Genomic DNA, 72,089 nt, shown 5'->3' with positions numbered 1-72,089 from the left:
TTCCATTTTTCCCACCGACATGCCTTCTGATTTCAAACGACTGCAGTTCCCCATTTGACTAGCATTCTCGATAACCATCAAGGAGCAAAGTCAATCACTTCAAGTGCGGATTGAACCTAGAAAATTCATGTTTTTCACATGGCCAGTTGTATGTTGGATGCTCGCAAGTCAGACAGCTAAGAAATTATTATTATTATTATTGCTGAAGGCGGGGGGAAAAATTATCTACTCTAAAACACTTGGAAAAAAAAAGCAAATAAATAAATAAATATTATTTGTGCTTCGCCTTTATATATCATTCAATTCCAATGAATGTGTTCATTATCGACAAGAAAATAAATATCTTTCTTTCTATCATTCCTAATTAAACAAGATTGCTATTTCAAATTTCAAATATATATATATACTAGCCGCCTTTGGCGACCAGCCGGTTCGCAAATCTTAATGTTCGTTTAAATTTTAATAATTAAATATTTTATGTAATTCCTACTTTAATAGCTTCTTCATCAAAATATTTTAAAACTTCAAATTTTGATATATAATTCACTCATAATATTATAAACGCCTTCAGTCATAACGTAATATGTATCTCTCTAATTTTCTGTTAGTTCCCGTAGAATTTATACTTCAAATTAAAGTGGAAAGGATTAATCTGCAATTAATATAATAATATTTTTTAATGAAACAAAGCATTTTTTTGGAATATGATTACTGAAAACAGTCACTGAGCGTTTAAACTTTATGGGAACTAAAGAATATCTTTCCTAATTTATGTAATATTTCAAGAATTTGTCAACAAAATATTCTCAGATTCATCATGACCAGAACGATTAATTAACAATGTTTAATTTTAAACGCATCAAACACTAAGGAAATAAAACGAATCGTTTAAAATAATCGGTTGAAAACAGGTTAAAAAAACTACTTAAAAAACGATGTACTTAAAACTATAAGCGTATACAAAAAATATATAACTAACATAAATACAATTTAATTACAAAAACATGCAACTAACCTAAAAATAACTTAAATCATCCGTTGATAATGGTTGTCATGTCAACAATTAGAACACAATGCGCATGCGTGAATTTTCAACGCCAGTTACGGAACGCAAATGCGTGAGTTTTTCTACGCCAGTTGAGGTAACGCTATGCAGATTAGACATTTTTAATTTCCTTTATTCTGTTTTATTTTAATTCAAAAGTACTTAAGAATGAATCCGAAAGATCGATTAATTAACAATGTTTAATTTTAAATGCATCAAACATTAAGAAAATAAATAGAATCGTTTCAAATAATCAGCCGAAAAATCTTAAGCCTAGCCTCATGACTGTTGGGAAAAAAAACTGGGAAAAAACTGCCAAATGAGTTAGTTGGAAACTAACTCATTTGGCGGTGGGGAAAATGAAAAGATCTTTTTGGCGGGAAAGTTAGTTTTTAATTAATAATTAAAATTCTAATTAAAAATTCAAAAAAAGGACTATCCTATCTTTTAAGTTAGATCAAACTGCACACGGTGTGCAAATTTGATTAAAATCGGTTAAGTAGTTTAGGAGTCCATCGCGGACAAACAACGTGACACGTAATTTATATAGATTAAGATTAAAATAAGTTATATCAAGGTAAATTTCCCAGTGCAAACAGAAATTTTTCTGTTTATTCAGTGAATTGACAAACGATTTTTCGGTTATACAAGACTCTATTGTGTTAATTGCTTCGTCAAACAGTATGTCTCCCAAACGTTCGCCGCTTATTAGATCAACAAGCGCAGTACATAGAAATAAGCAAATTCAAGCTTCTGAAATAAACGAGGAACGACAGGCGAGCAATGTAGCATATTGTTTACGAATTGCAAATTCACCTGCTTCAACATTCGGCAAGACAACGTTTTTTGCGCTAACCGATCACGTGTATCAGAATCAGAAGACCTACGTACAGCAAAAATCGAGGCAATTATTCTTAACGGAAAGTCGAATGGAGAAGATGTCCGCATTTCCATTTTTCCCACCGACATGCCTTCTGATTTCAAACGACTGCAGTTCCCCATTTGACTAGCATTCTCGATAACCATCAACAAGGAGCAAAGTCAATCACTTCAAGTGCGGATTGAACCTAGAAAATCCATGTTTTTCACATGGCCAGTTGTATGTTGAATGCTCGCAAGTCAGACAGCTAAGAATTTTTTTTTTTTTTTTTTTTTTTTTTTTTTTTTTTTTTTTACTGAAGGCGGTAAAAAAAAAATTATCTACTCTAAAACACTTGGGAAAAAAAGCAAATAAATAAATAAATATTATTTGTGCTTCTCCTTTATATATCATTCAATTCCGATGAATGTATTCATTATCGACAAGAAAATAAATATCTTTCTTTCTATCATTCCTAATTAAACAAGATTGCTATTTCAAATACATATATATATAATGTAATGTAATATAATTTTTTTAATCAGAAGGCAATTTCGAAGACAGTGAAGAGACTTTCGATTTTTTGACATCGTTTTATTTCATCCCAGAGAGGCACACATTATGCACAAGCAGGAGCGACGAGCACACACAGAGCGAAAATGAGGAAAAGCTGATGAAAGTTTTATCCTTATGCATTTATACTGTCAGATATTAGTAGGGATTTCTGACACTCCTCAATCCCAAGCAAGGGAAGCACAGGGATACTGTGTGCCCACCGCGAGAACACTTCCAGACAACCGTCTATGTTTATGACAGGCGTTATAGAAACTGAATCATTTTACACATGGATTTGATTTCATATTCTTTTATCTGGACTAGAACGGTCTGAATTAGCTTAAAAAAAAACAGCTGCGCCACGTTTTTTTTTTTTTTTTTTTTTTTTTTTTGTAAAGATGGCACTTAAATTTAGGACATTCTTTTTTAATCTCCCTGTATGTGAAAATTGATTTCCTTTCTATTACGGTTGGTGACTACGTTTAAAAGTCGAAATTATGTCGAAGAAAAGTCGAAAGCTTTTGCGAAATTATGAAATATTTTTTTTTATTTAATATCATTAATGTTTAATCAAATATATATAACTGTTAGAGTTTTTGTTTAGTTTTCGGGAAGCTACATTGACTCTTATATTTACATTTGTATATCTTTTAATGCTATTTTCTCACATTCTAATCTTTGATAAAAATTTTCTTACGAAAAGCCTCGTAAATTAAAATCTGACGCATATTCTTATGTTCAAATTTGGTATAATAATTTTTCAATGTATACTGTAGTTCTTGAAGTAATGTATTCATTTAGAAATATTGTGCAGCTATTTTAGTGCTTCACAATGTAGGGAAAAAAATTGAAAATTTCTTCTTATTTATCAATCAAAGCCCAATATTTAAAGAATGGATAGAAATACAGGTTTTACTTCAGGAATTAGATAATATATTTCTTAAGCTATCTGCAAATTTTTAGCTAATCATTTGATTAACCTCTAAACTAGAAGACTTTTGCTTTATACTTATACTAGCCGCCTTTGGCGACCAGCCGGTTCGCCAATCTTAATGCTCGTTAAAATTTTATTAATTAACTATTTTATGTAATTTCTACTTTAATAGCTTCTTCATTAAAATATTTTAAAACTTCAAATTTCAATTCACTCAGAATATTATAAAGGCCTTCAGTCATAATGTAACTCCAATTTTCCGTTAGCCCCCGTAGAATTTATGCTTTAAATTAAAGTGGAAATGATTAATCTGCAATTAATATAATTATATTTTTTTACTGAAACAAAGCTTTTTTTTTTTTTTTTTGTAATTTGAATTACTGAAAACAATCACTGAGCATTTAAACCTTATGGCCACTAAAGAATATCTTTCTTAATTTATGTAATATCTCAAGAATTTGTCAACAAAATTTTTTCAGATTCATCTTGAGCAGGTATATTAATTAACAATGTTTAATTTTAAATGCATTAAACACTAAGAAAATAAACAGAATCGTTTAAAATAATTGGTCGAAAACAGGTTAAAAAAATTACTTAAAAAACGATGAACTTAAACTAACATAAATACAATTTAATTACAAAAGCATACAACTAACCTAAAAATAATTTAAATCGAGTCCGCTTCCGTTGAAATGTAAACAATCAGAATACAATGCGCATGCGTGAATTTTCAACGCCAGTTACGGTAACGCAAATGCGTGAATTTTTCTACGACAGTTGGGGTAACGCTATGTAGATTAGACATTTTTAATTTCCTTTAATCTGTTTTATTTTAATTCAAAAGTACTTCCGAATGAATCTGAAACATCGATTCATTAACAATGTTTAATTTTAAATGCATAAAACATTAAGAAAATAAACAGAATCGTTTGAAATAATCGACCGAAAAATGTTAGCCCTAGCCTCATGACTGTTGGAAAAAAAAACTGAAGCCTTACTCATTTGGCGGTGGGGAAAATGAAAGGATTTTTTTGGTGGGAAAGTTAGTTTTTAATTAATAATTAAAATTTCAAAAAAAAGGGACCCCAGGTGCACATTCCCGACCTCCAAGGTATACAGGTACCAAATTTGGTAGCTGTAGGTCAAATGGTCTTTTCTGTAGAGCGCCAACACACACACACACATTGAGCTTTATATATAAGTATAGATTTATCCAAGTAAATGTACTTTTTCCATTTTTTTAAAAAGAAAAATTTTGGCATTTAACTGGTGTGTTTTGGTTTCAGTGCTTTTTCAGTTGCCCTTTTTTCACTGCTTTTTATGCAAATATTCAAAAATATAGCTATTTTCGAACCTTTTTCAAAAAATTCATTCCGAACATACTCGCATAGTTTAAATGCTAAGAAATATCTTAGAAATTTAAGATAATTTTTACAATGTTTAATAGATCTGAACTGCTCTTATTATCTTATGTTATTATTTAGATTCCGGATTTTCATTACGTGGAACCTTCAAGGACTGTAATATTCTGAAGTGGGCCCTGACAAGCATAACGGCCACACGATCTTCTTGAGATTGAAGTGACAACTATAAGAATGTGAGGTTTTCCAAGATCCAACAATCCAGATTACAAAATACGATGTGTGTTATATGGGATTCAGCACTACATACGAGGAAACAGCAATACCTCCAGTAGATTTTTAAAAGTTTTGATTTATCTATATTCTTTATTGTTTATTGTTATAGTTTTATAAACAATTTGATATGCAAACAGAAAAGAGAAATGCTTCGCTTTTAATTCAAGTGGTAAAGAGTATTTCCATGAAAGAAATTTAAAAATAAATCTTTCCATTCGAACATAAGAGACTTCATGCAAGCAATATTAGGAATATTTAAAAGAATGTTTAAAATTTCGTTCGAAAACGAAAACTAAAACAAAATTGTCTGCTTATAATTTATGATTTAGATTTTCTTTTTTTAACGAATTGTTTTAAAAATTCGCGTACTTTTTACCACCGTAATGGAAGCGTCATGTGCTAATGATTTATATGGTCAAGCGAATACTCAGCAGGAAATTTCAAAGGAAGAATTACAAGTTAATGCTGAAAAGAAATCTTATGAATGTGATATTTGCAGTCGAGCTTTTTCTCGATTGTCTAATTTGATAAGACATTTGAGGGTTCACACGAAAGAGAAACCGTACACATGCGACATTTGCTGCAAGGCAGTTTCTAACAAATCTGAATTAAAAATACATTTACGAACACACACGAAAGAAAAGCCGTTTGCATGTGAAATATGTCATAAAGCATTCTCCGTAAAATGGACTTTAAAAACACATTTATGGCTACATACGAAAGAGAAGTCATATACATGCAGCATCTGCAGTAGAGCATTTTATCGTCTCACTGATTTAAACAAACATTCGCGGATTCATACGAAAGAAAAACCCTATATATGCGTTATTTGTTCTAAAGCATTTTCTTTCAATTCAAGTCTGAAGAAACATTTACGGACGCACACGAAAGAGAAACCGTTTGTATGTAATGTCTGCGATAAAGCATTTTCTGAAAGTTCAAGTTTAATAAAACATTCTCGGAGGCATACTAACGAAAAACCGTATGCATGTGAAATGTGCAGTTGGGCGTTTTATGACAGCTCAGGTTTAAGAAGACATTTACGGACGCATTCAGAAAAGAAACGAGTTGCATATGATGATAAAACGTGTGGCAGTAAAACATTTTCCGAAGATTCGAGCTTAAATATGAATTTACAGAAGCACACAAAAGAAAAACCGTTTGCTTGTAACATGTGTGATAAAGTCTTCTCTATTAGAGGGAACTTAATTGTACATTTAAGAACGCATTCGAAAGAGAAGCCGTATACATGTGGCGTATGCGATAAAGCATTTTCTGACAGCTCGAATTTAAAAAGGCATTTCCGGTCTCATACAAATCAGAAACCATTTGCATGCGCGGTGTGCGATAAGGCATTTGCTGACAACAGGAGTTTAAAAAAACATTTGCAGACGCACACAGAAGTGACCCTATCTGCATATGGAATATGTAATAAAACACTTTCTGGAAACTCAAGTTTAGAAATTAATTTGCAGACGCAGACGAGAAACAAATCGTTTGCTTGTGACGTATGTGATAAAATATTTTCTAGAAGAGAGAACTTAAGAAGGCATTTAAAAGTTCATACGAACGAGAAACCGTATGCATGTGACGTGTGCCATAAAACATATGCTAACAGCTGGAGTTTGAAAAGACATTTGCCGACGCATACAGAAAAGAACTCATTAGCATATGACTTGTGTAATAAAAAAAAATTTGGAAACTCGAATTTAAAAATGAGTTTGCAGACGCAGACGAAAGATAAAACGTTCGCTTGTGATATGTGTGATAAAGTATTTTCTGTAAGAGGAAGCTTGTATAGACATTTAAGAACACATACGAAAGAGAAGCCGTATGCATGTAACATGTGCTCTGAAGCATTTTCTGACAGCTCGAATTTAAAAAGACATCTGCGAAGTCATACTAAGGAGAAACCTTATGCATGCGATCTGTGTTATAAAGAGTTTTCATACTACACAAATTTTAAAAGGCATTCGCGGACTCATACTAAGGAGAAGCCATTTACATGCGATGTGTGCAATAAATCCTTTGTTGAGAAATGGGTGTTGAAGAAACATATTTTGATACACGCGAAAGAGAAACCATGCGTGAATGTATAATAAATCATCTACTGGTAACTATTATTTAAATAAACATTTACAGAAAAACAAGCATGTGTCATTTGTAATAATTCTTTTATCTTCTTTTTTGATTCACACAAAAGAGAAACCATGCGTGAATGTATAATAAATCATCTTCTAGTAACTAGGATTTAAATAAACATTTACGGAGAAACAAGCATGTGTCATTTGTAACAATTCTTTTATCTGATTAATCGTTTGTAATTACATTTATATTCTTACACAAAAGAAAAACCATTTGATTCTTATGTTTATTCATACATAATAAATAATAATCCAGAATATTATTGGAAAAACATAATGTAATTCCTATATTAACTTAAAACCTTAACTCAACAAAATCTTAAGCAAAAAGTATAAATATTCTTCTATCCTAATCAAGAAATATTAAATGAACAAAATGAAGAATACCTGCAAATAAAGTTTGTAATATTCCACAGCTTCAATAAATAACGTTATCCATTAATAATTCTTTAGCCATACCTCTTGAACTGTTTTTTATTCATATAAAAATTTCTAAACTTATCAAGATTCTAACAAAAGAAACAATTTTGATTCATTCCATTTTTAGAATAAGTAGAGTAAATTATAACTTCTAATATTAAAAATATATTTATGGGTTGGTCATAAATTATTATTGAATACTTCTCATTGAAATTCATAATATTCTCAGAATCAGAGCTTTAAATAAATTCTTAATTCTTTTCTCTCAATCAAGATTCTATTATTCCAATAAATAATATTACATTCGTAATATTATATGGAATTATATTATTATTCGGAATATGTATATATTCCAAGAATTTGTCATTTTGTAGTGTAAAAGCAATGATATTACTTTGAACTGCTATTGATAATTTTCCATGAAAAATATTAAATAACTTTTCATGCATAGTTAAAATAAAATTACCTTGACCGAGTCATCTATTTTTTAAGTAATGAAAAAATCAGTATAAAAGTATTTTCTTAATAAAACTATAAATGCAAATATTAAGTGTTATTTATTCGTGACCTTACTCATATAACTTGGTATAATACGTAAAAATGAACAGCTGTTTAAAAAAGGGACTATTTTCTTGTTATAACAAAGATAAAGATAAAGTTTTCAATAAATGATTTTACGTTGAAACACAAATTGCATTTGATAGAATGGAAATTAATATAAAACAGCTGTTATAAAATCTTTAGTTGATTAATGTCTGCCTAGCTTTTTTTTATTTCGTTTTGAACTACAATTATTTTAAAATGAACTTTATAATTTTAACTTTAATATAATAAGTTAGATGGCAAGAATGAAATATGAAGACGCACTCCCTTTCTAAACTTCAATGTTACACCAATGCGAAGACATCCAACGATCCAAAAGTGAGCATGGCAGTGAACGTTCTTTGGAATCTTTCATTATTAATTAATACTTGATTCCAATATTCAAAGAAATTTTTTTTTTCTGTTTGGAAACAAATAAAGACTATGTCTTCATTTTCACAAAGGGGATGAAAAACAATGAAGACGAAAATGTAGCAAACAATAAATTAAAAAATTGCGATTTATAGAATAATAAATTTTGGGGAAAGTGAGAAAAAAATCAAAAACATGAAGACAAAATCAATTTATTATGAACCAAGAATAATATTTAACTGATTTACCATGCATAAAAATTACAATGAACCGAAAAGAATTTTCCATTTACGATTACGCTTAAGAAATATCACCTATTTACTCTACAATACTTCTTAAATTCAATACTTTTAACATCAAGAAATATTCCATTAAATCTTTTACTGACTATTTTAGTATGTTGGATCATAATTGCAAATTGTAACTAATCATTTCCCATCAGTTAAAATGGGGAAAACGAAGAGAGACCAAAATTTTCGTACGTCGAAATTCAGTCGAAAGAAGAAAAGACAAAATGTTCTTACCTTTCATCCTGCTCTCAGAGTGAAAGCAATTAAGATTGTAAATATGACTTCAAATTTTTTGCTGTCTAGGAGTTGTTGCCAAATAGTGAAAATCCAAAAGCTATTGTCATTTTAATAAATTGTTTACATAATAACTGCTCGTAAAATAATCGTCATCTCTAAATGAGAGTATCTACTTTTTCATTCCAAGGAATATTGAATGTTCTAGAATCCAAACCAATTTTAGGTTTTGGTTTAATTTTATACTAATTAATTTTTTTTTTATCTATTCTATTTTGGTATTTATGGTGATTTGAAAGATAAACTTTTCAAAGCTCTAAGAACAGAGAAACTCTTTATCAGCAATAGTAATTTTTTTCTTCTGGAGCAGAGAATCCATCAGCAGCCTGACGAATGGCTAAAGATTCAGCCTTAAAGATGGAATGAATTCGATAAGAGGAGAAATGTAACAATAAAAGGTTTAATTGTAGTAACTAAATGTTTTAATATCAAGTGCTACTTGGCAACTGCTACTTCTACCAATTGCAAAATTTAAATAAATCGCAAGTAAATATTTTTTTAAGGGGCAAGATACAATGTGAGCATTAAGAATACCAACGTGCATATAAATAAACATATTTCGAAAATATCTTAAATTTGTTTATTTATCTTTAAATATAATTTTATTCGATAAACGCAAATACTAGTAAAATATGACTTATGAAATGCATATTGCACGCATTAACGACATTATCAATGCATTCCATGACGTTTCCAGTAAATAAACTTTGGCAACTTGAAGTTTTGGGTATTTCTAGCCCCACCGAATCTGAATTGAAAAAAGGCGATATTGATTTAAATGATTTTAATGACAAAATGAAAATTCTTCCTCGTGGAAGATATGAAATTGAACTTTCTTGGAAACATGATTCTAAGTATTTACCTAGTAATAAATAATTAGTCTGGAAAAGACATAAAAAAATGATGAGCAAATTTGGAAATGAGGAGTTCTTTTCGGATTACAAGAAAGTGTTTGAGGATTGGGAAAACTTGAGTATTATTGAACGTGTGCCGGATTTCGAATTAAATAAAGAATGCCATTATTTATGACACCGGCCAGTGATTAAATTGGATAGCCAAACTACAAAAATTCGCCCGGTTTTTGACGCTTCTGCTTTTGAGCGAGGGAAACCTTCTTTGAACGAGTGTTTGTTTCAGGGAATTAATCTAATAGAATTAATACCAGATATTCTTGATCGATTTAGAATGCATCCAATTGGTATCAGTGCAGATATTGAGAAGGCATTCTTAATGTTATCTGTTGCACCTAAAGATAGAAATTTTCTTAGATTCTTTTATCCTTGTAATGAAGAATTGATTTACAGACATTGTAGAATTTTATTTGGTGTTTCTTCGAGCCCATTTTTATTGTATGCTACAATTATGCATCTTCTTGAAAATTGTAAAGAATTTTATGATGTTGTGCAGAAACTCAAATGTTCTTTTTATGTTTAAATTGTATAACTGGAGTTGGTAGTATTTCAGAGGCTGAGAATTTTATTGAAGGGAAAAAGTCTAAATGTGTAAACATGAATCTAACCGAAGACACCCCCTCCCTTGGTATGCAAAAAGATTATCGGATTACAATAAAATGATTAGAGTGTTTGCATGGATATTGAGATTTGTGAATAACTGTAAGATTAATGACAAATGTAAGGTCTCTGAAATTGAATATTCTGAGAAGAAGTTAATTCTTTTAGTGCAGAGTTTTTATTTCTGTGATGCAAAATCTTCCAATTTCATTGAAACTTTCCTTGACAATGAAGGTATATTAAGAATAAAAACAAAAATAATTTACCGGAATGATGAGAGATCTTTTTTATGCCCAATATTATTACCTGAAAAATGTGTATTTATTAAACTTTTAATTGCATTTGTAAATATAAAAAAATTGTCATGCCGGAATTCAAATGATGCAAAGTCTATTAAGAGTAAGATATTGGATCATAAAGTCTAGGAAAGCTATTAAAAATGTCCTGAATGATTGTGTAATTTGAAAATGTTTTAAAATAAAATCTATGTCAAGCGAACCCACGCCTTTACCACCAGATAGAGTAACGGATTGTGCGCCTTTCGAAATTGTTGGAATAGATTTGGCAGGATCACTGATTTTGAAAGATAGAGAAAAGGTGTGGATAGTTCTTTTTACTTGTGTGGTCTATCGCGCCATTCACCTTGAGCTTGTAAATTCACTGTCTTCTGACTCTTTCCTTTTGTCCCTTAAGCGGTTTATCGCTAGACGTGGCCGGCCACGAACAATTTATTGCAATAATGGAACCAACTTTCGGGGCGCTTCCAGTCAGAGCTGCCGCGTGGAGGTGGCAAAATTGTTCACCGCACAAGGGTGCCTGGGCCAGAGGGGCGCCATATTTTATAGCATTTATGTATTTATAGTTTTTTTAATTAAATGTTACTTAAATAAAAGTTTTTAATTATACGTTTGCAATTTTGCACGTTTTATATTTTCTAAGCAATAAAATGGGATTTTATTTTTATTTTATTTTACTTTTGTTTTCGTTTCTGTGGGTTGTTTTTGTTTGTGTAAAACAAAATTTGATTTGCCTATACGAACAATAAAAACACGTTCCGTGTAGAGTTCGCGCTACCACACGGAACGTGTTGAAAACATGTAACTACAGGAATTGGGAATGTTTTGTATCGGTATATATTTATTCTTTATGTGCTGTGAAGCTCTTGCGGCTCAATGGTAGCGGCGCCACCGTGCGAGTGTGCTCTTGAATTAACAGGGAATACCCTTATTTTTAATCATATACGTAGTCACTGTTCATAAAGTACGTACATTCTGTGAATTGCTTTGCAAGCAAAGTACTGTGATTAATTGTTTTCAAATCGTTTTTTGTTTACAATTGCTTCAAAAAATAGGATTATTATTTAGAGGTAAGGGAACAATCTAAATGTATAATTTTCATAGCAGAAAAGATTCATAAAAAGAAACAATTCATTAAGGAAAACTTTTATCTTTCAAATTAACAAAATAATTCAAAGAGCAACATTTATTTATCTCTATAAAACCTAGATAAATCTTACCCTTAATTGGGCAGAATTTGATTTGTCTATTTCTAATATACTACAATTACAATTTCCAAATAATCGAAAAAAAATTCTAAAAAAATTACTAATGATTATAGCTCTTTTTCATTAAAAGTTTATAATTATTTTGTACCTGAGATGTTTTCAATATTTCAATTGTTTATAACAATTGCTTTTTAGTAATTTGTATTAAAATTGGTTTAATTTTCTTAAATATTTTGAATCAACAAAAAGAAGAAAAATTTCACACTAAATTCTCAGAAATAAATTTTCAGCAAAAAAAAAAAAAAAAAAGTTTATAAATTTTTAGTCAAATTAGTTTCTTTATCTGAATCTTTATTTAGTAGCAAATGACATAAATGGGCTTTCGACTTTCAAATAGTATATTGAGAGAAAATCATATGATGCATTTTGTATATGGAATGAAAATTAATTTTTTTTTATTTAGTGCAATAAATATTTTTTTAGAAACATATTCTCAAAAAAAAAAAATCTGGAGCACAAAATAGAAAAAAGAAATTGCAAGGAGAGGGAGCTAATCAGAAACTGGCGGGATCTCTAAATAAATATCTCAGAAACACAATAGGATCAGACGAACAAGCAATTGAAACAGGACCATCAACATCAACATCTGGTTTGGAATTTCATAATGAAAATTTATCTCAAAATGTAAATTCATCAGAATATGATCAAGAAGAAACCACGATTGTACAATAGAAAACTTAGATGTTGACGTAGAAAATTCGCCTGGTAATAACGTAATATCTCAAAACGAAGATTTTGACTTTGAATTAAACGACCCAGCTACCTCCCTGATACAATTTCTATAAAAATTAGAGATTATTTAATTGAAAATGGCCCTCCCCGCTTAATAACCAAACATTTTCCGAGAGATAATTCTGGCAGAAAGTTTTCAGAACCGTTCTATTATTGAACATTACCGAATGGAGAAAAAGTATTTAGAAATTATTTAGCATATTCAAACTCCCTAAACGCAGTTTTTTGCTTACCCTGTACACTATTCAGTGAGAAGCATTCACAGCTTATTAAGGATGGATGTAATGATTGGGCACATTTAACCCACATTTTGAAAACACATGAAAGGAGCAATATGGCAAGGAAAATGGGATCTGCAGACTGAGAATAAGTTGCATTCAGTCAAACCAACCATTGGTTTATGGCCTACGATTTCTATACGAGATGGATGTTAAGTTAACTCGTCTCCGTATAGGGCACTCACGTTTTACGCATAAGTATCTTATTTTTGGAGACAGTGCACCGATATGTCCCACATGTCGGGTCGTTTTTAGCATTAAACACATTTTAATAGAATGTTGCTCATTTAGCTCACATAGAATTCGTTTTTTTTAAATCTTCATCTTTAACTTTAACAGACTTGGTGGGGGAGATGTACCACCAAAATATTTTCAAATTCTTAAAGGCTATTCGCCTTTTCACGTACATTTAATTCATTTTTTGTCTTTTCGATTTGTTTGACAACTAAAAATAACTTTGTGACTTTCACTTTTTATTTCCACATTTAAACCATCATTGCTCATTTTAAATTTCTGAATGTTATGTTCATTTTAATCTATTCAATTTTCCCCTTCTTTTACCGAGACTAAACTGTTTTATATTTTAATTGATGAAACAATTTTTTATGTAGTATGATTTTAAACCATATGCTTGGCGCAGCATGACCAGATATGGCCCTTGCGCCAAAAAATCTAAAACAACAACAACAACAACACATGAAAGGAGTGCATCTCACCTTAAACATAATTCAAAATGCAGTGAACTCAAAATGTCTTTGCGTAATTTATGTACCTTGGATGCAGCTCAACAAAGACTTTATGATGTAGAAAAGGTTTACTGGCAATCGGTTATTCAACGGCTTATTTTTTTAATTCAATATTTATCTCGGATATGCCTTGCATTTAGAGGTTCTTCGAAAGAGTTGTATCATAGTGATAATGGCAATTTTTGAAGTTGGTTGAAACCATAGCAAAATTTGATCCAATAATTGCTGAACATCTGCACAAAATTCAAACATCTTAAAAGAACAGTGCTCATTACGTAGGATAGGGATAGCAAACCACTGGCACACGTGCCATTGATGGCACGGGGTATAATATTTTGGGCAAACCGCCGATTAAAACGACTGGCATTTTAGTTCAAAATAATGAAGTTCAGTATGAAGTATTACAAACAAACGCGAGTGTTTTCATTCCATTTCAAAAAGGTCGCAGATATTTGTACAACTTTTAAAAATTCGCTTGCTGAGAAAAAAATTGATTTGAAAAGAATTAATTCAGTCATTAATGGTGCTCCAAATATGGCGTTCAAAAAAGAGAGAGAGAGAGAGAGAGAGAAATGGTTTCATTAGTTTATTCAAACAGACGTAGAACATTCGATTCTTGAATTCTACTGCATTATTCATCAACAAGCCTTGTGTTTTAAGAGTAGTTCAAGATCTCTTGATAATGTAATAGCATTAGTCATAGAAATAGTCAACCTCATATCGTCGCAGGCTTCAAATAAGCGAAAATTTGAGGCTTTGTTGGATGAAGTCAACTCGGTGTATAATGGCTTACTAATGTATAATGATGTTATAATGTCCGCTGGTTGAGCCGCGGGAACGTACTTCAAAGATTTGTTGACTGCTTGGAAGAAATCAGACTGTTTCTGCAAAATGTGGGAGAAATTGAACCATATCCACAGTTGTTGGATGTTATGTGCTCTCAAAATTGATGAAGGAATCAAGGAATTACAGATATATGCCAACATTTCAATGAACTGAACGTAAAGATTCAAGGCACAAATAAAGCAATTATCGTCATGATGGATCTCATTCGCGCTTTTGACGCTGGATTGCATGTTTTAGGAACGATATTATTAAAAATAATTACAAGTACTACCTAAATTTGAATATATATATATCTATCAAAGATTTAGATGTACATGAGAACTAGACGAAGAAAAAGTTACTGAAGAATTTATTTCTGTAATTGATTCGTCAATCAAGGAATTTTCAGCCAGATTTTCTCAGTTCAAAGAATTATCGGAAACGCCCGAGTTTATTATGTATCCTGATGTGATTTCATTTGATAAACTAAACTTGCCCCAATTCGATTAGTTGCAAATTGAAGTATTTGAAATGCAACTGATTGATTTCCAGTCTAGTTCAATATGGATTCAAAAGTGTATTGAAACAAGGAAAAAGATTGAATTGATTGAAACTGAAAGGTATTAACTAGCAATAAACGTAAAAATGCCAGTAACGAAATTTTGGAAACATGGAATTCGATTCCAGACACATTTAACTGCTTGGGGAAGTTGGCACATGCTATTTTAACCATATTTTCATCTACCTATGCCTGTGAATCATTATTTTCAGAGACGAATAACATTAAAGACTCTCTTAGAAACCGTTTGGCAGATGACTCCAATTCAGCGTGCATTCTGATAAAAGTAACATCTTAGAATCCTAATATAAGTTATTTGTCATCTAATCTGCAACAACAGAAGTCACACTAATGTTACTTTAATTTGAATTACACGCATAACTAAAACCTTTAATACTATAAGGGCAAAATATATATTTAGTCGTAAATGAAAAGTTTTGAGTTGTTAGTATTTAGTTTTATTATCTTCCCAATAATCACAAATCAAAATTATTTGATGGCACGTCTATATCTCATCAAACATTTCTTAGAAAAAATCGTACATTGATCCATAAAGGTTCACCACGCCTGACTTAGGGGATCAAATTCAGAATGAAAATATAAGCATTATTTCAGAAGGAATTAAAAAGCTTTTATTACATATGATTAAATCGTCAAAATATTACTCACTAATTCTGGATACTACACCTGATGTCAGTCATATCGAACAGTTGACTGTTGTAATTCGATTTGTTTATAAGAATTTGGAAACCAATGAAGCCCAAATTGAAGACCATTTTTTTATGATTTTAATCCTTCGACGTAGATTAAAATCCCAAAACTACTAGACAGGGTCTGTTTGAATTCATAAATGGACATTTAAAACCGTTAGAACTAAATTTATCAGATTTAAGAGGCCAATCTTACGATAATAATGCTAATATGAGAGGAAAGCACAAAGGATTGCAACAAAAAATTATTGAAAATAATTCGAGGGCACTCTATATCTCCTGCTCTGCCTATTCTCTAAATTTAGTTCTAAATGATGCAGCTAAAATTTCCTTCGAAACAGTTAATTTCTTCGGAAAAGTGCAGGAGCTTTACAACTACTTTTCTTTATCCGTTAAACATTGATCTATTTTGCAGCAGTATGTTGAAAATCTAACTTTAAAGCCACTCTCCTACACCAAATCGAAAAATAGAATTCAAGCTTTAAGACCGTTGAAAAACGATTTGAAGGGAATTTTGAGAGCGTTACTAAATACTCAAGAAGATCAAACAAGAGACATGGAATCAAGAACTCAAGCAAAAAATTTGATTCAGTAGGTTTCCTCATTTAAATTCATTTGTTCCATTAACATCTGGCACGATATTTTAAATTTAGTAAATGTGGTAAATAAAATAATGCAAAATTCTAAATGTGATTTACAAATCTACAAAATCTTATATCAGAACTAAATAATCGTAGATCAGATGAAGCGTATGAACATGCAATGGCCAATGCAAGTACCGTTGCTGATGATTTGGGCGTGGATACTGATTTTCCACAAAGTCGAAACAGGTTTAGAAAGAAACTATTTCAAGATGAACAAACCGACGAACCAATCAGCAATTTAAGACAAAAATTTAAGATTGAATTTTACAATATAATATTAGACATTGCTATTTCCTCAATTACTGAAAGATTCAGTCAATTAAAAGAACATTACAATTACTTCAAGGTAGTTTCGAAGAAATAAAATCTTTGCGATGTTTTACCAAAGAGGATATGTCACCTATTGATGTTTTAAATTATATTTATGAAAACAATCTTACCGATACATTTCCAAATATTGCAATGGCTTTAAGTATATCTTTAACCCTGCCAGTTTCGGTGGCTACAGGAGAAAAGTTTTTCAAAACTTAAAATTATAAAAAACTATATGCGATCTACCATGGCGCAGGAGAGATTATCGGACTTGTCAATTATATCCATAGTGAGCGAAATTTTGGATAAATTAAATATAAAGTAATTGAAGCTAGCGTTTGTAGCTGCTAAAGCTTGGAGAATCAATATTTGAATATATTTTCTAATTTTTATATTTGACTTAAAAAATGTTTTATCATTTTTTTAAATTTATAAAATAGTAAAAAAAAAAAAAAAAAAAGACAAACGTGTCTTAATATTAGAATTTTAAAGCTTTTCAGTTCGTTGAATACTATAAGAGTATTTCACATATAATTTGCATCACTTTATAAGAGTGCAACAGAACCCCATAAAGGGGCGTCAAATTTCAATTTGAACAAAGGCGCCTAATACCCACGTGGCGGCCCTGCTTCCAGTGATCTCTCAAAATTGAATTGGAGTAAAATTCTTAAAAAAAAAAAAAGAAAAAAAAAAGAAACAAGATTTTTAAAAATATTTTGGAAATTTATTCCTCTTACCGCTGCTTAGTGGGAAGGCTGGTGGGAAAGGTTGGTTCGCGCTCTAAAAGATCTGTTAAAACGCACCTTAGGAAAATCTAATTTAGCATATGATGAACGGTATACCACAATTTGTGACTGTGAATCCATCATCAATTGTAGACTGTAAACCTATGCTTCAGAAAATGCAGAAGAATTGATTCCTTTTACTCCTAGTATGTTCATTATCGAAAACAAAAGCTCAAACACTGAAGATATTGAAGAGTTAAATTCGAAATGTCTCAACAGAAGAAAACAATATCGCAACAACTTGTTGAAAGACCTACGGCAGCGTTTTAGAAAGGAATACATTGGCCAACTTGTGCAAAAACATAATGAAAAGCATTCGCGTAATCCTCAAGTTGGAGAAATAATTTAGTAGGTGATGATAACAAAAAGCGTTTGTTTTGAGTTTTGGTGAAAATTTTTGAATTGATTCCAGGCGTGATAGAAAAATTCGGACAGTTAAATTTAAAACGCAACATGGGATAGTTTTACGCCCTATATAGCGAATTTATCCTTCAGAAATTTATTCAAATCAATCTATTCATAAGGAGCCTACTGGAGAGGAATCTAATTCTCATGATGTGTGTCATAATCAAAACAAATCAGCGCCTGCTGATGATGTAATTATAAGAAATGCACCTCCTGTGACAGATATGTGAAAGCACCTAAAAAACTCGATCTCTTGAATAATGTTTCTTATGTATTTGAAACTCTTTCTGAGTCCCGGGGGGGGGGGGTTGTAAAGCGAAACGAAATGTAACCACCACCAGGCGGCAGTGTTGTGACGTCAGCCTCCGAGCCGCGTAATATATTCAGTACAAATTGTAATCTCGGCGTAGCCGTGTGATTATTATAAGTATATGTATCTGTGTTTGTGTCGTCCATTTGTCAATAAACTTTATGTGTCTGAAAAACCTTTGAACTTGTTTTGACTTAAGTACCCCGCATTAAATAAAACAAACCAAAGTCGCATGATAAAAATTATTTGGACATAAATATGAATTTATCTAATGAGGGCATTTTGCGAGGAATTTGCGATAATGGAGAATTGATTTTAAGTCAAATAAATTACGAAATTTTCTTCCAAATATAAATAATTTTTTAAAACATTTTTTTTACAACTGTACAGAAGCAACAAAAAATAGGAATTTTACTATATTGTAAATTTTTTAAAAACTTACATCACCGATTAAAAAAAAAAAAACTATTACAGTATTGATTGATTTGTGAGGGTCATCGTAAGGATTTGTAACTGGCCATTTCTTTTCTGACAGAAATGTCCTCAGAGTTCTTCTAATCCTTGACTTGCGATTTTTCAGTTCCAACAGTTATTAAATTATAATTATTGACGTTTCAAAAAAGTAAATTATTTACATATCTAAACTCGTTTATTAAACTACTTGAACTAATGCTCACAGACTGGCATAATTTTCTATTAACAATTTCAGAGAGATGATTGTTACAGAACAACTATCAAAAGTTGTGGCAGAAACAATCGTGCATATTCTCGGAATACTTCATCAGTTTAAAAAATATTTATGATTTGTAATAACTTAAGTTGTAACTATACCGTTACCTTAAAAGTTCTGTCTCCTTGCAGTGATGCTTAAGAACACTTACATCTAAACTAATTTCTAAAATCGGATTGTGACTACTAGTGATCCATTAATTAAAAAAAAAAACGCAATGCGAATACAAAAAAAACAAAAAGAAAGAAAAAGGCCATACTTGTATATACCAAATTTTAGACCTCTGCTTTAAAGCATTTAAAATATTATCGTGTTCACAGACAGACAGTCATAAACCCAAAAATGTGTTTTTCTTACTCTTGAAGCTTTGAAACGTAGAGATTTGTCAAATATCGAGTTTGAATTTTTTGGTATTTACAGTATTTCCTTTATAACCCATACACGAGAAAATAATAATGCTGAAAATATTAGCAATAATTCCAAATGAAGCGAGAATATTATGAATCAGGAAACTTTAGCTCGTACTGCTTCAACCTGCTTCGTACCACCAGAAGAAAAAAAAAATAATAAAAAGGTAAACAAATTAAATATGAAATCTCCGATCACAAATTTCAAGTTATCATGTGAGAACATTATTATTTTTAAGTCATTATATGTCTTAATTAATTTAAGTCATTAACCCGTTTAAACCGGTTTGAAACAATCACGAGACTTCTCTACCGGTCTTTAGCCCTCTCTCTCTCTCTCTCTCTATATATATATATATATATATATATATATATATATGTGTGTGTGTGTGTGTGTGTGTGTGTGTGTGTGTTATTTATTTATTTATTTTGGAGAAGCACGCGTTATTTACAAGCAGGAGCGAAGATTACACACACAACACAGAACAACTCAAAGTGAAAAGAACGAATGAAGGCCAACTGAACATTTTATCCCTGATCTTATATAATATGAGATTTCCGCCACGTGTCGATTCAATACACGTGTTGACCTTTGACAAGGGCAACGGAGGGATCATTTTCACTCTACACGTGGAACTGATCATTTATACAAAGCTTCAGTTGAATTGATTATAAAGAAAAAAATTGGAATAGGATCAGGAAATAAGAGAATATTTTAGAATGACTTTGACATGGGCTGAATGAGGCAAAAATTTAGGAAATTAATTTGGATTAAATTAGATTTTAAAATGTCGTTACATATATATAATGACAATTTTTTTAAACTTTCCTTTTCAATTTTTCTAGCTGGCAAACAAAGTATTGGAGCTCGACCAATTTTGAGATGTAAAAGAAAAAAAAAAAAAGTTTTTCTAAATATCGACGCACGCGTAATCTGATAGTCTCGTGATTGTTTCAAACCAGTTTAAACTGATTAATGACTTAAATTAATTAAGACAATTTGTAAGAATTCAGAGGATGAATAATTTGGAAATCAGGTTGTAACTTTTGTTGGCAATAAATCATCAAATGTGACAACCTTCGGCATTATTTTCTAATAACCCTAGAAGCGAAAAACGGATGCCTCAAAAGCGAGAAATCGCCAATTTATTATCACATTTCTATCAAATATCACATTTCCTATTTATTTCATTTCATGCAATCACGTACTGAAAATTACATTTTTCTAGATTTAATTTGCAGTAGTACATAACTTATTTTTTAATCAGAGCTTCTGTAAACATGTTAATAAAAGCTAATTTTTTGAGATGCTCGTGCAGATTAAATTTTATTTTTATTTTCTGCGAAATTAATTGCTGAAAAATATGATTTAATTATATTTTTAAAAATTCATTAAAATATATATATATTTAATTTATAGATCAAAAGATTAGTATCATTGAAACGATTATTTTTTAAACTTCTATATGATGTAAAAATCAATTTTATATTTTCGCCAATAAATAAATCGCCAATTTGTTGTCTACGTATTTTGAGGCTTCAACAATTTGTTGCCTACGCCTTTTGAGGCTTCAAAACCCTTAAGCCAAAACAACATCATGTTCTCACATAATAATAATATATGAATTTAGCGATCCCATAATCCTAAATTTTATCCCGCTAATTTTCAAGGAAAGGGAGGGTTGACTAAATCAAGAGAACAATTTTATCTTTGTCCCGCCCACCATCGAGGGCCACGGTGACCTGGTAATAAGATATTGGCTTCAAAACCTGAGGGTTTCAGGTTCGAGATCTGATTCCACCGAAGAACCGTCATGTAAACGTGTCTGGTGAACGTTAAATTCGTCGGTGTGGAACGTACTCCCGCTGATGTGGCGTGGAAGTTTGGAGAGGAGATTCCAGCTCAGGTGTCTGGCTGCGGTTCAAAATGACGAGGTCCGGCCCAAAATAGGCTTACCTATCTTCTTTGAAACGGGATTTTAATATAACTAAACTAAACTGCCCACCGTCATGCAAACCTCCCTTTTTCTAATCTTATTTTCCTTGTAGAAGAATATTTTCAATACAAAGTGTCCACAAACAGAGCCGCCTTCTTTGCCTAAGTGCAAAAAACCATTTGGGACCCTGAATTTTTAATAAAGCAAAAAAAGTAGAAGAAAAATTACAATCGCGAATATATATTTATATTGCCAATTTACTTAATGCGTGGTTTTATATTTGTTATTAATTACTTCAGAGAAATTAGAATTTTTTGCAATTTCTTTTTCGAAGCGTAGTATAGCAAGTGCATTTAAGTGTTCTGCATACATGCTTGACCGAAGAGAATTCTTTATTAATTTTAATTTGCTGAAGGAATGCACAGCACTTGCTATAGTAAATTGTAATGTCAAGAAAAGTTTTAAGACAATTAATATATTTAGGAATCATTCATCATAATAATTATTTAGTATGTACTGCAGTATGTCTTGTGCGTTATTTACGTCTCTTTCATTCAAAATCAAATCCCATAGCAAACAAATTTTCTAGATTAGGTTTTCGTCTCTGTCTTTGTTATAAAACTTGATATGGTTTTCAGAGATGCATAATCCACGATTTTTTGAATAACAAATAATATTGCTATTGTTATTTTTAAATATGCGTTCCAAATATCTGTTATTTCAATCATATTATTAATTAAAAATTATTACTTAATATTAAATATAAAATTTATTAATTGTAATTAATACTTAATTTACTAATTTAATTAACGTGTGATTGAGTTAATTTATCTGTTTCAGCTTACTTCTTAAATTTTTTTTTTTTCTCAAAACTATTTATTTAATTTATTTATTAGAGTGAACCATTTTCTGGAAAAGATGAGTTAAAAATATATGTCATTTCTTTAAAATGTTTACTTTAGTCCTATATTCTACCAATAGATGGCGCCAGCAGTAAACAGAGAACATGTAATCAAAGTCAATCATGTCACGAGCAATTCAAAATTATCTGTATGGAATAGTGCATCATCAAATACGAATATCGGTCACTCCTGTAAAGTGGAGTGGTGACTTCGCACTTTCCGGTGAAATCACCGCTCTGATAAATTTCAGTGATATGCAATTCAATGATACGATACGATAATTCCAATAACCGGCCCGTTCACTTTTCAATCAATCACAGATTTCTTTCGAGAGCTTCCATTGGACAGATCGTATCGTCACCGTTTCGGCAAATTTCAGTGATATCGTATCGATTGTTAGTTTCTATCGTGATCCAAAACCTGTAATCGAAATATCATCAGTAAAATCGTATCAAGGATTTGAATCACACCCCTCTTTGAAAAGTATTGATCACTTGTATTTGTGACTTTTTGATATTGGTTACGTAATAACCACTCTGAAAATATTCGTCATTCCTAATGGTTTTTGGAACATTGTTCTAATTCCTGTTTTACTACAGTTTTTTTATAGTTGCTTTTTTATCAGTGATTTGTTTGAAATAATTATAAATCTATTTTGTATCTGTACAATAACAGTATCAATTGCAGTGCTAAAAATGGCATCTATCCTCTACTGGATTTAATTTAACTTCATCTCTAACTATTCGGAATATAATCTTTTTCGAATTCGTTTTTCAAGAAAATTTCAATTTTAATTCTATTGACAAAATTAAATTAAGTCAATCAAGAACAGTTGTTTTTGCTTAAAATAGTTTAATCTATTTTGGCTTCGCAACGAGTACTGTATAATGTTTTAATACTAATATTTAAACGTTTTTATGAAATCTCCCATATTTTTGTAGATGCAGAAAAAAAAGCAATATAAAAGTTGGAATATCAAAAAAAGAAGAAAAAAAATTAATATATATTCTGCTGGAAGCGGCACAACCAATTAATAAATTAAAAGAATGTGATAGGCAAGGCACAAAAATTGCGTGAAAGTTTAGAGCAATTATCCTAGGTTGTACACATCTTTACATTTCCCATTCATGTTGCAACCATTCCAATATGCCTGTCCGCTACAATTCATTCTTCTACAATACCTAAAGAAAGTTCACTTAATCTTTTCAATGGTGTGGTGAATAGCATATAAGCCAGTTAACAACTGCACTACATGAGCATATGCTTTTGTATCCTGGTCATGTTACTGGACTGCGAATCACAGGGTCCCAAGTCGCGCATCTCAAACCGCTAAAATGGAATTTTTCCCATTCACCAGTTTCTTCAATAAACAATATAAAGGACTCATTTATAATTAAACTTTTCTCTTCAAAATTTGCATATCTGATAATGAATGACATTTGATCCTAATGGGGAATATCACGAGTACAATTCATTTGGATACTAGAGTACATGGCTGCTTTGGAAACGTCATTTTAGTTCTTGATTATGTTGGGACCTCCTCATTCCCGGTGAATAGCATCCCTCCCCCCCTCCAGATGGCCGGCCCTGCTCACTGACAATAAAATTTTTATGAAAATCGTATCAATCAATAGTAATCTATTAACAAAACAAAAAAAAGAACATGTAATATAAAAAAAATTAAGTCGGTAAATTAAGTAAAATTAATTCGGTCTACAAAGAAAAATTTTATTTTAGTTACTTTTTATTAAATAATTACAATTAATATAAATATGTATATACATATGACAGAATCACAATATTTAATGGCAAAATAGAAAACGAATTTCCTTTCTATATATGGTGTTGGACTATTATTTTTGTTTATTACTATTAAGTCGCTTACTATTTTTTTTTTTTTTTCATTTCTAATTTATGAAGCTGATGGTGGTCTATAATTTCTCATCACAAGAACTGAACTCACATTCTTCATCTTCACGTGAAAAATACCGAAATTCTTGCATTTTACCAATGAAGCTACTGCATATTGATTTCAGTTTTCATTACAAATTGTTAAAATTCTATTTAAAGTATTAAAAATTAATTTAATTTAATTAATGATTTAATATTTAAAAAAAACTGTATTAACATCAAGTGTCATCCACTACAAGTTTTAAAAAATTGTATTTCAACTTGAGTGGTTGAATAAAAAGTATTTTATTAATGATTGAAAATTTGAACAATATTTATAGAGAGAGAGTGTGTGAGTTAATAGTAGAAATTGAAAAAATGCATTCCGAAATACAAAATTAAGAAGAAAGCTGCTTAAAGAAAAAATTTCCAATTGCCCCTTAAAGCGAAAATAAAATGAATTGCGGACATGAAACTGCAATCCCATTACATTCATAACGATTGGAAACTTTCTATTCTATTATTCATGAAGCTCTTCAACGCATTTTATAGAAGTATCATAAATACATCCGGCTTCTGTTCGAAATGAAATGCAAGCTTGCGTAATGAAAACTGCTGGCCTCAGCTCGATCTTTTCTGCAGTTCAGCAAAATGCAAATAAGATATGGAGTTTACGATCACATAAAAATGATTCATTTGCACGCGTACTTCTATTAATTTATTTGGGAAAAAAATCTTGTCTGAATCGCTAGACTCCATAACCAATAGATAGCGGTAGATAATTCTTAATATGACTTTTGATTATTTTATGCCCATTATCAGGCCGACAGATATTGGTCAAAACATTAAAAAAATGCCTTTCACATTAGAATTCACTTCACTTGTTCATAAAAACTAATGCGTTAAAGAAGTATTTTTTTCTAAAATATTGAATTTACAAATTTCCATCCAAATAGCTTTCTTGACAATATCTTTATCTAAATATTCGTCCTGTATAGTTCCACACACTTCTAATAATTTTAAGTGAGATGAGTTAATATATAGATTCTCGAAATCAAATGTATTCATGCCATTAAAAATATTATCGAAAAGAAAATTTATTCTTCTAATTCAATTTTGCTTAGAATAATGCTTAGTAATTTTTTAATTATTAATATTAGCAATACAGTAGACTCCCGATTATCCGCGGTGCGGATTATCCGCGCCTGCCGCACAAAGTTTTTTTTTTTTTTTTTGACTGATTTTTTCAAAAAGGCGCAGTTTTACAGTTATGCTTTTGTAATTACAGTATTAAAACAGTACATATGTATTAATTTTTCTGTGTATCCTTGACGCCTCTCGTAAATACAAAGCACTTTTCTGTTTTCATTAACAAAATGCATTTTAGGTTAGTTTTGAGTGATATACTAAAATATTAGAGTTAGTTAAACATTTCCTGCTGTTTATTTTATGTTTTATTGTACATAAAATGATTTTTCAAAGCTGGAATGACTGTTTTCTCTTTTGCTATACCAGTTTTTAGCTTTTTTCGGATTATCCGCGATTTTTGTTATCCGCGGTGGCCGCGCCACCCAATTCCGCGGATAATCGGGAGTGTACTGTATTTAAAAATATTAGCAACTATTAGCGGTAGAAGAAAAAAGCTTGAACTTTAAAGGCCTTTTGTGAAAATTAATCTTGGGAATAGATAAGAGTAATACAATTTTCATCTCAATCCATTTGGCAAATCCAGCATCTTTTGTCAAATTCGTTCTTTCCACTGTAAAATATATTATAGGTTGCGTTAGAATTATATTCATTTATTAAAACGTCCTTTTAGTAAAGTTTACTCATTGAATAGAAATTAGGTCCACAACGGAAACAATAAACCTCCCTTGTAAATTTTTTATATTTTTTAAAAAATTAAATTATAAACAAATATACTGTTCTTTCTCACAAATATCTTCTATTGTTTAATTCATTCCTGTTCCGTCCACAGTTATTTACTTGAATTCCTAAATTCTTTCCAGTAACATTTTAGAAATAGAAAACATTCAAATCGCAACCTATAGACATAAAATCTTCTTAAGATTCAATTTGTCCTTCAATCTTAATTTAGTTCCCGTTTTTAATGAAATCCCTCAAAATATGAATTTCAATAATTGGTAAGATTCCAGTTATAACATGCCCTTTGTCTTTAATAAGTAATCCTTTATAATATTCTTTGCACAATAACAATGTACTTTATTAATCATATTAAGATGCTTACTATTGTAAAAATAAGTGTATATAAGTTTTGAAATAACTGAATGAAATAGAAATGCTTGTGCGGTCATTTTAAAAGGGAAGGGAATCATTTCTATCATGTACAATTTTGGGCATTTCCATATCTTCAAATGAAATATCCGAAAAAATCTAAAATCACAAAAAAAAAAAAAAAAAAAAAAAAAATGAATTTTTTATAAAACAGCAACCATTTTATTTCAGTCAAACAGCAATCCATTGTCTTCGATATTTGGTTTAAATTTAATCACATCCAAAATGGGAAATTTAATGAAATAATTTTAATTTTCGGCTATTAAATTTATTATTAACCAGCCGCCTTTGACAACTTCCATTTCACCAGCATTAATGCTCGCTAAAATGTTCAAGTAATATTTTATGTAATTTGTTCTCATAATAGGTTTTTCAGGAAAATATTTTTAAGTTTCAAATTTTGATAGTCATATTACTTATACTATTATGTAAGCCTTAAGATGCTTTGTTCATTGTACTGCTCATGTCTCTCTAATTTTCTGTCAGCATCTGTAAAATTCAGTTTTAAATTAAAATGAAAATGATTAAACTACGATTAATTTTAGGACATTTTTTACTGAAACCAAGCAAGTATTTTTTTAAAAAAAATATGAGAACTGAAAACAACTGAATCGTTCGCCATTGAAATCCTTTAAGCACTACAGAATCATTTTCATATTTTATAATATCTCAAAGAATTTACTCAACAAAAATTCACGGATACGTCGTAATATTCCGTTTTTTGTTTTATTTTCAAAAGGATTTCAATTACGTCAATAAATAATGTTTTATTTTATTTTTTCGGTTTATAAATATCTATAGTCAATAATCGAGATGAACAAATTAGTAGCCAAAGGTGGCTAGTTTTAAATAAACATGACCGAATGACTTTCATTAAGTGGTAAAAAAACTTAAATAACAAAAAAAAAAAAAAAAAAAAAAAGAGTAAACTTACTGTCATGAGCAATAAGAAAAGGATTTGGTTTCACTTTTAGTCTTTTAGGAAATATTAAGGATTTGTACTTTATTTACTGTAAATTTATTTATTGTTAGTTAAATTTATAGAATGCAATATTTTTAATCAATATGACTAATTAAGGTATTATTTTTCAGAAATACGTCATTTTTATTAAACTGACTAGCAAAATTATAAAATTTGCTAAATCTATTTAGCGAGAAGGCCAGATTTTTATTTGGAAGTTCTGTCAAGTGCGCAGAGCCTCCCTGGTGCTATCGTGGCAGTTTGAACCACTAAACCCACTTTAAATAGGAGAGTATTATGTGGATTCATCATAAATAAAATGGACCTAATCTACCGTCCAAGATTGTTGGTAGAGTAAGACTGGCAGATTGTATTCCAGCAAATTATTTTAAGAAGATGGACAGATGATAAGAAAAATGACACAAGGGACATTCTATAACAAAAGGAATCTTCGCTGCGCTCTCACTGTGAATTCTGCCACGAGTTTTACACACTACTCGGTCTACGGCCGAGTAGTTTGTATTAAATAGTAGTGTACAGACATTAAAATAGATACGACCGAACCTTTTTTAATAGCTGTACATCAGGAGTGGGCAGACTTCTCCAGGGCACGAGCTACTTCTGATTTTTTTCAAGAAGTTACGGTCCACCAGTGGCTAAGGTAGGTGTGAGGAGCTAAAAATTAAAGCTCTACAATATTTATTAAAACATAATAATAAATACGTAATATGTACTTATCTACACAATTACAAACATAATAATAATAGCAAGATACAAATATAATAATAATAACTACAAATATAATAATATCAAATGATGCATTTAATATTGTTACAAATCTGTAATTTTGCTACCCGGCCCGAATAGCGTCATCGTAAGAAAGACAATTGTACGATCTGTCCTGTGCATGTTGAGTGGATGCCGCGTCAATAACCTCGGAGCTTGGCGACAAATTTGGCGAGCATTTGGCGGTTTGGCGATCAATTTGGCGAGTTTGGCGACTAAATGGATACTACTGGAAAGTTCGAGAACTTTCACGATCCATCCACTAAGACCCAAGATACAGCCAGGTACGCCCTGATTGGTCCGAAGATTCCAGCCCCGCCTCCCGGAACTATAAAAGACGGGCACTCAGAAGCTACGAGGAAGTCGTGTGTATCGGAAGAAGTTGTGTGGATCGTCAAAAGTTGTGTGTGTGTGAGAGGAGTCGTAGTCGCCGACAAATAAGAGGTCTTGGAGGATTAGACAGCAAGAAAGCTGCTAAACTTACAATTAAATGCGCTGAGTAATTACTATTTATTGGCGGTAGTTATTGAAGGAGAAAAATTTTTGTAACAATATCAAACAATTCAAATACATAAAAAAAAGCATTCTCATCTAAAGTTAGTTCTCGTAGTTATAGTTAGCAGAAAACTTAGTATGCATATTGTCCGCCAATTTTAAATATCTCGGTATATAATTACTAACTGCTAATCTTACACTGGATTCTAAGTGGTCGTCTGTGAGATGGAAACGATATGTTGCCTTAATTATATTCATCGTTGAAAATGCAGATTCACACAGGTTGGTAGAGCCAAAGAACGGTGTTAAATAATATGCAACATTTTTAAAAATTTGGATGTTTTACTTCGTCTTTTAGATTGCAAAAGTTATTCTTAGGTTCAGTTCTACGTGGTTTTTAAAATTATGCCATTTTGAAAGAAAAAAAAACTTCTTTTTCCTCAAAAAATAAAGAAAATATATAATTTATCTTTCCAATTATTTCTTCCACATCAACGTTGCCAAATGGGAATCATGAATGTAACAATTGATTCTAATCTAGTAAATTCTTGAAAACGTTCCTCGAATTTGGAGTGAAGTTTTATTGTTTCATCATACTATTTCTTTGTTTTATGTGCCTCCGTTTTTAAACAATTCGTCAGAAATATTTTTCAAATTTTTCGTCGCTGTTTCATAAATGTTTCTTTTAATCAGCACATCTGAAATCTTAGTAAAGGCGGTAGACCGGTGGACTCCAAAATGTCGTGGTGGTCCACCGATCCATCGCAATTGACTTAATGCCCAACCCTACTTTACATAATGTAGGATTAAGACAACGAAATGCTATGCTGTATGAGATATGGGGCCCTTTTTAAGTCCCTTTAAATAGTACATATAATATAAGTTTGGAATTGCTCAAGTGGACAATGTTTTTGTAATCCTTAAGCTAGGTATATTAATACCAGCTTACTAATCCGGCACTGGCAATACAGTTTATACTGTTTTATACTGTTTCTGTTTATTGCGTAAGCAGACATTTCTAATTGAATCAAGACCTATGTCAGAACAGTTCCATTAAAAGCAAAACCGTCCAGTTAATTTACCTACTAACCGTACATTATCATTTTCACTCATAGGCATCTAATAACATTTTGCTAATGGTCTCTTTTTCCTATATAAACTCTGCCATTTAAATTAAAATCAATCGATAGTGTTTATTTAGAAGTGAGGAAAGATATTGTTCGTTTTAGAATCCCACGCCTATGACTTCTGGACAATTTTATTTGCAGAGGAGCGATATGCAAAAAAGTAAAATGGTTGCTTTCCCAGAGTTTTTTGTTTAGAATGTTTTTCTTTTGGCTGTTCTTTTCCAAAGTGGATTTTAATTTTAATTTTGAAATCACGCACTTGTTTGTTTTGCTCGATAGAAAGTAAGCTTCTCTTTCACCTCTCTCTCCTGTTTTGGTCAAATCAAAACTGATTGAATCATAAGCAAAAGTCCGGAGATTTTCGTATCAGAAAGAATTGCATTCCTTGAGTTTAGATGGGGTCTTACACGAAAGTCGTGAATTAAAAGAGCCGAGAAACTTACTTGCTTCGCTTCGAACGAAGTTTGAGTATTTCCGCTTGGTTCTCATTTCCTTTCAAAAATGCTTGAATATTTATAAGCATTTGACGACCAGCTAGTTCACCGATAATAATGATTATGTTTAATTTAAATTGAATCTCTTCTGCATAGTTTAATGTTCTTAATTCGCAAAGCAAAATATTTTTTATCCATTAAAATATGATAAAGTATTAAAGTCACGATATTTTAATAGCTATACACCTGTTCTATTTATTGTGTATATGGATCTATCCAATGTAGTTATGTTCCATGTGAATATAGTGTCATTGAAGCAAAAATGTTCATGTAATATTTTGTTCTAATTGTACATTGTCTTCCTTCTACTGTACAGTGGTGGCCAAAATTGTGGACACTTTTTAAAATCGTTATGTTTTCGAACTTTTTAGGTTTATAGAAAATGTAACATTTTACAAAATGCAAACTCTTACATATCATTTTAAAGAGAATTTAATGCCAATTTCAATACAAAAGGCAAAAATCAAATATTTGTTATACAAAAAAGTAGAGAGGCAATAATCATTGAGATACATTAGATGTTGATGGCTGCAGTGAGCTATTAGTACTTAGTAGGATAGCCTTTATTTTTTATTACAACTTCACAGTGATGTTTCATTGAGCTGACGAGGGTTTTAAGCTCTTCCTTCGTTATTGCAGGATGCCAGGAAACAATTATAGCCTCAATGAATCCTTTTTTATGTGATAAACGCTTCATATGTATAAGACTTTTCAAACGGTGCCATAAGTTGTCAATAATTTTGAGGTCAGGACTGTTTCCTGGCCATGATCATCACTTCAGTGCTCTTTGTACTAAACCACACTTTCGATATTTTTGCTGTGTGGCAAGGAGCTTAATCCTGCTGAAAATTAAATGATGCATTGTTGGGAAAGAAATCACTGATGTAAGGTGTAAGTTTTGGCTCTAGAAATGTGTCAATGTATTTTCTTGCATTTAATGTATCATTGAAAACATGAAAGAAACCAATACCGTCTGCTGACATGCATGACCAAATCATAACACTAACTGAGTTCTTCATAGTTGCCTGAATGCAGTCAGGATGTAGCTCTTCGCCTATTCTATGTCTTACACATTTCGCCATCACTACCAAATAATAATATATTTGTTTCATCCACTTCGTATAACTAGTGACCGCTGATCAACTGTCCAATTAATGTGTTCTTTTGCCCTCTGTAACCTTTATATATGTGCTGTAAATTGAGATAAGGAATTTTTCATTGAATTCTACCCTATAACCCCTTAGTCCAACATTTAATAATCTTCTCCTGATTGCTCTTGAACTGACATAAATGGCAGCATCATTCAATTGACTTCTGGTGACTTATGACATTCTTCTATCCTAGAGACATAGTGTTTTTATTCTTCTGTCGTAAATAGATGTGGTGCGCCTTTTTCAGCCATTTCCTGCTTTGTTTTTTATTGAATTTGTTTCCTGATATCGCAAACAAAACTTTCGGACTCCAGATGTAGTTACTAAATCATCCACATGTCTTGCAATTTCAGCATAGGAAAACCACATTTTTATAATCCAACTAGCTGACCCGGCGAACGATGTTCTGCCATATAAATTATTTCTAGTGAATATTTTGGTTGTTAAATAAAAAATAGCGAATATATTGTAAGTGTGTGGGGATGGGATCTATGACAGAAAGAGGAATGGAGCGCTGTAGACGATGATCGCCGATAAAAACAAATAAACACCAACCATTTATTTTTTCAATACAATGCATTTCATTAACGTAACGAACATATACATTGTTTGATCTCTTAAAAGTTAAACGTAAAGTGAAAAAAGTAATGCATTTTTTATCCTAAAGTATAAAAATGAAATAAAGAAAATCAATATTCATTTCGAAGAGCAATTAAGTGTACGATATTTTTTGTCAGTCCGTCTTTAGCCAAGACAAATAAGCTCGATGGTTTGCCCACGCGAGAACATGTTCTGTATAATTGTCCGTGTGAAAAACATGGTGTGTCCAAATCTAAGCCGCAAACAGACATCGTTTGGCCTTGCGACTTATTGATTGTCATTGCGAATGCCAATCTTATAGGAAATTAAACGCGTTTGAATTCAATTGGCACGTCTGTGAGAATCATTGGATTTCGTGGTAGCAAAACATTTTCGGCTCGGAATTTGCCATTCTAAATGGTGGCTTCGATAACGTTTTTCATCAATTTTTTTAATGACCAATCGTGTGCCATTGCACAGCCGTGGTGGGTTCAAATTTTGAAGTAAAATAACCGGAGATCCAGCTTTCAGTCGTAGAAGGTGTGGTGACATGCATAGCAAATCGAGTGAGTTCAAAAATTCTGTTGGATAATTTACATCTTCGTTAGCATCGCGAACTGTATCGATGGATTTGTATACCAAGTCGTCTGGCAACGACTTCTGTATCTTGAAGTTTAAATAGTCGACGTCCACATTTTTTGCTGCTAAAATGGCTCTTTCTGCCAGCCACGCAAGATTTATGTATTGTGTGCGTGCATCGGGAAATATGCGGTCAATGAGAGCCTTTTGCAAATCAACGATAGTGCAGAAATGAGTGGGCAATTTTATACATCCAGTATTTTCATAGACAGCAACTTTTCCATCGCCGATATCTAACAATTGGTCCGAGAATGTGCCAGCAGATGGATCTTGTAGCATTTGGAAGAGCATGTTTATTTTTATTGGACTTTTTCAACATTACGCCACAGTGGCGATTATTTCAAGCAAGCTTTGATCTCATCAGTGTACGTTGTACGTGGAATGACGGGAAGTGTTTGTCTGAAATCACCTGAGAGGAGTAACAGAGTGCCGCCGAATAGTTTGTTGTTGTTTTTTATATCTTTGAGTGTTCTGTTCAACACTTCAAGAGAATGTTTGTGGGCCATAGTGCATTCATCCCAGAAGATAATTTTGCATTTTTTTAGTACCGTGGCCATGGACGATTGTTTTTTTATGTTGTACATTGCGTCTGCGTTATTTTGAATATTCAGTGGCAGCTTAATTGCTGAATGAGCTGTTCTGCCTCCATCCAATGAAATTACTGCAATGCCAGATGATGCAACGGCCAATGCGATGCCATTATTAGATCGTATTTCGGCACGAATTAGCGAAATGAGAAATGCTTTGCCAGTTCCACCTGGTGCATACAAAAAAAACCTCCATCTTGTCCAGTTAAAACTGCCAACATTATGCGATCGTAAATGATTTTTTGTTCGTGCGTCAGTAATAGGACATTGCGAGTAACAATCGCTGCCATTTCTGCAGTATCGTACTGCAGTTCATGATTCATTCGGTGTCAATTAAATCAGATGCACTTCGATTTGGCGAACTCATACCGAAATGACTGAGTGGTAAATTGGCAATGACAATGCAAAGATCCTCGATAGCAATCAATGTTTCATTGTACACAGCATAGCTGAATGTAATCGTTAGATCGTTGCACCGTGTACTAATTTGATGCAATATATCGTCAGTCATTAAATATTTGTGCTTATCTCACAATATGTCTGCTCGTACCGAGAAACATGTAGTCAACACTATAGCGAATAGTAAACAAATTTGTGTTGCTATACAGCCCAATGCTGCTTCAGCAAGCATATCGTCCCAGTGATTGCCGTCTTCGAGTAAGCCGAGTGCAAAGCATGCATCTTTATACGTTGGATACTGTTGTTCATTCACTTTGCGTATATCTAGGAATGACAGTAAGCTGGTGACATTTGGTGACCAACAACAGTCGCAGATAGAAGCACTCAATCTGCCTTGGATTGACTGTATATACTCAGCCCAAAGTGTTTGATTTGAATAGGCCGGGGCACGCATAAATTGGAGTGTCTTGCTTGCGGGGCATCCATTTTTTGTTGTTTGTTTCTATGTGAAATAGCGTGGTACTTCAGAATACAGTAGTGTCCGTGCAAAGGTACCGAAAGTATCCGCAAGATTACACAATTCGAAAAATTCGGTGAGTGTAGTTTTTGGTGGATTTATGGCACGGTCAGTTGCTTCTCGTTGGTGAAAAATACGCGCTGGCCGTTTTCAAGATGGACGGCTAAATGTATAACTGCTGGGTCCCGTTCATGAATTGGGAGACCAAAGATACGCCAGACAGCTTCATTGGAGCTGATGTACCGGCCAATTTCGTCGTTGTCATTCAATCGAAGAGCATTCATATCGGTATTTTGAATTTGAAACACAGCCATATCGCTGTCTTTATTCACACACCTGCAAATGCATTTTGTGCTCTTCACTGAACTGCAGAACTTAACATTAATATGAGCATTGAATGTTTTGCTCAACAGAGGCGAATATGGTAGCACCTAACAACTGTCAATGTCTGCGTTGTTGATATTTAGCATAAATGATTGTCCACCATTATCAGTATTTCTTCTACGATATATTGGATATCTGTTGACATTTGTGTATTTCCACCAACGACACGATCACAAATGGGATACCCTAATTACCTAGCATTATGAAATATACTTTACGACCTATTTGCGTACCTACCAAATACACATAAAAAATTTCATAAAAATCTGTCGCGCCGTTTAGGAGGAGTACGAACACAAACACTGTGACACGAAATTTTTATATATTAGATAATCTTAATTCTCTTTCTAGGTGTCCAATCTATTCTTTTATTTGATATCATTGCTTCTTGACTAATTATTAGAAACATATCCAAAAAGTTTAACAAAATTTATAACTTGCAATTTGATTACATAAAAAAACAGTCTTCCTTCTATTGAAAAAACAAACAAAAAAAACTCAATAATGATTTGTTCCAACTTTAAACATGTCATCTTTTGCTAGCAGTTATTAACACTTGATAGCTTCCCAGAATAAAAGTAGTGATTCATCAGAAAAGTTAGAAATTACAATCCACTTCATTACTGTGTTTGTTATTCTGATTAAAGTAAGAATAACTTTTTTGAATTGCAAATATTTGAATTTTGCTTTTTGTATTGAAATCAGCATTAAATTATCTTTAAAATGATATTTAAAACTTTGCATTTTGTGAATTGTAACATTTTCTATAAACATGCAAAGTTAAAAAAACAAAACGATTTTCAAAAGTGTCCACAATTTTGGCTACCACTGTAGCTCCAATTTATTATTCCTTATGTAAACTGGGCAAATGATAAACAGAATTTTTCTTCTTTAGCTTTTAAGGATAGAAGAAATTCACACTATGAAATATTGAAGAAATATTAAAGGTGTTTTGAATGTCATTGCAATAATGAAGTTTAAACACTTTCGTTCAAACAAAAATTGTTGAAACTTGAGAAAATATATATAGCTTAAAAATTCGGGAAAAAGATACACATTAACTGAGTTGGTATCCTGAAATGGACACTATGATATAAATTATGAGTAAGAATAGTTTTGGAAATTATGGTGGGAAAAGTTTCGATTACTTTTCAATTAATTACAGAGTTAATATTGAAACTTCATACAAAAATCGTTCAGAGATGTACATTCTCAATCTCATAAGTCTAGTTGTATCGAATTCGGTAAATGCAGCTGAAACAATTATTCTGCATATCGCCAACATTCCTTTAATATTAATAGTTAAAATGCCTGAAAAATCACGTTTATTAAGCTGCGTTCCAACGGCTTGTGGCTATTACGGATATGGTCGTAAATCTTTCCAACTGACCCATTGTTGGATCAACCCCGCCTGTGGACGCGATCTGAAGTTTCCTCCAAATTGTCGGTAAACTGAACAGACATCAAAGAACCCAGGAAAACCACAATAGAGGGGAAAGTGTGTCCGTTGGAGAGAGCACACGTCGTCGGAATGGGCCTTTAGACAATCTTTTAAATATACTGAATTAGATTAAGAGTAAAATTTTCTTGAAAAAAAATATTTATTATATTTATTTATTAATTATATAATAAACAAAATTATATAAGAAAAAAGTTTTAGTTATATATTAGTTATAAATTAAAGTTAATTATATATTAAAGTTAGTTATATATTATCAGTTATTGCATATTGCGGTCTTGTCTCGGAAGAAAATCTATGTAAAGAATATTTATAAAGAACATTTTTACACTATACTGAAAAAGAACAAATTTCCACTTCTCCATTTGCACAAATTGGAACAAAAAGCCAATGCAAATGGCTAGACATTTTATTCTCAGATGCGTCGGTCATTGTATCCTGCCAATGATGATCATCTGCAAGAAATCGTTTAAAACAACTCCATTTACTATTTTTCTTTATTTATTATCTCTCGCCGTGTTGTTAATTCACAACTGACATTCTCTCAAGAATTTGCCCTACTCATTGTCCTCTTTTCCATAATGTGTGAGTTATATCGAAGATATAAAATTGGCGCATATCCAAATAGTTGTAATTATAAGCTCCAATATCATATTGATTAAGGCGAAACCATGCAGTTAATGTTATATATCACATGGAAGCGCGAAAAAAGACGACTACTTTGAAAGAAAACTTGCTGCTGGTTTAGCAAATGAACAGTCAACCGCACGATTCGTGTAAAAAAAAATAATTGAAGTGATACACACGGAACATTCTCTGTCCAAGCACTAGCTAGAAACAATATACAATGATAACTTGTTCCATATCTGATAATGAAAAAAAAAAAAAAAAAATCTATGCATGTCCGATGACTAGGGCTTTCACAAGAACAGTTCTAATTGAGGCCATTTTTAATTGGAAAAAATGTCTGCATTCACCCGATCTTAAATGAACATTTAATACATCTCTGCAATTACTCACAACGACATACTTTTGTGGAAGCGGTGTTTAGTTTAATTTTAGTTATATTAATGTCCCATTTTAAAGCAAAACTAAGGCTATTATGGGATGGACCTCGTAATTCTTAACCAAGGTCAGATGACGATGACGACACCTGAGCTGGCATCCCTCTCACAAACTTCCATATCACACCAGCGGGAGGACAATGGAAGCGGTTTAGAGGAAAAAAGGTAGAAGAAATAAATAAATTGAAAAAAAAAAGCCTTTAATGCAGCTAAGAATTGAGGTTTCTATCAGAACAATTAAATTAAAAATACCATTGTCTGTTACCAGTACGGAAATTTAAGAGATTTGAAATTCGTAAAAGTGATATTTATATCCGGCATAGATATTAAGTTCTCGTAATGACAATAATATTTTAAAAAGCTTTAAAGTTTTGGGACTACTTTTATCTATTCGTTAATCGTAAAATGAAACACTTGAATTTACAATTCCTCGTGTATACATATCACATTTTTGAAAAAAATAAGTGATCCAATTATAAATAAATTTTTCTTTTACTAAATAATTAATAATAAACGTGAAGAAAATAAAATATATAATTCTATTTATGCAATAAAGGGGAAAAAATAAAAATGTTTGCAGTTGATATGTCCAGCACTACTAGGGATAAAACCTATCTTCAAGTACTCAAGGCATTGTAAAGTTCAAGACTCACTTTTTCAATGCAACGTTTCTTTTTTAATTTTTGTTCTCTCTCACGTGACACTGATCTGTCGCCAATAGCTAAAACCTTCTCTTCTTATTTTAAATCACCTGATTCGAATAAAGCACAAAATGGGATTATATTTTTCTTTCCCCATAATAATTATGACAAAAACAGCATGTCCAACATTTTCGTTATTTACTCTTATAACCATCCCTATCTTATTTTGAGGTTTATATACCTACATACAAAACAACACACAGTATTCATTTTTCCTCCTACTAGGTAATCCTTCTTCAAAAGGGACGGGATTCAGTAACCTTGAATGACCTTATGTCATTATTAGGATCTTTTAAAAATTTGGGAAAAATTGAATGAAATTTTGAACAGAATGCAAACAATGCTACTTTCATTGTAGTGTATGCATATTAAGAAGCATGCTACAACTAAAGGTTAAAAATGAAAGCAAAAGTATTGCTTTATTGACTGAAGAAAGCAATACTTTTATCACAATTTGAACAATGGGGAAAACATTCCTGTGAAGACATGATGAAAAAGAATAACTGAATTCAATTTATTAATAACAGAAAGGACTATTAAAACTACAATTGCATTTAATTTTGTAAATCTCCCTTGAAAGAAAAAATTGTTATAAAAAGTAATTGTTTGCTCTTTAACTCAATGCATAAATTATTTTCATGCTATAATGTTTCAAAAATTAATTAAAAATGCAGAAATACAGTTTATTTTTTCTTTTTATTTAATTGATATCTTGAAGTAATTTTGGAGGCTGACAATATGGAAACTGACATAGATAGGAAAGCCAGAATGGCATGCCCTTTGGAGGAGTTCTTGTGTGTGGAAGGGGGGAGACAAGGACAAATATTTTTGCTTTACATATATGGAGACAAATTAAAAAGGGTTAAAACACCAGACAGCAAAAAATTTCCATAGGTGATGCCCAGATAAACAATAGTTAATAGGAAACAGCTTTTTCGTCCATAATATTCTGCAGTAAAATGCAAATGTTTACAATATTTTAATATCTAACATATTATATAGAGAAAGTTTTAATGCCAATAAAAGGCCTCCCCGCCCCCCAACAATTAACTTGACAACATGCATTTACATACCCTACAATAGAAATCAACTGCAACAAACCTTAAGAAATTCATCAACACAATATGCCACATTTAATTTATTAGAACGTACAATAAAGGTAAAATTTACATTGCTACATTTCTTCTCATTTTGTTATTTATAAACCTATAAATCTTTCGCAATCTTAAAGCGATTTAAATGTATATTCCACAAGATATATTTTCAATATATTTGTGAAAGTATTATAATAGAATTAATATGTAAAAATACAGTAACAGTGAAAAGAAAAAGCAAAAATTTCATATTATACATCTGGCATCACAGGAAGTAAAATGAATTCATGATAACAGAATAATGGAAACTGGCATATCACAATAATTTGCACATCACAATGAGAAACACAATATAATTCATGAATAAAATATTCCATTTTTAATAGAAAAAACTTTTATACATGATTTATATATTTTTTTAAATCTTAAACTATACATTTCACAAAACCATATTTAGTTTACTTCTTGTCAGTTTGTTATACTAAATATCTGTTGAAACACAATTGCAAAAAAGAAAAAAAAAAGTTTTATATAGGTAACATTAAGTATTACAGTTCAGATTTTGTGTTAGCAGATTTCACTTAAAACCTGATGAATAAGAAAATTTTTACTATGAATGTTACATTCGAACAATTTAACTTTCATATGCATCTGCAAATGTTTATGTAAACTGGTATGTTAAAAAAAATGATGAATTCTAAATATCATATGAATAGGGCTTTCTTTTGTATATGCCAGTATTTGTAAATAATTCTGCAAAGTAGTAAATACTTTATTGCAAATGAATAAATCTACTCTTTCTCTTTCATATCAGCAAATAAATTCTTCTTTAAATAGGAGTTTTCAAAAAGATTATTCAAGGATTCATTACAAGAGTATGTCTTTTTAAATTCTAGCAGTCAAAAAAGGCTTTATTACATAATTGACATGCAAACAGTCTTTCTTACATATGTGTCCGTAAATGTTCTTTTAAATTTGAAAAGTAAACAAACCCTTCATGACACACGTCACATGTGTGCGGTTTATCTTTCATATGACGCTTAAAATGTCTTTTTAAAGTACAACGGTCAACAAAGGCTCTATCACACAAATGACATGCATGTGGTCTCTCTTTCGTATGCGTCAGCATATGTCTGTTTAAACTGTAATTAGTAGCAAATTCTTTACAACACAGATCACATGCATATGGTTTGTCATGTGTTCGTAAATGTCTCTTTAATAAATAATTCATAGAAAATACTTTATTACAAATAATGCAAGTAAATGTTTTCCCTTTCGTATGTGTTCCTAAATGTTTCTTTAGCAAATAACTCGTAGAAAGTACTTTATTACAAATAATGCAAGTAAATGTTTTCTCTCTTGTATGCCCTCTTACATGAGACTTTAACTCTGAGCTAGTATAAAATGTTTTACAACAAATGTCACATGCAAAAGGTTTCTCGTTCTTATGTCTCCGAATATGTACATGGAAAGCTGAGTTATGAGAAAATGCTTTATAGCATATATCACATTCGTACGGTTTCTCTTTCGTATGAGCTCGTAAATGTGTCTTTAAATCCACGTTCCTATAAAATGACTTTGCACAAAAATTGCATACATGTTTTTTTTCTCCTTCCTTATGAATCCGTGAATGTGCACTTAAGGTAGACCTTCTAGTAAATGTTTTATGGCACACTTCACATGCAAAAGGTCTCTCATTAGTATGCAGATAAATATGACTTCTTAGGTGCAACCTTGTAGCAAATGCCCTCTTGCACATTTCACATGTAAACGTTTTCTTTTTTTCTTGAGTCTCAATATGTTCAATTACTGGAGACTGCTGAGAAGGTGTTTTACAGCAAATCTCGCACCGATATGATTTTTTCTTTGTGTCATTTTCTAAAGGCGACATTAAATTTGACAAATGAGAACAAGTTTCCCCGCAAATTTTAGACGCATTAGGCTTCTCTTTTGTATGCAAGTTTACCTTTATAATTTCTAGCTGAGAAACCATTCGGCCACAATTAACATAAAAACATGGCTTTTGCATCATGTAAGCAATAAGAAAATGCTGTTTCAAAACTATTTCCTTTGAAAAAACTTGCTCATAAGACAAAAACAGAAAACTTCTCTTCAATTTTAATTTTTTAAAAAAATGTCAACGGTTTAAGTTAATACATGCATAATAATAATAAAATGCTATATAAATATAGGTTAATTTTATATTTAATTCAAAAGACGAGTTTCCAAATTTGTTTGCAGTAAATATATTTTACTATTTGAATTGGAAGCACAAAATTTCTATTTTATGTATGAAAATTAAAATATTCACAAAAATGTATAAACAAAAAAAACAAAAAAAGGTAGGGATACTGAGGATACTGAATAAATCCAAAATTTCAAGCATATGTAAGGAATTGTTCTTTTCTCTTTCCAGATTCTAGATTCCTAATCACTTTCTTGTTGCTGTCCCTCTCTTTTGGAAAGATGTGATGACTCTGCAGCCACTCTTCTTATCAGGGCACAGATATTACAATCACAGCATTGACCTAGTTTCTTCACACAGCAACTTTGAAATCTGAATTAAAAAGAAAAAAAAAATGCATCTTCACACTTAGAGCTACTAAATACTGTCAAACAATACCCCAATCGATCTGTAGAGTTTATCCCAACAGATCTGTAGAGTTAAAAAAAAAAAAAATTAATAGTCAGAGGATGATTAGAGCACATATAAAAGGCTCCATAATAAATAAATGAACAAAAAGAAATGAAATAAAAACTCCCTAATTTCTTAATTAGTCAACAATCAGAATATTTGATCCACAGGATTTTTTAACATATATTACAAAATTATTTAATTTATTATAGTTTTGATAATAGTTTTAAGCTTTTCAACTTGTCCATTTTCATTTCAAAATAAATACAAGTAATAATTAAGATTTGCTTAAAAATAATATTTATAAAAATATTTCACATAAAAACTAGAAAACATTAAAACTGGCATATACAAACTAAAACATATTAATCCAATTCAATTCAAAATACTTGAAATATACCAACAGTACGAATTAATCCTTTAAAAGCCTTTGTCTTTTTATTACTGACATAATAAAATATTTTTATGCATTTAACTAAAAAATAATAAGATAATATGAAATCAATTAATTGAAAATATGTGAATGAAATTCATTTTACGTATAAAATAAAAACCATTTGATCCATTAATTATCTTTTTAAATTGGAAATAAATATTAGATAAAAATAGTTCTTAACATTTGTGATATGAAATTGAAACATAAAAATTTTTGTTTTATGGAAATATTTAATGAGAATTTTCACCAATTTACTTTTCAGCAGCATTTATTATGAAATAACAATCTTTAACTAATAAAAGTATTACTGAATAAGAATTTATAACATTATTTAATTTATATTATAGGGTAAAAAATATTTATTACAACCTTTTTAAGAACTATGATATTATTAAGAGGAAGTAACTCTAATCAAATATAATAAAATAGCTTATCAAAAGTATTTAAAAACTGATTAATCTTGTGGCAAGTATATTTCTTAAGCCCTAAAGTATATAAAATATAGAAATTAAAAAAAATCTTGTTGAATTTTAAATTTTATTGGCCAAATTTAATACATTTACTGTTATCTATGTACGCATTTTAAACCAAAACTTATTAGAATATCCTTATTATAATTATTAAAACTCTATTATTAAAAAAACATTAGAATTATTAGAACATTATTATTTTAAAAAACATAACTTTTTATTTGTATATAAATATTAAAAAAGATTAACTATAGGAATGAGTTTTAGAATATGACTTTATGTTCGTTTCAAATTTATTCACCTATCATTTCCTACTTATATTATTGGATTTGAACTTCTACATTTGAATAATAATTTGTTGCTTATGAATGAATATTTACAAAACACTAGATAAAATATATTCATAATAGAGTTATTATATTTCGCAGTTTGATTTATTTTATATTCATATTTTTAATAAACTATTAACTGTGTCATACGAATATTTAACTTCAAAGGAAATATAACAATGAAAAGATAGTGCATTTAATTTAAAGGCATGTACAAAATGTATTTGATTATTTCTTTACATAAAATGAAATAGCAACATTAAAACTTAATAAATATTGTTATCAAACATGCAACATTATAATTTAATAAGAACAACATGTTAACAAAGTATAGGTTTCAAAACAATTTTAAGTATCACATTTACATCATTTACAAAAAAATATCAAAAGCTCAAATTTGATTTACTAAATTTCCAAATAAATAAAATAGAATTTAATTTAATTAGAGGTTTATATTTTTTGCATAATGATGCTTTTCTTGACAAATTTAAGCAACACTTATTTGTCACAATAAAAAAAAAAAAAACTTATTTTTACTGCACAGGAAGGAAGGAATGAGGTTTGTTTTCCGGCGTATGCTCCTGAACGGATTCTTAGCTTGTGCCGGGTTCACAAAAATCAAAACTCGAATATCACAAAAACTTACTGCACACACAAAATATTACATCAAAACATAAACATTGAAAACAGAAGTGGTTATAAAAAAAGAAGTTGCCAGATACAAGAAAGATACAGCAAAATTTAAAAATAATCTCGTAACCAGTCATTTTCTAGATCCTCCCCCTAGAGATGCATAATCTACGTAGAGATACATAATCCACGATTTCTTGAATAACAAATAATTTTGCTATTGTTATTTTTAAATATTTGTTCCAAATATGTGTTATTTCAATCATATTATTAATTACAAATTATTACTTAATATTAAATATAAAATTTATTAATTATAATTAATATTTAATTTACTAATTTAAGTAACGTGTGATTGAATTAATTTATCGATTTCAGCTTACTTCTTAAATTTGATTTTTTTTCAAAACTATTTATTTAATTTCTTTATTGGAGTAAACCATTTTCTGAAAAATTTGAATTAAATAATCCATTAAAAAGTGTCATTTCTTTAAATTATTTACTTTAGTTCTATATTCAACAAATAGATGACGCCAGCAGTAAACGGAATATATGCAAAGTAAAGTCACCAGCAAGGCATCATCAAATGCGAATATAGAAAAGTCAAGGTTACTTTCATGAAGTGGAGCGGAAAACAGTGAAGTCACCGCTCCGATAAATTTCAGTAATACGCAATTCAACACTACAATAGTTCCAATAACCGGTCCGTTCACTTTTCAATTCATTCACAGATTTCTCCTTTTCTGTTTTGTTCGAGAGCTTCCATTGGACAGATCGTATCGATTGTTACTTTCCTCTGAAGTTACCGCTCCGGTAAATTTCAGTGATATCGTATCGATTGTTACTTTCTATCGTGATCCAAAACCCGTAATCGAAATATCACCAGTAAGATCATATCAAGGATTTGAATCACACCTCTCTTTGAAAATTATTGATCACTGGTATTTGTGACTTTTTGATATTGGTTACGTAATAACCGCTCGTAAAATATACGTCATTCCTACTGTCTGTCCACGACAAGAACACTGCTAGACAATCGGCTATGTTTACGGCGGGCGTTATAGAAACAAGTTTCGTTAGGGACGATCCATTTTGAATGGGTAGAATCGGACAGAAGTCTGGGGGTATTCTTTTTCTTGGCGTCAATGAGAAGCGATAAAAGAAAACCTTTTGCTCATTCGTCTTCTCGCTTTAGACGCAGTTGCACGTATCTTTATATACGCTTAGCTTACTTCTTTTATATTTTATTAATCTTTTCTTTGGTTAATATTAACTGCATTTCATTATTTACTATTTTTTTTTTGTCTCTTAAATTTTTACATCCTTTAAAAAAAATTTATTCAACTATATAATGGTATGAAGAAAATATTATATTATAGATAGCGCATTACTTTTTTTTCAATAAAATAAAGAAAAATGGTCATTTATTCAGGCTTGTTTTCTCGCCTCCTGTTGTGTCAATAGCTTTCCTTCTTAACTATGATTCCAAGAATCTAAAAATTCATGCACGTTAATGGGAGTTAGAAGGATTAAAGTATTTAACGAGATTCCTTTCTACTCAGGTGCACTGATTGTGATAATAAAACGGTAAGAGATAAGTATTCTCAAACGGCGTTGATGGGCTTTGAATAGAAATGGGAAGAACATTGGGAGTGAAGAATTTTCAACCCCGAAATGATAAAATGCATGCAGGAATTTGGATCCTTTATTGCTTCGAGCTCATGACTACTGATATACATTGGAAAGAAAAGCTCATTTATCACTCTATTATTTGAATTGACAGTTCGTGAGAAAAAAATTTTTCTTTCAAATAATTGTATTTCTTTTTCAAGCCGGGGGAAATGAATAAATGGTAATCTGGAATACAAAAACAAACTTTTACCGCGTTTTTCGTAGAATAATGTAAAGCGATGTTGGGCTTATTTAGTTGTGTTCCTTTAAATCCGGGACATCTGGCACGTGCATGAATGAACACTTGAATTATCCTCAAATTCAGAATACTTTTACATATAAACTTTGCGAAATTAATTATGCTGTAAAAAGCTTGTGCATATTGAAAATAAGTTACAATCTAAGTTTGATTTTTAAAAATCTGAAAATTGATAGTATGGTAACCGTTAATTTTGTGTTGCGGGAAATAGTATATACATCAGAAAAAGAAATAAATATAAATTTGGAAAGACTTCGGGCATATTTAACAATGAACATTTTACTTTAGAACAGAATAAAAACAACCTTTTATAAAGATTATGAAATAATTACGATTAATTACGTTATAGTTTTTATGTTAAATTAGACAGATTACCTCGCGTTTGCTGCGGAGAATTTGGTATTACTAACTTATATAAATTTAAAACAAAAGAAATGAAGACGATTAATGTTTTGTCATGCATGATTTTACTTCTTAATTATTTTTTTTCTTCTTGTGCAATCGTTAGACATACCAATAATTATTCAGTTTTTCTGTTTGATTTGTTCTGTTCTTTGTATACATATGACAGGAATATCAGATATTTTCAATATTCCGAGTATGCAAATGATTTTCAGTTTAGTGAATTATTTTTTAAATTTGTTTTCAAGAATTAAAAGCAATAATACCAAATATCGCTAATTTGGCGCTAAACGTGCCAACGTAAGAAACTTGAATTAATTTCTACCTCTGCGAAATGAACTTTTCCTATAGTAACCTGTTTCTATAACGCCCGCCGTAAACATAGACGATTGTCTAGCAGTGTTCTTGTCCTGGATAGACAGTACTCCCACCTTGAGTTGGGAGTAGGGATGACGAATATTTTAAGAGCGGTTATTACGTAACCAATATGAAAAAGTCACAAATATCAGTGCTCAATATTTTTCAAAATGGGTTTGATTCAAATCCTTGACATGATCTTACTGGTGATATTTCGATTACAGGTCTTACTCCAATTAATAAATTAAATTAATAGTTTTGAAAAAAATTGAAATGAAAAAGTAAGCTGTAATAGATAAATTAATTTAATCACACGTTACTTAAAATAGTAAATTAAGTATTAATTACAATTAATAAATTTTATATTTAATAATAATTTTTAATTAATAATATGATTGAAATAACAGATATTTGGAAGGAATATTTAAAAATAACAATAGCAAAATCATTTGTTACTCAAAAAATGTTGCTATTGGTATTAATAACTATTTGTTCCAAATATCTGTTATTTCAATCATATTTTTAATTAAAAATTATCACTTAGTATTAAATATAAAATTTATTAATTGTAATTAATACTTAATTTACCAATTTAAGAAATGGTAAATTTTACCATTTTACTTAATTTACCAATTAATGAAAAATTTGAATTAAATATATATATATTAAATATAGATTTGAATTAAATATATTTCTTTAAAATGTTCACTTTATTTCTATATTCTAGCAATAGATGACGCCAGAAGTAAACAGAATATATGCAAAGTCATGTCACAGGCAATTAAAAATGATTTGTATGGAATAGTATTTAATCAAATGCGAATATCGGAAAGTCAAGGTCACTCTCATGAAGTGGAGCGGCGACTTCACACTTTCCAGTAAAGTCACCGCTCCAATAAATTTGATAAATTTCAGTGATATGCAATTCAGTGACACGACAATTCCAATAATAACCGGTCCGTTGACTTTTCAACCCATTCACAGATTTCTCCTTTTCTGTTTTGTTCGAGAGCTTCCATTGGACAGATCGTATCGATTGTAACTTTCTATCGTGATCCAAAACTTGTAATCGAAATATCACCAGTGAGATCGTATCAAGGATTGCAATCACATCCCTCTTTGAAAAGTATTGATCACTGGTATCAGTGACTTTATGATATTAGTTACGTAATAACTGCTTGTAAAATATTCGTCATCCCTAGTATGAAAGTCACAAATCGAGTCCTTTTAGTATATGGACGATTCTTCCAGACTGAGTTTTAACAGTTTCTGAAATGCGACTTCAGGATCTAGTACTCGCGTCTGCGACACCTCATGAGTAGCTATCTCTTGTTGCACTTCAGGAGTAACTTGCTCTTGTTGCATTTCAAGAGTAACTTGCTTTTGTTGGATTTCAGGAGTAACTTGCTTTTGTTGCATTTCAAGAGTAACTTGCTTTTGTTGCACTTCAGGAGCAACTTGCTCTTGTTGCGCTTAAGCTCTGACATTCTTAGCCACATCATAAGTTATCTCCAATGAAAACACTCGTTGAATCGGTCTTAGTATTTCTCCACAGGCTGTTTTAAATCTCACGAGTCTGGTAATTCCCTCTTTTTCTGGAATGATTTCTGTCACACCTCCCAGCGGCCAGTTGATATGCTTCTGATTATCGTTTCCTACAAGAACAACATCACCAACAGAAATAGTCGACCTATGTTGCCGTTTTGGCCCTTTAATCAACGAACCTAAATACTACGACCTGAATCTTTTCCTAAGGTCCTTTTGGAAAGCAAGGCGATATTTTATCCTTTTATTTAGGCTTTTGTGATCTGCTGCATCACAGTCGAACACTTTAACTTCTCTAATGTCTTGTAGGAATAATGATGGTGACAGTGGAACAAAATCTGGATCTCTTTCTGAAATATAGGTGAGAGGTCTTGAGTTGATTATCGATCCACAGTCGGAGAGAGCCGTGATCATCTCCTCATATGATAAAAAGTCATGACCTAACACCCTCTTTAGCACATTTTTCATAACTTGAATCAACCTTTCCCACCAACCTCCCCACTAGGACGCAGGTTAAGTTTCCACTCAATGCGATTTACAGATCCGTTCTCTACGATCGTGGTTCCAGTCTAAAGAACTAAGCAAATTATCAGCACCAACAAAGTTTGTTCCATTTTCACAGTAGATAACTTAGCACCTACCTCTTCTTGTCGCAAATCTGCGCAGGGCCAACACAAATGTGTCAGTGGAACTGTCCGATAAGAGCTCAAGATGTACAGCTCTGTAACCGCGCATGTGAAAAGACAAAACCAAGTATTTTTCTCATCTTTCAAGTACAATGGGCCAGCTAAGTCCACTCCTACAATTTCTAATACAGCAGTGTCTCTGATTCGATCTTTGATAATTCGGGCTGGCTCTGCATCTAAATTTTTTCCAGAATGCCTCTTGCAGACAACACAATTTGAGATGATCTATCACACAGTTTTTCGGCCATTTAATATTCAAAAATGTTCTCTTAGCAGATTAAGTAGCATTTTAGTCCCCACATGGCCGTGTCTTTTGTGAAAAGAAACTATTAAAAGTTTCACAACATGATGTTGAGAAGGAAGAACTGCAGGTATTCGAAAATAATGACTGTCTTCGCAATACTCAATTTTTGTTCTCAATCTGATGATGCCATCCTCATCTTTGTAAACTCTTAAAGTTTTCAATTTCTCGTTAAAGAATACTTCACTTTGAATGATCTTTATTACTATTTTCGCCGCTTCTTCAAAGTCTTCTGCATGCAGAATATCACATTTTCTCAGCTCTTTTGGTTTTTCACAATTTCTAAAATATCTCATTATCCAGCCGATTATACGTACAATTTTCTCATATTGCGAAAAGAAACTATAGTATCAATCAGATTCTTCCAAATTCACATTTTCGATGGCGTGAGCACTCAAACAGGCAGTCGGGGTAGACACAAGAGTTTTCTTTCGTTCCTTCAGCACTTCATCCTCATTGACTACTACATCTGTGAAAGGCCACTGATCAGCAGGTAAAGGTAGCTAGTATGGCCCTCCCACCATTTGGACTGCACTAGTTCCTTTACAGAACAACCCCTACTTGGAAGATCGGCAGGGTTAAACGAACCAGGCACATGTCTCCAATTTTTTTTGGAAGTCAACGTTCTGATTTCAACAACACGGTTTTGTACGAAGGCACTCCAAACATCTTCTCTTTTTATCCAAGTTATCACTTTCGTTGAGTCAGACCACAAATAGATTTCTTCATGCGGGATCTCTCTTGTGATAGATGAGGCAAGGCGTGCAGTAATTGTAGCCGCCAACAACTCTAGTCTTGCAATAGTGGTCTTTTTTCCCCGTTGGGGAAATTCTGGCTTTAGTACTTAACAACTGAACTTTGATATACTTACTCGTCTCAACTCCAAGAACAGCTACTGCTGCATAAACATACATGCTCGCATCACTGAAAAAATGCAAGAAACATTTCTCATCCGCATCACCAGTTTTTAAGTATCGAGGAATTTGCACATTTTTTAAGATGAAATATGTTTCTCGTCCACTTCAGAAACTCTTCTCTAGTATCAGAGTTCACTTCTTCCTCCCAATTCAATTTTCGCTCCCAAGTTTTCTGTAGCAGCAGGTTTGCAAACTATGCAACAGGATAAGTTGCACCAATAGGATCGAAGATACGATGAGCTGCGGAAAGAATAATTTTCTTCGTCACACTCTCCACACAAAGTTCCTTCAGGCTGTTCATATTGATACCCAAAGTATCGAGACCTTTCCCCACAGTAATCCTAAAACAATCGTCACAGGAGTGCTTCTATCTGTAAAATCTGTGCTTTCCCAGTCTCTTAGTTCAAAACTTCTCTCAGCCATGACATTGGTCGCAACCTCAATGAAGAATTCAAGCTCTTTCTCATTTGGCACACTTGTCACACAATTATCCACATAAACTCTTCATTTATAATGTTACCATCCTCTCTGGATATTTTTTTATCTTGATGATCTAAAACATCTTGCAAGTGGTTCAGAATAACAATCTCAAGCAAAAAAGGACTGCATGACACACCAAAAACTACACGACAATGTCTAAAGTACTTCTATTTACCATCTTCTCCGATCCACATAAAACGCAAAAAATCTTTATCAGAAGATCAAAGACAAACTTGCGAATATCAGCAATAACTCCAATTTTTTCCAACCCAAGGTAAACTCACAACATACCTATCGTTCTCTATTTTAACTATGTCTAAGAAATACTGCCTCGCTGCTTCTTGTAATTCAACCGCCGTCTTTTTTCCAGATGGGTCTGTGATACCAAAAGACTCAACAGTCCACAAATCTGTTATGCAAGCATTTGTCGTGAGCATTGAAGTGATTAATAAGCTTGTATTCTCACTATTGGCATGTCCAATAACCATCCAACCTAGCTTTGTTTCAATTGCAGTGATTCCATTTTTTAGTTGGAGATGGTTTCCGGTAATCAGCTTTCCTGCAACATCATCTCCTATGAGAATTTCCATTGGACCTTCCAAATCTTCTGCCAAATGAATGTTGTAGTCTCTAAGTTCTTTAAAATGTGACCCTTGTTTTCTAGATAATACTGAGTCACAAATCACTTCCTGTCCGAGTACTTCAAAATGACAGTTATACTCCTCTGAAACGCTTGACAAATATATCATGTACACATCATACTGGCAGGTTGAGGTATTGGAACCACCGAACAGTGAGTGTTGTAAATACTCTTTCCTTTTGGCCTTGTAATTCATTTCTTCAACTGTTTCTTTCAGAATATACGACCACTGAGATCCAGAATCAATGATGGCCCGTGCTTTATGTTTAGTAGTTTCTCCTCTCACAAGAATGGATAAAGCTTGTAGGAAAACATTGGAAGATTTAGACCAGTTGGCCAGAGTTTCGTCATGTTGTATCACTGTTTCTTGAACTTTAACATCTGTATGGACAAAGGAAGAATTGGGTTCTGGTGACAATGTTCTACACAAAAATAAATGTTGTTTCTTCCCACATAATTGGCACTTGAATTTGCACTTGAACAACAACGGGCCTTCTCTACAGCACTTTGTTTTTCATGGAAAGTCACTTTAGTAACTTTTTTACAGTTCCATGTATTATGTTTTTCAGTACAAAAAATGCAGAGCTTCTTCTTATTGAGATTAGATGACAAAAGATCAGTTGCTGATGATACTCTGGTTTGAAACTTCTTCTAGTTAGACTCTCGACGGTTGTTGGAAATGTTTGACTTTTTAAATTGATCAAAACTTTGGGAAGCTAACAAAATTCTTTCTTCTCCCTCCATCCTGGAGAAAATCAAAAAGCCGATCTAGATCATTACTTGGCATTTTCTAACTTGAAGAGGTAACTTCTTCCTCGGTTCTTAAATTATATGTCACCTCCTCACTCACTCGTCTATGTGTAGTTTGGAATCGCTCCCATGCCTTTAAAGTCTCGTCAGGGAGATAAGATCCAACTAAAGGGAACAACAGTGCTGCATATTTATCCTTGATCACTCCCAAAGTCTCTAAAGCTCTTCGTTTTGTTCTTAACTGATCATACAGTTTACGTATGGAATTTTTTGAAACTTTTTTTAAATAGTATAATAGATAACAGATCTCTCACGTAAACCCCGACGAGCAACTCTTCTCTGCCATAGCGTAGCTTTAACTGGTTAACCGTTTTTTCACAATTTTCATCGCCAGGGGGGGGGGACTTTTAATAAACTCGTCAGCGGGTGAACTTTTCTCCATAGCTTGTGCTAAATAAGCATATTTATCATGATTATTGAGGTTGGAATCGTTATCATTTTTTTGAAATTGTCCCCAAAAACACAACCAGTTCTTTATATTTCCATCAAAAGTAGATAAATTGATTTTAGGGCAATGCAATGAATCGTTCGGTGTAGTACTCACCGCTCCGGAAACAGTAGAAGCCGAAGAATGTCCTTTTTTCTCATCCAAAATATAATGTAACGTCTTTTCTAAAACTCGCCACTTATCAATATAACTCTCTGAAATGTCGATTTCAATATTGATGTTTTCCTCAGTCTCTTCGGAAGCAAACAATAGTTCTCGAAATTCGTACTCACCCGCTACCATTAGTTTTGCTTTCTTTTCTACAATTTTTAATTTCAAAATTTTATCTTCGACAGTCAACTCATTTACACAGTTCAAAAAGTCACTATGAGCAATCGTAAAGAGTCTCCGATACTGTTTTCGAGAATTTTTTGTTTCTCCATTGCGAAAATATAACAAGCTCAAAAATTATAGCTTACTCGAATCGTAGCAGATATCCTGTCGCGGACGCCAGATGTCGGATATCGATTTCCAAACTCGATTATGGATCATTATTCCTAATTCTCAATACTCATGTGATGTAGTATATAAAACTCAATACTCTTCAAAAACTTACTAAAGCTTTTAATCTACTTTAACTACATCTAGTTACATTCACGAACATCTACTGTCTGTCCACGACAAGAACACTGCTAGACAATCGTCTATGTTTACGGCGGGCGTTATAGAAACAGGTTGCGGTAGGGACGATCCATTTTGAATGGGTGGAATCGGACAGAAGTCTGGGGGGGGGGTATACTTTTTCTTGGCGTCAATGTGAAGCGATAAAAGAAAACCTATTTCTCATTCGTCTTCTAGCTTCACATATCTTTATATTAGCTTAGCTGACTTCTTTTATATTTTATTAATCTTTTCTTTGGTTAATATTAACTGCATTTCATTATTTAATTTTTTTTTGTCTTAAATTTTGACATCTTTTAAAATGCCTTTTCGATTTAAGAAAGGAGAGACTTTAAAATCACAAGCACGTAAAATTGTGCATAATGTCGCAGAGTTTTACTCCGAAGAAACTGCAGCAAAATCTTTGAAAGTTCCTCTTCCACAAGCCATGAAAAGAGCTGCTCAGGCGACTGGAGTTTCAGAATTCTCTATTAGGAAAATTAAAAATGAAGTTTCGACACTGGACAAAACGGAAGTTTTGAGTATTCCTGGAACAACTGAAACTTTTAAAGCAAATTATACTCAGCTGTTTGTATAAGTAAAATTAATTGATTATTGATTTTGAATTTTTTATTTGAAGTGTATTGAAAATTTATTAAAAAAAGTTCTTGTAGTGAACTTTGAATTTCATTATTTTTTAAAGAAGTATATTTTACAATTCAGTATTTTATTTTCATCGAAATTATTGAATAATTTCCTTAAATGTACAGGTATAATTAATTCAGTTATCTCCTATCACAATCATTGCCAAGATAAAAAAAATGAGGAAAAAAAAAAAAAAACTTTGTTTTTACCTTTTGCTCTTAGTGTTAAATAATAATTATGAGAAATTGTATTTATAGTTTTAAAAGAAACAAGAATTACTTTGAAATTAAAAATAGTGATTCTATTATGCTATATGAAAATATTTAGAGATTAAAACGATTTAATTTCTTTTCTGGAATTGAATGAGCATATGCAATTGTTAAAAAGTAATTCTATTAAATTTTTATTGCGAAATATTATTCAACTATATAATGGTATGAAGAAAATATTATATTATAGATAGCGCATTACTTTTTTTTCAATAAAATAAAGAAAAATGGTCATTTATTCAGGCTTGTTTTCTCGCCTCCTGTTGTGTCAATAGCTTTCCTTCTTAACTATGATTCCAAGAATCTAAAAATTTATGCACGTTAATGGGAGTTAGAAGGATTAAAGTATTTAACGAGATTCCTTTCTACTCAGGTGCACTGATTGTGATAATAAAACGGTAAGAGATAAGTATTCTCAAACGGCGTTGATGGGCTTTGAATAGAAATGGGAAGAACATTGGGAGTGAAGAATTTTCAACCCCGAAATGATAAAATGCATGCAGGAATTTGGATCCTTTATTGCTTCGAGCTCATGACTACTGATATACATTGGAAAGAAAAGCTCATTTATCACTCTATTATTTGAATTGACAGTTCGTGAGAAAAAAAATTTTTCTTTCAAATAATTGTATTTCTTTTTCAAGCCGGGGGAAATGAATAAATGGTAATCTGGAAAACAAAAACAAACTTTTACCGCGTTTTTCGTAGAATAATGTAAAGCGATGTTGGGCTTATTTAGTTGTGTTCCTTTAAATCCGGGACATCTGGCACGTGCATGAATGAACACTTGAATTATCCTCAAATTCAGAATACTTTTACATATAAACTTTGCGTAATTAATTATGCTGTAAAAAGCTTGTGCATATTGAAAATAAGTTACAATCTAAGTTTGATTTTTAAAAATCTGAAAATTGATAGTATGGTAACCGTTAATTTTGTGTTGCAGGAAATAGTATATACATCAGAAAAAGAAATAAATATAAATTTGGAAAGACTTCGGGCATATTTAACAATGAACATTTTACTTTAGAACAGAATAAAAACAACCTTTTATAAAGATTATGAAATAATTACGATTAATTACGTTATAGTTTTTATGTTAAATTAGACAGATTACCTCGCGTTTGCTGCGGAGAATTTGATATTAATAACTTATATAAATTTAAAACAAATGAAATGAAGACGATTAATGTTCTTTCATGCATGATTTTATTTCTTAATTATTTTTTTTCTTCTTGAGCGATCGTTAGACGTACAAATAATTATTCAGTTTTTCTATTTGATTTGTTTTGTTCTTTGTATACATATGGCAGGAATATCAGATATCTTCAATATTCCGAGTATGCAAATGCTTTTCAGCTTAGTGAATTATTTTTTAAATTTGTTTTCAAGAATTAAATGCAACAATGCCAAATATCGCCAATTTGGAGCTAAACGTCCCAACGTAAGAAACTTGAATTAATTTCTACCTCAGCGAAATGAACTCTTCCTACAGTAACCTGTTTCTATAACGCCCGCCGTAAACATAGACGATTGTCTAGCAGTGTTCTTGGACACTGCAGGACAATAAAACTACGTGGACAGACAGTAAAACTACGACGTACACAAAACATTACATGAAAACATAAACATTGAAAAAGAAGTGTTCATAAAAAAAGAGGTTGCCAGATATAAGAAAGTCTAAAAATAATCTCATAACCAGTCAGTTTTCGACAGTAGGGTATACAAATTTTGGAAACAACAAAATCAATTTATTCTCTCTCTCTCTCTCTCTCTCTCTCTCTCTATATATATATATATATATATATATATATATATATATATATATATATATATATATATCCATTGCGAATACTGATTAAAGAAATTTTAATACTCAAGAAGGAGTATCTAATACTCAAATTAAGATGTTTTTTTAAAGAAAAGTATTCACTTAAATTAAGAATTTGCAAATGAATTTCAGCATTTCTGTGATATTTAATGCAGACAATTTTTAAGAATAAAATAAGGTACCTTAAAACAAAATTGATCAATTGAAATTTTCATGGAAGCCTCCTTTTCCTTCCTTTCGATCTAATAAAAAGTATCAATGTGAGCTTTTATAAGGAAGCGTTTCTTGTTTTCAAGCCTTGTTATACAATTTAAGCTAGAAAAGCTCTAAATAGTTGTTATGTCTGGAAACTCGGATCATCTAAGTGAACGTACTTTACCAAGTCGAAATTTTCTGCAAATGTGGTTCGTTCTTGAACGACGGAGTGAGTCCCACTATTCCCGTTCAAGAGCTACGGTACGGACGCAGCTATTCCGTTCGCGAACGACTGTATAGACCTTACTATTCCCCTTTCCGAACGACTGTGTGGAACTTGCTATTCTCGATTTCATACCCCTTAGAATTGCGGTTTGTACACAGGAAGGATGAGAAAGAAGAGGGGGTTGAAGGGGTTTCAATGTCGTTCAGCAAAAAGTTTGTGTATCATTTGCATTCACTCATTAAATAGTGTTATAACGGGGCCTCCGAGAACGAAGAGAGCAATAGAAGTTTTTAGAAGAGAAAGCACTCTTCTTATATGTATTTGATAGCACTCTTCACCGGTTATATGTATTTGAAATGGCTGACATATTATAAATATTATCTTTGTATATAACGTTTGGTGCATTGACAACGAATGACGTAAGATAATCAATCAATTTCATTGTAAAAATGACACTTCATGTCTCTGGTAACTGCTCTTTTGAAAAGAATAATTCCGCTTTTTAGAATACTACTGAAAATAATAAATGAAATGAGTGACATTTAGATCTAAAAGTTTATTAAAAAGAAAACATGTATAACTTCACCGTATCGGAAATATTTATAAAAATTATAATTTTGATGTGCGCAATACTAATTTAATCTAATAAACTGAAGTATAATTTTCATATTTAATCTCTGTAGTATCAGCCCAGACCAAGTACTGCAGGAAAAGTTATATTTCCGTCAATGAAAATACATTGTATAAAAATCTCGATTAAAGAATATTTACTTCAATATAAAAATTTAATTTTTCAATATAATGACTAATTAAAGCACGTGTTAATGCATATATTAAAGTTGAAGCATTCTGGTTAAAATTTCACATTTAAAACATTTTGGAAATGTTGTCTATCATGTAATAATTAGATATTAAGAGGAAAAACAAACCAGTAATTTGTATTTATAAAAAATAATTTCCTTTAAAAAATTGTGCATTTAAAATAAATAGTCACAAACCGACAGAAGAGTTAAACAAGTTTATATATTATTTCTTTAAACAAATAACCATTTATTCATCTTTTTCTTTGCTTTAAATTTTAGTTATTTATATTAATTCTCAGTTTGCATAAAATATCTGATTTAAAATTATATATATATATATGTTAGATTAAACCAGACTACTTTCTTCCACTGTAATATATTTGGTCCTGTAATATATTAATATGACCAATTAATATTATTTTATTATAAAAATAATATTAATTGGTTATATAATAATTATTTTATTTTGATTGCTAAAAATTCCCAGTATTAATGATAATTTAAAGTTGCATGTCCTACACACACACACACACACACACACACACACACATATATATATATATATATATATATATATATATATATATATATATATATATATATATATATATATATATATATATATATATATATATATATATATATATAATGATATTTTAAAATCTAATTTACACTTAATTAATTTCCTAATTTTTATCTTAATTTAGCCCATATTAACTTCATTCTAAAATACTCTCTTATTTCCTGATCCAATTCCAACTTTCTTATTTAATTCATTCAACACGAGTTCTAAAATTGCTAAAGTCGACAAGTTCCCACCCTCCGAATGAAGGGATAAAAAATTTTCCACCTAAGCTAATTCTTTTAAAAGATATTTAACCCCCCCCCCACTCCCCGCCTAAATCGACACGTGTAAAGAAAACCCTATCAGAATCTCATTGTATATAAGCACAAAATATTTCCCCCTCTTTTACGTTCTTCTGCTCTTATGTCGCATTGTGAACGGATGCGTTTTGTATTTTGTCCGTCCTTTTGTACATGAATATGCCTCCCGGGATGGAAGAAAAACGAAGTTTAAAAATTTCAAAGTGTCTTCTCTCTGCCTTTGGCCATGATTCTGCTTAAAAAATTATGTTTATATATATATATATATATATATATATATATATATATATATATAAGTTGTCCGATTTTCCTTAGAAGACAGTATTTTCCAAATTATAAAAATTATTATACAATTATTCAATCTACGTTATGATTTTGATTTCTGTTTTGGAAGCATTTTCTGCAATAGAAATGTTTATTGACTATCTTAGGGTAGACATTTAAAAAAAAAATATGAATGATGTTTGAATTTATAATGTACAAAGATTAGTAACTGTCAAAAATTCATATTCACTTTGAAAGAGAGGAGACATTTCCTCATGATATATTTTTGAGAAGGATTCATCTGTCTCAAACTCTTCTTTTAATTTTTACTACATGTTTCTCTTAGCTTCATCCGACTTACAAAAATGAATAATTTTGGAGAAAATACTGCTGATTTTTTTTTTGAAACGTTTTTTACACTCTTCATATTTTTGTTAGCGCAGCGGCATTTGATTACATTTTTAAGCTATTACGATATTGTTGATATTGATATCCATTATATACAGATGATGGCTTTAATTTTGATGTTTCAAAAACATTAATAGTATTTTTCATATTTAAAATCATGTTCAAAGCAATGGAGTAAAAAATCAGACACATCGAACACCAATCCAGAGGTAAAATTTCTAAGATGTTTCTCGAGTTCTTACAGGGGTTTAATTAGTTTTATCGGGGGAGGGGGGAAGCTGATTGTGCCACAAGAAACAACCCTCAACCGTCAAGAATATCTTATCTGAACGAGAAACAGGCATTCTCTATAATTCCTCTAATTGTTCGCCAAGTTTTCTTGCCAAATGTAGTTAATCTCCAGTAAATCTATTTGCGCTTACTTTGTAGAGCGCAAATAGTACTAATTAATGAATAGAAAGGTTATATGAGAGCAAGTTCCACTTTTCCGAAAAGACGGCATAGTAAGAAGGTTTTTTTCAGTGATTTATGTTTTTTCCCGTCATTTAATCGATGAATTTGGGGTGTTGCATGAGAAAGGGGTGTCGATTCCATTGAGGTTAAAGCATTTTTGCTTTGAAATTATCGTTTTTAAGTAAGGGACTTCAGAATGATTAGACTAAAAGGCGATTTATTGCACTGTGGCGGAGAAATATGTGCTGTAGAGTGAAATGAGAAAATCATCTTTTGATTTTTAATATGTAATAGAGCGGAAAGAATTTAATGTAATGAGTTTGGGTTTGAGGAATGCCCTAACAACATTTCAAAGATTTATAAATGGTTTTTTCTGGCCTAAACTTCGCTTTTCCCTACTTAGATGACATTCTAACTGCACCTGTTAGTGAGGAACAACACAGAATCATTTGTGTGTGAAATATTAAACGATTACGGACTTCGCACATAAGAAACATAATTATAGGGTTATTTAATTACTCCTCAAGGTTCACGACCCCTACCAGACAGAGTTCACACTATTTTAATTACATATTTCCAACACAAGCTCAGAGCATTCTTAGGCCTTATTAATTGTTTTCGGCGATATTTAAAGAATGCATAAAAAAATTAATATTTACTACTTGGCTACATTAAAGGTGCAGGACAAAAAACGAAAAAAAAAAAAATCAATCGAAAGATGAAGCTAAGGAACAATTTCAACGATGTAAAGATGATTTAGCCAATACAACAATCTTTTCATTTCTGAATCAGGAACTACCTCTGTCGATATATACAGAGGTTTCAAATTCGGCGATTGGATCGGCACTTCAACAATATGAGGATAATGGATGGAAACCTATTGCATTTTATTCTCCAAAATATAAAATTAAGCACAGAAGCATTAAAGTACTTACAATGGAGAATTATTAGGAATTTACCTCTCCATTAAACACTTCAAATTTTTACTGGAAGGAAGAACATTTAAAATATTCACAGACTATAAGCCCATAACCTTTGCATTTAAACAAAAACCAGAGAAAGCATCACTTCGTCAACTTAGATATTTACAATATATTTCCCAATTTTCAACTGATATATAGCACATTGAAGATCGAGTCAACATCGTTGCAGATACTTTATATAGAAGTGAAAAAAAATTTCTTTGATTGACTACGATAAAATAGCAGATGAAGAAAATATGAATAGAGAATTAAAGAATCTGAAGACATCAGGTATTTCCTTGAACTTCAAGCAGTATCCATTATCTTCTGGGAAGTCTTTGTGGTATGCAACGAATATCAGACCATATATTCCTGAAAGTTATAGCATGAAAATATTTCATCAACAGATGGTTTAAGCCCATTCTGGCATTAAACCATCTGTAAAGCTCTTATTATTTAAATTTATTTGGCTAAGTATCCAATGTGTAGCTTTGGACTCGATCTTGCATAACGTGCCAAAAAAAATTAAGATTAGTCGGCACAAAAACCAAGTTTCGATGATTTTCAACTATCTTCAGAAAGATTTAGTGACGCTTATATTGATCTCATTGGACCTCTAACACCGACAAATGGGAATATTTAATGTCTTATTCAGTGGGGATTTCCGCACAGGCGCTGGAGGCGGTTGCCTTGTGACCTGGGAGGGTCTCAAAGTTTTTATCATAGTGCAGAAATTTTTTTAATTGCAGACTTGCACACTTGTTTTTTTTTCTCACCTTTATTCATAACAAAGAGAAAAGAAACCCAAAGAAAATGAAGAGTCAAACGAAATATAGGGGAAAATAACTAAGAATGCAAAAACTAAAAATAAATAAATAATCTCAAAAGTAGTGATATTCGGGAAATTTTTAAAATAGAAAAAAAAAAGTGTAAAATATTGGGGAAAACCCCTTAAAATATCGAAGCCATTTTATATAAATTGCAAAATGATTACCAAAATCGTATGAATTGAATATTATTAACAACAGACTGAATTTTATCATGAACTAGAGACATTTTTATTGAATAATTCTCTGAAATATGGCATAAATTATCAAAAAAATACTCAGAGATAGATTATAATGCTGAAAAATTAAATTTTCTGTAGTCATTTTTTTTAAAAAAAATATGCTTGGTGTTAGTATTTATTGAAATTTTATTTCTTCCTTTTCAAATTCAAATCTTATGGCAGCTCAGAGCAAATTAGAGAGATGTAGTGAACAAAAATATCGTACGGATTCTTTAATAATATGAGTTATGTGACCGCCGAAATCTGAAGCTTAAAAATATTTTGCTGAAGAAACTATTAAGAGACGATACATAAATCGTTAATTAAAAATTTTAGAGACCATTACTACTAGCGAACCGACCGCTTGCCAAAAGCGGCTATTTATAATACAAATGCTTCAGTTTTTCTAATAATTTTACCGACAGGTGATCGAAGTCGTGCATGATCATAACTTTTGATAAATCAAAATGATATATTAGACAAAAGATGAAAAATAATTGGCGAAAATGCGTCATCTTATTCATTTGCCACAGTGTTGGTTATTGTCAAAGCTAATGAAAATTATAAAGTTAATGAATGACATTTGAATGAGAGGTCTAAAAATACGTGAACTTAACCCCGTCGACATCCAGGGAAAAGAATATATAGATTTGTCCCCCTGCCGACCATTTTCCAAACGTAATTTCATCGTCATTTTCCAAACGTCATTCGGTTGACTAAAAAGCAGTTACTTGGATGTGTCGACTGTTTTCCATATAGTAACTTTATAATGATTTTTAAATTATCTTATTCATTAATGCTCAACTCACCGCAATCGTTCCGAAGGGGTGAAGATTTTTGTCGACGAAACTTTTAATTTCTTGCCGAAGGGGGAGGGGTGGGGGGAATAAATGGTTTAATGAAGGGAGCAAATTTCTCCCCTGCATCTCAGCAATTTGTATTAAAAAGCAACAATTTTGCATGACGTATCTGGCAACGGACGAAATTATAGAAAGTGAAAGGAATTCATGATAATAGAATAATGGAAGCTGATACGAGAATCAAATAATTTGCAAGTCAAAATAAGAAATGCAATGCCATTCTTGTATAAATTATTCCATTTTTAATAGAAAAAAAGTTTTTACAAATGATTTATATTTAAAAAAAATCTTAAACTATACATTTCACCATAACATATTTACTTGGCGTTAGTTTGTTAAACTAAATATCTGTTAAAAGACAATTTTAGACAAAACGATTTACAAATATCACAGTTCTCCGGTTTATATTTTTGCTGTAATGTGCGTCTGAAGAGTTCTCTTTAAATATGAGCACACACATTTTTTATTACAACTGTTACATTCCAAAGATTTCATTTTCGTATGTGTCGACAAATGTTTATGTAAACTGACATGTTCAAAGAATTTTGAATTTCAAATATCACATGGATAAAGGCTTCCTTTTGTATGTGTCCGCATATGCATTTATAAATAATCCAGTAAAGTAAATGCTTTATTACAATGAACTCATCCATGGTTTCTCTTTTACATGTCACACGTAAATTCTTCTTTAAACTTGTTCTATTATAAGAGTTCCACTTAAAAAGGTTCCCTGTCATATGAATCTGAAAAAGTATTTTTTGAAATTCCATCTGTCAGAAACGGCTTTATAAGATAACTGACGGTCACTCTTAAGTATACGTCCGTAAATGTATCGTTATATCCGAGTTGTAAACAAATGTTTAATGACGCACATTAGATGCGCCCGGTTTATCTTTCATATGAAGCTGTAAATGTCTTTTTAAATTCGAGATGACAGCAAAGGCTCTACCACACGACTGACATGCATACGGCCTCTCTTTAGTATGCGTCCGTATATGTTTCTGTAAATTGCCCTTTATAGAAAATTCTTTATGACACACGTCACATGCATACGGTTTCTCTTGCGTGTGCGTTCGCAAATGCACTTTTAAAAACCAATTCTTAGAAAATGCTTTATTACAAATAATGCATGCAAACGGTTTCTCTTTCGTATGAGACAGTAAATGTATCTTTAATTCCGTGTTGGTATAAAATGCTTTACTGCAAATGTCACATGCAAAAGGTTTCTTTAGCGTATGTCTCCGAATGTGCATATGCAGAGTAGAGCTGTAAGAAAATGTTTTATGACAAATCTTACATAAGTAAGGTTTCTCTTCCGTATGCGTTAGTAAATGTTTCTTTAAACAAGCGTTCCTAGAAAATGAGTGACCGCAAATATCGCATGCACATGGTTTCTTCCCTTCCTTATGAATCCATAAATGCTTAGTTAAGGTACCCTTAGTAGAAAATGCTTTATGGCACACTTCACATGCAAACGGTCTCTCATTAGTATGTGTAAATAAATGTGTTCTTAGGGTATTCCTTCTAGTAAATGCTTTATGGCACACTTCACAAGGAAACGGTTTCTCATTAGAATGTATAAATGAATGTGTTCTTAAGGCATCCCTTCTAGTAAATGCTTTATGGCACACTTCACAAGAAAACGGTCTCTCATTAGAATGCATGCGTGAATGTGTTCTTAAGGCATCCTTTCTAGTAAATGCTTTATGGCATACTTCACAAGCAAATGGTTTCTCATTGGAATGCACAAATGAATGTGTTCTTAAGAAATCCCTTCTAGTAAATGCTTTATGGCACACTTCACAAGCAAACGGTCTCTCATTAGAATGTATAAATGAATGTTTTCTTAAGGTATCCCTTCTAGTAAATGCCTTATTACACACTTCACATGCAAACGGTCTCTCCTGTGTGCGAGTCTCTTTATGTTCAATTAATGTAGACTGTCGAAAAGGTGCTTTACAGCAAATCTCGCATATATATGGTTTTCCTTTCGTGTCGCTTTCTAAATGCGACAAATGAGAACAAGTTTTACCGCAAATTTCGAATGCATCAGGCTTCTCTTCTGTATGCAAGTCTTCCTTTGGAATTTCCTGCTGAGAAACCATTTGTCTGCATAAATCATATGGCTCTTTCATCGTATAAGTAATAAGAAAATATCGCTTTAAAAAAAATTTTCTTTGAAAAATCTCATAAGCCAAAAACAATGAATCTCAAATTCTAACGAAATTTCAAAGGCTCGAGTGAAAATGTGCATGCATATACTATGTAAATGAGTTTCCTTTTAGATGTTTGGATGGAAAGATGAGTTTTTACATTTCCTTGCAGTGAATATATTTTACTATTAAACTTATAAGCATAAAATTTCACTTTTCTATATGCAAATCAAAATATTCACAAAAATATGTAAAAATATGAGAATATTAGGCAGATTTAAAAATTTGAGCATATGAAAACATTTGCTCTTTTCTCTTTTCTGTCTTTGAATTCCAAACAACAAACATCGTATTTGACAGGTGGATTCACTACATCTGAAAGATCGGCTTCTTGTCGTTGACCCCTTCTTTCGGAAAGATACGGTGACTCTGCTGCCATTCTCATTGTCAGGGCACCCACACTGCAATTACACCATCCATCAGGCTTCCTCAATCAGCAACTTCAGAATCTAAATTTTTAAAAAATGTATTTTTACACTTAGAATTAATAAAAAAAATCGTTAAGCATATATAAAATTTTCAACAGGTCTAGAGAGTTTAAAAGTAAAGAAAATGCAAGTAAAGGGATGCTTAGAATAAAATGCCCAGATTTGAAAGGCAGCATCTTCGTTATAAAAAATAAATAAAAATATGGAATTAGATCTCAGAGATCACTTTTATGAATTATTATCCGTTTTATCTTGGGATCCGGTTGCCTCATCTATTTAGCATGTGCGAAAAGACTTTTTAAAAAATTAATACTTTCATGTTATACAATTTAGAGTTACTAAATTTAACTCCTTAAAAGGTTTCAGGAGCCTCGCACCTAATTAATAATTTTTCACTGCTCTGAAGATTTTGAATATATGACATTTCTATTCACACCCTGGGAAGCATATTTATCGGTACAAATTGCCTGGAGTTTCCATTCTAGAATAAGCAAAAGACAAGCAGAAAAAGAATGGAGTTTTTACAGGGTGGCTACTGAAGTTGTGAAAAAAATTTCCCTGACTAAATTTGCAACACTTTCTTAACTTACAGCTGCTAATTCTAACATTCGCCGTGCACAGAATCACTGTATGTGTACACTATACTTTAATAAAATATCTTTACGAGTTATTTAATATAAAGATAAATTTTCATGAAATTTAATTTTTTTAAAAATGAAATGAAGATCCAAAGAATAAACACAATTAAAACAGTATATTACATGTTTTATATGATAAACAATATTGGAAATTAAAAAAAAAAATACTTTTTTTCTAAAATTTGATAAGAATTCTAGAAAAAAATTTAAAGTACTCTTTACAACACAAATTAAATTATGTTAATAGTAAATTTATTATGATCTTTTCTCCAAATTTTAAAACAATTCAATAACTAGTTAGTGCTCTTTGCATAAGGACCAGAATGGTATGCTGGTATGCAGCATAAATATAAAAATAGTATGATTATACGCACCTAATAATATATATTTTAGAAAAGATTTAAACAGTATCTGCCAAAATATTATTTTAAATATTTTTTCTTCAATAATTCATACGAAATTACTTTTCATAATAAAGGCTTACGATTTATAATGAATAAAATGTGTTTTAATTCCCTTTATTATTAAAAATGCTAGATATAGGATACTAATTATAATAACTGCCTAAATATTATAATTAAAATGTAAAAAATTGCAAATAAAAACTATTAATTTCAAAACTGAAAGATCAATTATAAGAATAAAATTAAAAAATACTTAGTTTAAAACAACCAGTCCTGCTTTCAGTGAATTAAAAAAAATGTTAAAACCATTTTATTTATTTTTTGAAGCTTGCAATTTTTTCCTCAATTCTAACTCTTTTTTTTTTTTTTTCTTTCTTTTTTGAGCTATCTCAAGGATTTATTTATTTATTTACTTTTTATTGCTTTTAATTCTTTAAGCTGATATTCAGCAAAATTACAAGCCATTTAAAGTTTTGAATTGAGAACAGGTGAAACCTAAATTTACTCTCTCTCTTGGAAGTAAAAACCGACCTTCCTGAAAGGTTCAATTAGAGTCGCTACTAGCAACATTCAACAGCTTAACACTCTTCTTATCATAATGAAATTTCAAAAAGTTGCCATACACTTGAACGAAAATCGTCCTTGGTTGCTGTTGCTAAGATCGTTTTGGCAACATTAGGCTATTATTATGGAGAAATGATAGCGCAAAATCGCTTATCAATACCAAGCTTTCGTCCGCAATCCTTCCCCTGATTTTTAGATATTTTTACGAATTTTCCCGATTTTCCCCTATTTCCTAGTTTTGTCGACATCCTGTTTTAGGTAGACACTCGTACCTGACGATCCTGTTTAGCAACAAGTTTAAGCGATAATTCTTCGTCAAAAACTTTCGAGAAACTAAATGAAACTGAAAATTGGAAGAGTCGAAAGTCAAACGGGGAATTATTTCAGATCATAATCGAAGACGTCCTAATTACCTCTTTCCCTCTAAAAATGGCAATTGTAAGCTCATGCTAAAAAAATAGCAATTTTAAAGACACATGATATGCATTAAAAAGTTAAAACGTGCTAAAATAAGAGAAAAAAATTAGATAAAGCAATAAAAATAACAGCAATAATTTCAAGAGACAATCTTTAATCCTCTCGCTAATAACCCGGCCTGACCGTTTGATTCTAGAGGGTTGGTTTCTGCTTCGAACGATGCGTGCAGGATGTAAAGCGAGTTATCATCAAGGATGCAGACTTGGAGGAGAAACATCAACTATGGCATATATTCTTGCAAATGGCTTGATATTCATAAATATCTGAAGCCATTAGGCACTAAATTTGTATTTGTGTGCACTTTCGAAGTTGGATTCTAAAATTATTTTTAAAATTTAAATTATTACAAAAGTTGATTTTGTAGCTCAAACGAGGACTGAATCAATTAATGACTCTGTTAATGAAGAGTAGAAGGCGGAAGAGTCCATATGAAAAAAAAAAAAAAAAAAACATCCACATACGATTGCATTCATATTTTAACTACTTTCAGAAGATGAAGGTTAAAAAGCTATGCAAGAATACTTAAACGAGTTTATTTCATAAAATGAAAGAAAAGTTAAAATGTCGGAAGATAGCAATTAAACTTTAAGAATTGGCAATGAGTGATAGTTGTGATTAAAAGCTGAGAAATATTTGATATTTACATGGGGGAAAATAAGAGTTGCATACGAAATAACAAATTTTATTCGAATGAAAAACTTTTTGATTGAGGCTTCCATGACGCATTTTATTATATAGGATATATAATAAAATGTATTCCAGCTATGTTTTATTTCATTCCTATTTATGTCAAGGACTAGCTAGAGGAAGTAATCTCCCCAAAACTTACTCGCACATTCTCTAATAAATTTGCCATGTCAGAGAACAGAGAACACCTTGCATGGCATTGATGTGCAATAGCTACGAAATATTAACTTCTGCAAGAATTTAGTATTTTTTATTGAATTTATTGTGTCATCCTTAGCGAGTTATTTAGCGATTCATCCTTGGCATACATTAATAGTTAGACACGCCTTTTCTTCATCGAATGAAACAAATTTGGTGTAAAGACCGTATACCAAATTTCAGCTTTCTAGCTCAAAGCGTTTTTGAGTTATCTTTGCCACAGATAGAAAAACACATTTTCCAAAAATGTTTTTTTTTTTTTTTTTTTTTTAAGATTTTTAAAATATGGAGATTTGTTAAAATCTTCAGTTCGAATTTCTTGAAGATTATTACACTTTCTCTACAATACGTATACGAAAAAAGTAAAAAAAAGCATCGGACATTCAAAGCTATTTAGCATCATGCATTTATTGCATGTGAAATGTATGCAATAAAATTAAACAAAATGACTACTTTTAAATTATTCAGTATACTTAAGTTTTTCATTCCGAATCCAATAATCTGCTGCTATCTGTTAGGAAAGTAAATTTAAGTAATATTATCTTTTTATGGATCATAACTTTTCAGTTGCCAAGAGGAAAATTCTCCATTGTCTTATTCTTTAAACAAAAAAATGTAATCGCAGATAAAATTTCTTTTCTACTTATTGCATATAAGCAGATTATGTAAACAGCAAAACTACCCAAAATACGATAGCAAATAAGATTATGATTTTGAAATACATTACACTTCCGATTATCCGCGGAATTGGGTGGCGCGGCTAATCCGAAAAAAAAGCTAAAAACGGGTATAGCAAAAGAGAAAACAGTCATTCCAACTTTGAAAAATCGTTTTATGTACAATAAAACGTAAAATAAACAGCAGGAAATGTTTAACTAACGCTTAATATTTGAGTATATCACTCAAAACTAACTTAAAATGCATTTTGTTAATGAAAACAGAAAATTGCTTTGTACTTACGAGAGGCGTCAAGGATACACAGAAAAATGAATACATATGTACTGTTTTAATACTGTAATGTATTATGTAATTACAAAAGCATAACTGTAGAACTACACCTTTTTGAAGAAATCAGTCATTTGTGTTTGCTTCTTGCTTTGGAAGCATTTTCTCTTTGCTTGGAAGCAAACAAAAAAACTTAGTGCGGCAGGCTCAGATAATCGGGAGTCTACTGTACTCCTAAACCTCTCATGTAAGGAAAAGCGGGAATAAATCTATAGTGATTAGTTGAAAATCGACCATTTTGAATGTTGATCTTCATTGAAAGTAGAAATATAAATACAAGTACTGATAATCAAGACGATTGTGAAGGGAAAATTTTTAAATTTATTTTGAATGGACAGATTTTAGATGTGTTTTACACAAAGAATTTTTTTTCTTTTTAATTCTAGAAAAAACATATTTACATTTGGTCTTTAAAATTAATAAATATTCTCTAAACTGAATTCTTAAATTCTTACATGATTTCCCCACCCCCTTAAAAATGCAATGTAATCATTTCACTATATTTAAAATGTAAAACAACTTATATAAAATCACATTTTGAATAAAATAAGCATCCTACAATTATCTATTCATTAAGTTAAGCAAACTTTCACAGAAATGAAATAATTATTTTTCATTATGAGCTCTCGGCAATATAATTTATTTTCTACATTAAAGCATTGGCTAAGATTTTTGCTTTAGGATCATAACATTGCACTACTTTTGTTAAGGCACAAAAGACCAATGTGTTTTGTGCAACAGTGGATATATAAAAATCATTTTTTTTTAAGAGAGAGGGGTGGATACTGGAATAAATTTTGGAATAATTTTAAGTTAGTGTCTATTTATTAGAATATTTCTTCACCACTCACTTCACTTATAATATACTATTTTCTAATAAAAGTAAATAACAACAATAATTTCAGCTAATTAATACCAAAACACCCACTGTTTCTGAAAAAGGTCAATTTTCTCCTTTAGTCAATAATTAGAATTTTTCCCTTCAAAAGTTTTTTTTTTTTTTTCCCCTTCTTCTTCTTGCATTTTTAGCAAATTATTTATTTTATTATTAAAACAAAAAAGAAAGTGTTTGCTCAATCTGAAACTTTTTAGTTTGTTCACCACCACTTTAAAATAAATAAAAGTGACAGTTAAGATTTGTTTTAGAATAATATTCAAGAAAGATGACACTTCACATAAAGACTAAATAATATTAAAAATGGCATTTTATACAAGTTGAAAAATATCAATCTAGTTCAATTCAAAATATTTAAAATACACCAATAATACTAATTAATTCTTTAAAAGCCTTCGTCCTTCTTGTACTGCCATAATAAATATTTTTGAGTAATATATATAAAAAACGAAATTCATGTTACATGTAAAATAAAAATCTATTGATTTGTTCAGTATCTTTTTAATTTGTAAATAAATATCAGATCAAAACAGTTCTTAATGGTGTGATATGAAATATAAACAAGGAAATATTTGTTTTACTGAAATATCTGATGGGAATTTACAACAACTTACTTTTTAGCAGCATTTATTATCAATATACTATCTTCAACAAATAAAAATACTTAATAATACTTCAACAAATAAAAATACTTAATAGAAATTAATTCAATTATTTAATTTTCATTACTTGGTAAAAAGAGTGTATTATTACTTTTTATTAAATATGATATAAAGAGAAAGCAATTCTTATCAAATATTCTCATTTAAAAACTGATGAATTTTGTAGTATTTCTTAGGTCCTAAATATGTAAAATATGAAAGCTAAAAAAACCTTTTGAATTTAAAATAAGATGTTGTGTTCTTTTTACATGTATATTAGAAGATACATTTATCATTATATATATATATATATATATATATATATATATATATATATATTATTGGACTTGAAGTTCTATATTAGAATGCTTATGAATAAGAATTCATAAAACAGTTGGTAAAATATATTCATAAGAGTGCCGTTGTATTTTACCATTTTTTACATTCATATTTTCAACAAAATAAAAATTCTATTGCATGAATCTTTAACTCTAAAGGAAATATGGCAATGAAAAGCTAGTGCATTTAATTTAAAAAGGAGTACAAAAAATATATATATTTTTTTTATCTCTATAAATGTTTACAAAATAGAGATAGACACGTTGAAATTGAATAAATAAAATATACAATTTAATAAGAGCAACATACCATCAAAATAATATGTTTCAAATCAATTTCAAATATCAGACATGCTTTATTCACAATTACCTACAGTTAAAATTTCATGAATTAAATTTCAAATTAATAAAACGGCGAGATAAATAGAATTTTATGTAATTTGAGATTAATGTCTATTGCATAATATTGTTTTCTTATTAAATTTAAGCTATACTAATTCATTACAAAAAAAAATGCAGCATAAACACTTTAAAAAATGCAATTTTTGAGTGATATTATGATAATAAAATTCAAATATTACATAATAGAAAAATTTCACAAGTATAAATAAAGTAAAACAAAAATAAAGTGATTATTTAGTATATTATTGAGTAAAAATTAAAATCCCACTTCTCAACAATTAAAGAGCACATTTTGGAAATAAAATTTGCATTGTTATTGTTCAGATTCATTTTCGACAAAAATCATTTATATAGCCATACATAAGAGTATACGAAATTAACTTTCACATAACTCATATGTATAAACATTAACTAGCAGAATGAAGAAATGCTTATGGTAAAAATAATATTTTCTTCACAATGTTATTCTTAAAAACAAAATTTTAACATAATAAATTTATTACCTGTAAGATACTTAATTGTTAAATGCATGCTAGTATTTAATCAAACAAAATCACCTCTTAACAGAAAATTTTGCAACTAAAATTTGACTAAGTTCCCTCAAGTGAAATTCTTCGATATACAATAACAAATTATGCTTCAAAGGAAATATTATTAGGTGCTTGCATGTATTTTTATCCACAACATCCATTGATAAACAAGCGAAGTATCTATATAAACAACAATGGTTTTGGGTTTTATTAATTTACTATTACTTTACTGTTATCATTTTGAAAGTTTTCCATTTAGTATTATTGAATTATTCAGTGCATAAAGACTCCAAACTGCATTTTTAACATTCATTGCTTTTTTGTTTGATTTAAAGAAATCTGCTGCTGGAGTGCATTAGACACTTCTAGAAAGTTATAGTGTTGCTGCTTTATCATATCCCAATTGTCAGTTTTGGTTGCAACAATTTAAGAGTGGTGATTTTGATGTCAATGACAAAAAACAGCCTGGAGGATCAAAAAAATTCAAAGACTATCAATTGGAAGACCTACTGGATGAAAATGGGAAAAAGTTGTAAAAATGATGGAACATATTTTGATTGATATCTACTGTACCAATTTTTCTCAATAAATGCCTTTTTAAAGTGAAAAAATGATCAAAATACAGGCAAGCACCTAATATTTTGGTGGCATTTCCTTAACATAACAAATTACAGTATTTATTTATTCAATGTCCTTTCAAATGTAAAAGTTTTTCTTTTAAGTGCATATGATGGATTAAAATTTTAAAAAAATATTTCCTATTATAGTAAAATTATCCTATTAAGGATGAGTATGCATGGCAAAAATATATTTATATCATTAGCATACAATTTTCAAATAACTGCATAATTTAGCTTTTTATATCATAGTAAATTTTAAAATATATAATTACTAAAGCTTGCATTTCATATCATTCTAAAAGAAAATAAATAAGGAAGAATGAAAATTATTTAGGTAAAATGCAGTGCTAATCAATGATTAATGTTTTTAAATTCTTGAATTTAGAATGCAAAATGTTGCTTTACCAGTTCTGGTAAAAGAAATGGGTTATATT

The 72,089-nt window shown here is 30.9% G+C and overlaps 3 protein-coding genes across 5 annotated transcripts in view; 1 reads left to right on the top strand and 2 right to left on the bottom strand.

Moving 5' to 3' along the window:
- LOC129989491 (zinc finger protein 883-like) overlaps positions 1 to 7,302 on the top strand; it is an 18,183-nt gene extending 10,881 nt beyond the window's left edge. The window contains exon 2 of the mRNA XM_056098063.1: positions 4,878 to 7,302. Within this exon, the coding sequence (XP_055954038.1) occupies positions 5,414 to 7,129 (1,716 nt within the window). The 5' untranslated portion in view covers positions 4,878 to 5,413 and the 3' untranslated portion in view covers positions 7,130 to 7,302. The remainder of the gene's footprint in view (positions 1 to 4,877) is intronic.
- Positions 7,303 to 38,753: 31,451 nt separating this feature from the next.
- LOC129989185 (gastrula zinc finger protein xLCGF3.1-like) lies at positions 38,754 to 43,692 on the bottom strand. Of its 3 annotated transcripts, none has more exons than XM_056097559.1 (2): positions 43,519 to 43,692; positions 38,754 to 41,668 (listed from the first exon to the last, which is right to left on the bottom strand). In XM_056097559.1, the coding sequence occupies exon 2, from the start codon at positions 41,141 to 41,143 to the stop codon at positions 40,055 to 40,057; it is 1,089 nt and encodes a 362-aa protein (XP_055953534.1). In that variant the 5' UTR covers positions 41,144 to 41,668; positions 43,519 to 43,692; the 3' UTR covers positions 38,754 to 40,054. The 3 variants fall into 3 exon arrangements, with proteins under 3 accessions (XP_055953534.1, XP_055953535.1, XP_055953536.1); XM_056097560.1 differs by having other exon boundaries at positions 43,524 to 43,692; XM_056097561.1 differs by having other exon boundaries at positions 43,628 to 43,689.
- An 18,232-nt stretch (positions 43,693 to 61,924) lies between these two features.
- The window catches only part of LOC129989412 (zinc finger protein OZF-like), a 10,747-nt gene continuing 582 nt past the window's right edge, over positions 61,925 to 72,089 (bottom strand). Inside the window, exon 2 of the mRNA XM_056097935.1 lies at positions 61,925 to 64,277. Coding sequence (XP_055953910.1) covers positions 62,476 to 63,750 — 1,275 coding nt within the window. The 5' untranslated portion in view covers positions 63,751 to 64,277 and the 3' untranslated portion in view covers positions 61,925 to 62,475. The remainder of the gene's footprint in view (positions 64,278 to 72,089) is intronic.

This window comes from Argiope bruennichi, chromosome 10 (genome assembly GCF_947563725.1).
Source record: "Argiope bruennichi chromosome 10, qqArgBrue1.1, whole genome shotgun sequence".
Taxonomy (NCBI): Eukaryota; Metazoa; Arthropoda; class Arachnida; order Araneae; family Araneidae; genus Argiope; species Argiope bruennichi.
This window is presented reverse-complemented; position numbering and strand designations above follow the sequence as displayed.

Coding starts and splice junctions, on each gene's coding strand:
- LOC129989185 (XM_056097559.1), bottom strand. CDS start 41,143: ATGATGCAAAAGCCATGTTTTTATGTTAATTGTGGCCGAATGGTTTCT.